This window comes from Salmo salar, chromosome ssa15 (assembly GCF_905237065.1).
Source record: "Salmo salar chromosome ssa15, Ssal_v3.1, whole genome shotgun sequence".
Lineage (NCBI taxonomy): Eukaryota > Metazoa > Chordata > Actinopteri > Salmoniformes > Salmonidae > Salmo > Salmo salar.
The window spans coordinates 61989442-62061530 of NC_059456.1; the positions used below are offsets into that span (position 1 = coordinate 61989442).

General features: G+C 43.1%; 2 protein-coding genes, 1 long non-coding RNA gene and 1 pseudogene across 11 annotated transcripts; 3 read left to right on the top strand and 1 right to left on the bottom strand.

Annotated features, from left to right (window-relative positions):
* Positions 1-21822: 21822 nt before the first annotated feature.
* On the top strand, positions 21823-24736 carry LOC106571882 (ammonium transporter Rh type B-like; annotated as a pseudogene).
* Positions 24737-25636: 900 nt separating this feature from the next.
* LOC123727287 (uncharacterized) lies at positions 25637-27638 on the bottom strand. Its single transcript, XR_006759219.1, has 3 exons — positions 27408-27638; positions 26803-26988; positions 25637-25856 (listed from the first exon to the last, which is right to left on the bottom strand). It is a non-coding gene; the product is annotated as an uncharacterized lncRNA (long non-coding RNA).
* Positions 27639-27658: 20 nt separating this feature from the next.
* LOC106571860 (RNA-binding protein 39) lies at positions 27659-50193 on the top strand. 9 transcript variants are annotated; one of them, XM_045695908.1, is made up of 18 exons: positions 27721-27951; positions 30115-30171; positions 30569-30621; positions 31371-31522; positions 31857-31909; positions 32519-32719; positions 37382-37435; positions 42067-42184; positions 42335-42487; positions 42602-42739; positions 42811-42876; positions 42956-43160; positions 43425-43526; positions 44535-44567; positions 45075-45189; positions 45466-45571; positions 49221-49299; positions 49561-50193. In XM_045695908.1, exons 8-18 carry the CDS (start codon positions 42122-42124, stop codon positions 49659-49661), a joined length of 1161 nt encoding a protein of 386 aa, XP_045551864.1. In that variant the 5' UTR covers positions 27721-27951; positions 30115-30171; positions 30569-30621; positions 31371-31522; positions 31857-31909; positions 32519-32719; positions 37382-37435; positions 42067-42121; the 3' UTR covers positions 49662-50193. The 9 variants fall into 9 exon arrangements, with proteins under 9 accessions (XP_014000837.1, XP_014000839.1, XP_014000838.1 ...); XM_045695910.1 differs by having other exon boundaries at positions 27744-27951; positions 30101-30171; XM_045695909.1 differs by lacking the exon at positions 30569-30621 and having other exon boundaries at positions 27673-27951.
* Positions 50194-50489: 296 nt separating this feature from the next.
* On the top strand, positions 50490-52568 carry LOC106571861 (odorant receptor 131-2). The gene has a single exon (XM_014145365.2). It carries the CDS (start codon positions 51319-51321, stop codon positions 52246-52248), a length of 930 nt encoding a protein of 309 aa, XP_014000840.1. The 5' UTR covers positions 50490-51318; the 3' UTR covers positions 52249-52568.
* The last annotated feature ends 19521 nt before the right edge of the window (positions 52569-72089 follow it).

Here is a 72089-nt window from a genome sequence, read left to right on the forward strand (position 1 = left end):
TCCACAGGTACACCTCCAATTGACTCAAATGATGTAAATTAGCCTATCAGAAGCTTCTAAAGCCATGACATAATTTTCTGGAATTTTCCAAGCTTTTTAAAGGCACAGTCAACTTAGTGTATGTACACTTCTGACCCACTGGAATTGTGATACAGTGAATTATAAGTGAAATAATCTGTCTGTAAACAATTGTTGGAAAAATGACTTGTGTCATGCACAAAGTCGATGTCCTAACCGACTTGCCAAAACTATAGTTTGTTGACAAGAAATTTGTGGAGTGGTTGAAAAACGAGTTTTAATGACTCCAACCTAAGTGTATGTAAACTTCCGACTTCAACTGTATACTGTAATTTATACCACCTACTGCACCTTGCCTATGCCGCTCGGCCATCGTTCATCCATATACACTGCTCAAAAAAATAAAGGGAACACTTAAACAACACAATGTAACTCCAAGTCAATCACACTTCTGTGAAATCAAACTGTCCACTTAGGAAGCAACACTGATTGACAATACATTTCACATGCTGTTGTGCAAATGGAATAGACAACAGGTGGAAATTATAGGCAATTAGCAAGACACCCCCAATAAAGGAGTGGTTCTGCAGGTGGGGACCACAGACCACTTCTCAGTTCCTATGCTTCCTAGCTGATGTTTTGGTCACTTTTGAATGCTGGCGGTGCTTTCACTCTAGTGGTAGCATGAGACGGAGTCTACAACCCACACAAGTGGCTCAGGTAGTGCAGCTCATCCAGGATGGCACATCAATGCGAGCTGTGGCAAGAAGGTTTGCTGTGTCTGTCAGCGTAGTGTCCAGAGCATGGAGGCGCTACCAGGAGACAGGCCAGTACATCAGGAGACATGGAGGAGGCCGTAGGAGGGCAACAACCCAGCAGCAGGACCGCTACCTCCGCCTTTGTGCAAGGAGGAGCAGGAGAAGCACTGCCAGAGCCCTGCAAAATGACCTCCAGCAGGCCACAAATGTGCATGTGTCTGCTCAAACGGTCAGAAACAGACTCCATGAGGGTGGTATGAGGGCCCGACGTCCACAGGTGGGGGTTGTGCTTACAGCCCAACACCGTGCAGGACGTTTGGCATTTGCCAGAGAACACCAAGATTGGCAAATTCGCCACTGGCGCCCTGTGCTCTTCACAGATGAAAGCAGGTTCACACTGAGCACGTGACAGACGTGACAGAGTCTGGAGACGCCGTGGAGAACGTTCTGCTGCCTGCAACATCCTCCAGCATGACCGGTTTGGCAGTGGGTCAGTCATGGTGTGGGGTGGCATTTCTTTGGGGGGCTGCACAGCCCTCCATGTGCTCGCCAGAGGTAGCCTGACTGCTATTAGGTACCGAGATGAGATCCTCAGACCCCTTGTGAGACCATATGCTGGTGCGGTTGACCCTGGGTTCCTCCTAATGCAAGACAATGCTAGACCTCATGTGGCTGGAGTGTGTCAGCAGTTCCTGCAAGAGGAAGGCATTGATGCTATGGACTGGCCCGCCCGTTCCCAAGACCTGAATCCAATTGAGCACATCTGGGACATCATGTCTCGCTCCATCCACCAACGCCACGTTGCACCACAGACTGTTCAGGAGTTGGCGGATGCTTTAGTCCAGGTCTGGGAGGAGATCCCTCAGGAGACCATCCGCCACCTCATCAGGAGCATGCCCAGGCGTTGTAGGGAGGTCATACAGGCACGTGGAGGCCACACACACTACTGAGCCTCATTTTGACTTGTTTTAAGGACATTACATCAAAGTTGGATCAGCCTGTAGTGTGATTTTCCACTTTAATTTTGAGTGTGACTCCAAATCCAGACCTCCATGGGTTGATAAATTGGATTTCCATTGATTATTTTTGTGTGATTTTGTTGTCAGCACATTCAACTATGTAAAGAAAAAAGTATTTCATAAGATTATTTCATTCATTCAGATCTAGGATGTGTTATTTTAGTGTTCCCTTTATTTTTTTGAGCAGTATACTTATATGTACATATTCTCATTCACCCCTTTAGATTTGTGTGTAATAGGTAGTTGTTGGGAATTGTTAGATTACTTGTTAGATATTACTGCACGGTCTGAACTAGAAGCACAAGAATTTCGCTACACTCGCATTAACATCTGCGAACCATATGTATGTGACCAATAATATTTGATTTGATTTGATTTGAAAGATAACTTCGATCAATGACCACTACCATGGCACTGTGACATATGGTTTTTGTGTTCTCACCAAATGTTTGTGCCACTAGTGGCAGTGGAACACCTTCCATTTGTCAAGATCTCAGCTAGGTCAGCCACCATGTTTGTTTGTGTTTGTGTCAGTGTGTTAGTCTCCACAGCAGGCATCTTCAAATGTAGTACTGCAACAAAAATGGTCTTCTGTCCTCTCTCCACTCGTATGGCCCTCTGCCAGATCTCTGTGGTCAGTATTCATTTTACAAGTGTTTCTCCTGTGGTATTTGTACATACCAATCAGGGATGAGCTGCATGGCTCCAAGAACAGAGGTTCTGGTTGGTGGTACAGTTTGCAAAGCCCCTTTCCCTCTTTCCAAACGACCTACACAAGCTCACAGCTCTCTCCATCTTGCAACAGGTTTGGTCTGTTCCTTGCTCTTTTTTGTGGTTTGGCTTTTTGGCTGTTCAATTGGCCTGGTCAGACTCTCCTCCAGTCTGTTGACTATTTGAGCTCAGGGACTTTTCACAGATGTACCATCTTCTTGATTGTCTGCAGGTGGTTTTCAAACATGAAAATGCTCCCTTCAGCACCAGTTTCCCCATGTACAGGAGAAACTGACAGAACTCTCTTGCCTTTCATCTCTCAAGCTCATCAAGGCCTCTGGGGGTGTGAGGAAAGATGGAGGGGATCAACGACCTCAAATGTAGGAATCCGCTGCTCACCTCCTGCACCGGGCCGGCAGAAATTCTCATGCCTTTCTCCTCGCTACACCAGGCCATCAGGAGTTACTTGGTGACCCCAGGCAGACCTGGTGCATGTAATCGATGGGGAAACACAGCACCTTGTCACCCGGGAGGTCAGACAGTGGTGTGTTGCCGTGGTGGTCCTCTGGCTGTGTGTGAGCGCAGAATGACGCATCTGTGCACAAGATTAGGTTAGTTGTCTCCTGGTATGTCACTCAGTTGAACCAGTCCCCTCTTTGGGTACATCTTTCACACCCATAGTACCCAGAGTAACATTTGGTGTTCTTGACCATGGATCTTGCTGGAGCATCACACACAAAGCATTGAACCGTTATTTGGATGTTCCTCCCTCCGTAGTCCAGGCTATTTGCCAAGATCTCAGCTAGGTCAACCACCGTGTCCTCTTGGAACGCAAGGTCCGTTGGCCTCTTCAATCCACAGATAAGTACTATCGTGAAACATTTGGAAGATTGATAGGAAAACCTTAACATGCAAAAGTTAGTTTCAAGTTTCAAGTTAATGTCACATGCACAGTACAGTGAAATGCCTTTCTTCCATGCTCTAAACCCAACAATGCAGTAATCAATAACAATGTAAAACAAAAAAACTATGTAGAACAAAATCAAATAGAAATAAGAAGAACACGATAAAGTAAGTAAGCATACTACACTGCTCAAAAAAATAAGGGGAATACTAAAATAACACATCCTAGATCTGAATGAATGAAATAATCTTATGATATACTTTTTTCTTTACATAGTTGAATGTGCTGACAACAAAATCACACAAAAATAATCAATGGAAATCCAATTTATCAACCCATGGAGGTCTGGATTTGGAGTCACACTCAAAATTAAAGTGGAAAACCACACTACAGGCTGATCCAACTTTGATGTAATGTCCTTAAAACAAGTCAAAATGAGGCTCAGTAGTGTGTGTGGCCTCCACGTGCCTGTATGACCTCCCTACAACGCCTGGGCATGCTCCTGATGAGGTGGCGGATGGTCTCCTGGGGGATCTCCTCCCAGACCTGGACTAAAGCATCCGCCAACTCCTGGACAGTCTGTGGTGCAACGTGGCGTTGGTGGATGGAGCGAAACATGATGTCCCAGATGTGCTCAATTGGATTCAGGTCTGGGGAACGGGCGGGCCAGTCCATAGCATCAATGCCTTCCTCTTGCAGGAACTGCTGACACACTCCAGCCACATGAGGTCTAGCATTGTCTTGCATTAGGAGGAACCCAGGGCCAACCGCACCAGCATATGGTCTCACAAGGGGTCTGAGGATCTCATCTCGGTACCTAATGGCAGTCAGGCTACCTCTGGCGAGCACATGGAGGGCTGTGCTGCCCCCCAAAGAAATGCCACCCCACACCATGACTGACCCACTGCCAAACCGGTCATGCTGGAGGATGTTGCAGGCAGCAGAACGTTCTCCACGGCGTCTGGAGACTCTGTCACGTCTGTCACGTGCTCAGTGTGAACCTACTTTCATCTGTGAAGAGCACAGGGCGCCAGTGGCGAATTTGCCAATCTTGGTGTTCTCTGGCAAATGCCAAACGTCCTGCACGGTGTTGGGCTGTAAGCACAACCCCCACCTGTGGACGTCGGGCCCTCATACCACCCTCATGGAGTCTGTTTCTGACCGTTTGAGCAGACACATGCACATTTGTGGCCTGCTGGAGGTCATTTTGCAGGGCTCTGGCAGTGCTTCTCCTGCTCCTCCTTGCACAAAGGCGGAGGTAGCGGTCCTGCTGCTGGGTTGTTGCCCTCCTACGGGTCTCCTGGTGTACTGGCCTGTCTCCTGGTAGCGCCTCCATGCTCTGGACACTACGCTGACAGACACAGCAAACCTTTTTGCCACAGCTCGTATTGATGTGCCATCTTGGATGAGCTGCACTATCTGAGCCCCTTGTGTGGGTTGTAGACTCCGTCTCATGCTACCACTAGAGTGAAAGCACCGCCAGCATTCAAAAGTGACCAAAACATCAGCCAGGAAGCATAGGAACTGAGAAGTGGTCTGTGGTCCCCACCTGCAGAACCACTCCTTTATTGGGGGTGTCTTGCTAATTGCCTATAATTTCCACCTGTTGTCTATTCCATTTGCACAACAACATGTGAAATTTATTGTCAATCAGTGTTGCTTCCTAAGTGGACAGTTTGATTTCACAGAAGTGTGATTGACTTGGAGTTACATTGTGTTGTTTAAGTGTTCCCTTTATTTTTTTGAGCAGTGTATTATTATCGTAGTCTTTATTTTTATGTTACAGGTGAGACATACCCAGAAAGCTCAACGTCTTGTCAAGTGCTCAAATCTGTACAGCTTCCCCAGAAAAATCATGTAGAGTAGCTCCAACTTACAAGAATGGGTTTACAAGGCAGTGATGAAATGGTTTTATATGAGAACTAATTCAAACATACAATGATATATATTGGATACAGTTACCCATTCAAAACTGATGTTACAAAATCACTTCTCACTGTGTACATTTCAAGGTTTCACAAACATCAACCAACTATCTAGTTAATGTTTCCTCGGACTAACACACTGTTGAGTTTCCTATTTACTAAAGAACAACCATTAAGACAAAACACAAAAAAATTGTAATATAAACTGTGTACATGTCATTCTATACTGAGAACAGGTAAATTCTGAAAGATTTTGATAAGAATTTTTATTCATGGCTCAATTTAGGATACTGTTTATTTTTATTTCACTTAAATTGTATTATTTATGTTGTCTCATACCATGCTGATACACTACCAGCAATGCAAACAGATGTGCCTTTTTGGATCAAGAATACTAATAGGCATGATCAGATCCTCTTTCTTATTCAGGCATCATATAATGCACAGCCACATGCTAATCCATAAACTCCACCAATAACACATTGAAAAAACTTAACATGACTGACTACTGGCAATGAATCAATAAATCAAATGTATTTATAAAGCCCTTTTTACATCAGACGATGTCACAAAGTGCTGTACAGAAACCCAGCCTAAAACCCCAAACAGCAAGCAATGCAGATGTAGAAGCACGGTGGCTAGGAAAAACTCCCTAGAAAGGCCAGAACCTAGGAACAAACCGAGAGGAACCAGGCTCTGAGGGGTGGCCAGTCCTCTTCTGGCTGTGCCGGGTGGAGATTATAACAGAACATGGCCAAGATGTTCAAACGTTCATAAATGACCAGCAGGGTCAGATAATAATCACAGTGGTTGTAGAGGGTGCAACAGGACAGCACCTCAGGATTAAATGTCAGTTGGCTTTTCATAGCCGATCATTCAGAGTTAGAGACACCAGGTGCGGTAGAGAGAGAGTCCAAAACAGCAGGTCCGGGACAAGGTTGCACGTCCAGTGAACAGGTCAGTGTTCCATAGCCGCAGGCAAAACAGCTGAAACTGGAGCAGCAGCATGACCAGGTGGACTGGGGATAGCAAGGAGTCATCAGGCCAAGTAGTCCTGAGGCATGGTCCTAGGGCTTAGGTCCTCCGAGAGGAGAGAGAAAGAAAAGAGAGAATTAGAGGGAGCATACTTAAATTCACACAGGACACCGGATGAGACAGATAACAGACTGACCCTAGCCCCCCGACACAAACTCTGCTTGTAACCCTGATTGTAACCTGACAACACCCATGCAACCAGGCGTCACACACACCCCAAGGGGGTAGAGAGACAGATTACATTCATTGAAGGTAAATCACAATGCACCTAGAATTGGTCTAGGAGACATGTTTTCTGTAGATTTGTCATAGGACAAGTCTTACACTTATATTCAGGCAGACCTTCACTACAAAAATTCCCTACTGTTTCAAATTTTCAAACTCAGGCCTCCCCATTCACAATATAAATTCCCAACTGTTTCAGATGTTCAAACACATTCAACAAAGTCACTACACATCAATCACCATGACATTTTTATTGCAAACATTTGCTTTACCTCAAAGGAACAGCTGCATTATCATGTTACATAAGCGCTCACGCGATAGCTTTAGAACAGCCGGACAGGATGACCATAAAAGGGCATAAACACATGACACTAAAAATATATCAATCACTTTGACACATGCCGTCTACTATATTCTCTCTCACACATACACTGAGATCCAACAACTAGACCCGTCCTCTCTGGAGTTTAACGATCATGCTGAAGTCAGGTGTATACACTGTTCTCATGATATATCATTTTATTGGAGCTTGTGTTGTAAATTTGCAACAAAGATGCTGATTGTGAGGAGTAGTTCCACTCCATGTAATTCAACGAGTAATTAAACTACAGTGCCTTCAGAAAGTATTTATACTCCTTGACTTATTGCACATTGTTGTTACAGCCTGAATTCAAAATGGATTACAGTTTCTCAATTGCTTAGAAACAACTCACCATTTTCTCAAATCTTCACACACAATTTTAAAAGCTCACACCTGGTACAAACATCTAACTTTGCGCTCAGACAACACACACAAGCTGTCAAAAACACAGACTACATGACTGTTTGCTACACTGCTATCAAAATGTTTAGAATAGGTTTTCAGATAAATAATTTGGAACTTCGTAAAATCACAGCACTGACTATCCAGATAACCCTTTCAGGAACAACCTGGCGAGAGAAATTCAAAAGAGTACTGTAATAAATACCTCTTACATTAGTGGATAAGGGAATTCTACTGTATATGCTGTTTTGGTCAAAAACCTGACCTTTGAAATGTTACATTGACAAAACATACAAGGAAGAGTCCATGCACAGTAAAATACCCAATTTCCAAAAGCTTCATTTCCAAATGCAGGAAATGTACAGGTTACTCAGCATCAGCGTTCTCATCACCTTGCCTCAGGTCAGGCCATCAACGTCACACATTATGTTTGCTCTTACCAGACAGCGTGGGAAAAATGCCTTAGAAAACTCTGGATAGACTCCACTGGCACATCACCACAGGCATCCACCATTACCTCCAGGAGGTTTTGCTGTGCATAGGGGTTGCAGTCATACACTCTCCACCGCCATGCTGAGAAAACATTCCTCAATCAGATTCAGAAATGGGGAATGTGCTGGCAAAAAAAGAACGGTGAAGCTGGGGTGGTCAGTGAACCAGTCGCGAACCAGAGCAGCCCGATGTAAACTCACGTTATCCCAAATGACAACATATTGGGCTTGCTCTGGTTGCCCTGGCTCCCCTTCCTGTTGAAGAATGTTATTGTGTAGCGGATCTAGAAATTGAAGGAGTTGTGCCGTGTTGTATGGACTCACTTTGACATGGCGGTGGAGGACGTCACGATTGCTGATGGCTGCACATAGGGTGACGTTGCCTCCCCTCTGGCCAGGAACTTGTATGATGGCACTGTGACCAATGATGTTGCGCCCCCTTTCGTTAGGTTGAACCCTGCCTCGTCGATGATGTACTCCTGTGGGTCAGCCATGGCATCCAGTTCAAATAGTGTCTACAGAAGTAAAGAAAACACACATTTTACTCTACCACAAATACTACTGTACTGGAATGAAAGATTGTATAGTAATGTGTTACAGTAACTGCAGTACACAGTACTGTATTGATATGCTGGAGAGATGGGCCATACTCCATACTGTAAAAATGCTGTGCATTATAGCAATTACCTGCACATATTGGAGTCGTTGCGCCTTAACTCTGATTGAATTCCTTTCAAAAGGCACAGCTGCTTTGTCCTTATGTGGTTCTTCTGAACGATCCGGTCAATGGTGGAAATGTTGATGCTGTCAGTTCCTTGGAAGACTACCTGGTCTGCAACTATATGGGTTTGAATTTCCCTCAAACGGATGGAATTACTGGCAATCACCATATTCACCAGGGCAGTCACCTGTGAGAAGTCTCCACCTAACCTCCATATTCACCAGGGCAGTCTCCTGTTCAGCTGTGAGAAATCTCCACCTAACCTCCATATTCACCAGAGCAGTCTCCTGTTCAGCTGTGAGAAATCTCCGCTTAACCTCCATAATCACCAGGGCAGTCACCTGTTCAGCTGTGAGAAGTCTCCGCCCACCTCCAATAGATGGCCTCCAATTACTGACCTATGGTCATCCATTACTGTGTTAAAAACTACACTGAGAACAAAGTGGAGATTCAGTCTATATGCACTACAACATTACATGTATCACAGTAACAACAAGGAAAATGACCTGTTTTCCCTTCTGAAAGTACGGACAATGGATGCAACCATGTAACGGCTTAGGTTGGGTTGCACTAGCTGTCCAGCTTCTCTCATAGTCCTCCCATGTATGAGCACATGATGAACTAGGGTGGCACAGATTTCATCTGAGATTACTTGTCTTTGTTGTTGTCTTTGTTGTTGTTGTCGTCGTCCTCATCCTCTCCATTGTCTTGCAACTTCAGCATTGTAAGGATCCATTGTTCCAAAGCACATGGACATGCCTCTAAGCCCTATTTATTGATCCTGCAATTCTGATTGGTGTATTAACAATTTTGCGGCTTAGTGTTTGCACTTGGAGAAAGGTGTGCTCTTTGAAGTTTAGGTTGTGATGACTTGAGTTAATTATATTGAGAGCATGTGTTTGCTGAATGAATATATAGTACAATAAATTATTCAAGCTCTGTCAAGTTGGTTGTTGATCATTGCTAAAATATGAAGAGTGATGTGTATTCAGCTTGGTATTAATTGACACATTTTTTTGTTTTGCAGTTTTACTTTATTGCAAACAGGATGCATGTTTTGGAATATTTTTATTCTGTACAAGCTTCCTTATTTTCACTCTGTCAATTAAGTTAGTATTGTGGAGTAACTACAATGTTGTTGATCCATCCTCAGTTCTCATCTCACAGCCATTCAACTCTGTAACTGTTTTAAAGTCACCATTGGCCTCATGCTGAAATCCCTGAGCTGTTTCCTTCCTCTCCGACAACTGAGTTAGGAAGCATGCCTGTATCTTTGTAGTGACTGGGTATATTGATACACCATGCAAAGTGTAATTAATAGCTTTGCTATGCTCAAAGGGATATTCATTCACATTTACGTCATTTAGCAGACCCTCTTATCCAGAGCGACTTACAAATTGGTGCATTCACCTTATGATATCCAGTGGAACAACCACTTTACAATAGTACATCTATATCTTTTTTGGGGGGGAGGGTAGAAGGATTACTTAATCCTATCCCAGGTATTCATTAAAGAGGTGGGCTTTCAGGTGTCTCCGGAAGGTGGTGATTGACTCCGCTGTCCTGGCGTCGTGAGGGAGCTTGTTCCACCATTGGGGTGCCAGAGCAGCGAACAGTTTTGACTGGGCTGAGCGGGAACTGTGCTTCCGCAGAGGTAGGGAGGCGAGCAGGCCAGAGGTGGATGAACGCAGTGCCCTTCTTTGGGTGTAGGGACTGATCAGAGCCTGAAGGTACGGAGGTGCCGTTCCCCTCACAGCTCCGTACGCAAGCACCATGGTCTTGTAGCAGATGCGAGCTTCAACTGGAAGCCAGTGGAGTGTGCGGAGGAGCGGGGTGACGTGAGAGAACTTGGGAAGGTTGAACACAGGACAGAGCCAAGTGACTTGGTGTATAGCGAGAATAGGAGAGGGCCTAGAACTGAGAGCACGTTGTGCGGAGACGGATTCTCGCCATGCCACCTGGTAGGAGCGACCTGTCAGGTAGGATGCAATCCAAGAGTGAGCCGCGCCAGAGATGTCCAACTCGGAGAGGGTGGAGAGGAGGATCTGACGGTTCACAGTATCAAAGGCAGCAGATAGGTCTAGAAGGATGAGAGCAGAGGAGAGAGAGTTAGGTTTAGCAGTGCGGAGAGCCTCCGTGACACAGAGAAGAGCAGTCTCAGTTGAATGACCAGTCTTGAAACCTGACTGATTTGGATCAAGAAGGTCATTCTGAGAGAGATAGCAAGAGAGCTGGCCAAGGACGGCACGCTCAAGAGTTTTGGAGAGGAAAGAAAGAAGGGATACTGGTCTGTAGTTGTTGACATCGGAGGGATCGAGTGTAGGTTTTTTCAGAAGGGGTGCAACTCTCGCTCTCTTGAAGACGGAAGGGACGTAGCCAGCGGTCAAGGATGAGTTGATGAGCGAGGTGAGGTAAGGGAGAAGGTCGCAAGATTTCATCTGGAGAGAGAGGGGAGAAAGAGGTCAAAGCATAGGGTAGGGCAATGTGAGCAGGACCAGCGGTGTCGTTTGACTTAACAAACGAGGATCGGATGTCGTCAACCTTCTTTTCAAAATGGTTGACAAAGTCGTCCGCAGAGAGGGAGGAGGGGGGAGGGGGAGGAGGATTCAGGAGGGAGGAGAAGGTGGCAAAGAGCTTCCTAGGGTAAGAGGCCGAGTGTTTGGAATTTAGAGTGGTAGAAAGTGGCTTTAGCAGCAGAAACAGAGGAAGAAAATGTGGAGAGGAGGGAGTGAAAAGATGCCAGGTCCGCAGGGAGGCTAGTTTTCCTCCATTTCCACTCGGCTGCCCGGAGCCCTGTTCTGTGAGCTCGCAATGAGTCGTCAAGCCACGGAGCAGGAGGGGAGGACCGAGCCAGCCGGGAGGATAGGGGACATAGAGTCAAAGGATGCAGAAAGGGAGGAGAGGAGAGGAGAGTTGAGGCAGAATCAGTAGATTGGTTGGAGAAGGATTGAGCAGAGGGAAGAGATGATAGGATGGAAGAGGAGAGAGTAGCAGGAGAGAGAGAGAGCGAAGGTTGCGACGGCGCAATACCATCTGAGTAGGGGCAGAGTGAGTAGTGTTGGAGGAGAGCGAGAGGGAAAAGGATACAAGGTAGTGGTCAGAGAGACTTGGAGGGGAGTTGCAGTGAGATTGGTAGAAGAACAGCATCTAGTAAAGATGAGGTCAAGCGTATTGCCTGTCTTGTGAGTAGGGGGGACGGTGAGAGGGTGAGGCCAAAAGAGGAGAGGAGCGGAAAGAATGAGGCAGAGAGAAATGAGTCAATGGTAGATGTGGCGAGGTTAAAGTCACCCAGAATTGTGAGGGGTGAGCCATCCTCAGGAAAGGAACCTATCAAGGAGTCAAGCTCATTGATTAACTCTCCAAGGGAACCTGGAGGGCGATTAATGATAAGGATGTTAAGCTTGAATGGGCTAGTGACTGTGACAGCATGGAATTCAAAGGAGGAGATCGACAGATGGGTCAGGGGAGAAAGAGAGAATGTCCACTTGGGAGAGATGAGGATTCCAGTCCCGCCACCCCGCTGACCAGATGCTCTCGGGGTATGCGAGAACACGTGGTCAGACGAGGAGAGAGCAGTAGGAGTAGCAGTGTTTTCTGTGGTAATCCATGTTTCCGTCAGCGCCAAGAAGTCGAGGGACTGGAGGGTAGCATAGGCTGAGATGAACTCTGCCTTGTTGGCTGCAGACCGGCAGTTCCAGAGGCTGCCGGAGACCTGGAACTCCACATGGGTCTTGCGCGCTGGGACCACCAGGTTAGAGTGGCAGCGGCCATGCGGTGTGAAGCGTTTGTGTGGCCTGTGCAGAGAGGAGAGAACAGGGATAGACAGACACATAGTTGACAGGCTACAGGAGAGGCTACGCTAATGCAAAGGAGATTGGAAAGAAAATTAACTAAACAACTGGGGAAGCGAGAGAGCAGGGCCTCCCTCACTAACCATTCGCTGAAACACTCAAATATAACTATTCCAACTTCCACTTAGAAATTATAATTGATGTAAACTACAGTGGTTCAATGTTTCCAGGAATAGGCTCAAACGTAGTTTTTTCAGCTAGATAACTTGGTACAGTATTCTTCCGTGAAACCCACCCAGTGCACCGTGTCTTATGACGCCGTAGCTAACTAGCATCCAATAACACACGGTTAGCACCAATACTTGGTTACAACAAACCATCAATGGATCATTCGTGTCCGTGTCTAGTTCCTTTCATAACACAGAAGTAATTAAACGTTGGCTAGCCAACACAAAGTCAGTCCTGCTAACTACACAAGTGGACTACACAACTCGAAAGCTTACATTGCATATTCAATGCCTGCATTATAGATAGATAGATAAAATCAAATCTAATTTGATTTGTCACATGTGCCAAATACAACAGAATACCATACAGTGAAATTCCTACTTATGCAGTTAAGAAAAATAAGTGTTAAGTATTTAAAAAAAAAAAAAGTAACAAATAATTAAAGAGCAGCAGTAAAATAATAATAGCGAGGCTATATACAGGGTGTACCGGTACAGAGTCAATGTGCGGTGGCACCAGTTAGTAGAGGTAATTGAGGTAATATGTACATGTGGGTAGAGTTAAAGTGACTATGCATAGATAATAACAGAGTAGCAGCAGCGTAAAGGGGGGGGGACGACAATGCAAATAGTCTGAGTAGCCACTTGATAAGCTGTTCAGAAGTCTTATGGCTTGGAGGTAATCAATTCAAATTTTATTTGTCACATGCGCCGAATACAACAGGTGTAGACCTTACAGTGAAATGATTACTTACAAGCCCTTAACCAACAATGCAGTTAAGAAAATCCATTAAAAAAAAGTAAGAGATAAGAACAAATAATTAAAGAGCAGCAGTAAATAACAATAGCGGGGCTATATACAGGGAGTACCAGTACAGAGTCAATGTGTCAATATGCGGGGGGCACCGGTGTCGAGGTTATTGACATAATTATTTACATGTAGATAGAGTTATTAAAGTGGCTATGCATAGATAATAACAGAAAGTAGCAGCAGCGTAGGGGGGTGCAAAAGTCCGGGTAGCCATTTGATTAGATGTTCAGGAGTCTTATGGCTTGGGGGTAGAAGCTGTTTCAGAAGCCTCTTGGATGTAGACTGGCGCTCCAGTACCGCTTGTCGTGCGGTAGCAGAGAGAACAGTCTATGAATAGGGTGGCTGGAGTCTTTGGCAATTTTTAGGGCCTTACTCTGACACCGCCTGATAAGAGGTCCTGGATGGCAGGAAGCTTGGCCCCAGTGATGTACTGGGCCTTATGCACTACCCGCTTTAGTGCCTTGTGGTCAGAGGCCGAGCAGTTGCCATACCAGGGAGTGATGCAACCTGTCAGGATGCCCTCGATGGTGCAGCTGTAAAACCTTTTCAGGATCTCAGGACCCATGCCAAATATTTTCAGTCTCCTGAGGGGGTGTTTAGTTCTAGGGTCCTTAGCATAGTGATGAGCTTTGAGGGCACTATGGTGTTGAATGCTGAGCTGTAGTCAATGAATAGCATTCTCACATAGGTTTTCCTTTTGTCCAGGTGGGAAAGGGCAGTGTGGAGTGCAATAGAGATTGCATAATCTATGAATCTATTGGGGCGGTATGATTGGAGTGGGTCTAGGATTTCTGGGATGGTGGTGTTGATGTGAGCCATGACCAGCCTTTCAAAGCACTTCATGGCTACAGACGTGAGTGCTACAGGTCGGTAGTCATTTATGAAGGTTACCTTAGTGTTCTTGGGCACAGGGACTATGGTGGTCTGCTTGAAATATGTTGGTATTACAGAGGGGACAGGTTGAAAATGTCAGTGAAGACACTTGCCAGTTGGTCAGCGCATGCTCTGAGTACACGTCCTGGTAATCCGTCTGGCCCTGCGACCTTGTGAATGTTGACCTGTTTAAAAGGTCTTACTCACATTGGCTACGGAGAGCGTGATCACACAATTGTCTGGAACAGCTGATGCTCTCATGCATGTTTCAGTGTTACCTGCCTCGAAGCGATCATAGAAGTAATTTAGCTCGTGGTAGGCTCGTGTCTGGGCAGCTCTCGGCTGTGCTTCCCTTTGTAGTCTGTAATAGTTTGCAAGCCCTGCCACATCCAACAAGCGTCGTAGCCAATGTACAGTAGAATGATTCAATCTTAGTCCTGTATTAACGCTTTGCCTGTTTGATGGTTCATCGGAGGGTATAGTAGGATTTCTTATAAGCCTCCTGGTCCCGCTCCTTGAAAGCGGCAGCTCTACCCTGTAGCTCAGTGCGGATGTTGCTTGTAATCCATGGCTTCTGGTGGGGTATGTACCTACAGTCACTGTAGGGACGACGTCATCGATGCACTTATTGATGAAGCCAGTGACTGATGTGGTGTACTCCTCCTCAATGCCATCGGAAGAATCTCGGAACATATTCCATTCTGTGCTAGCAAAACAGTCCTGTAGCTTAGCATCCGCTTCATCTGACCACTTTTTTTATTGATAGATAGATAAAAAAGAATAAACGCAACAAGTGTTGGTCCCATGTTTCATGAGCTGAAAAAAAATATCCCCAAAAACACATTGAAATAGGTGGGTCAACATTGGCAAAATATTCATTTTCACAGTATTTACGCATCCAGATAGTGAAAGGGGGAGAAGAGACCAACTCAACTCGCTCAAAGTCAAATTTAATATGTTGTAGTAGCTTTGTAAAGTTTGCCTTTAGGAAGTCTTTCAACTGGCGGGTAACTGAAACACCTGGATATGTGAATTTGCTTGTGACCTTTTGAATGGAAGTGTAGCCAAACTGGTGGATCCGTCTTGCGGGAGAATAGGAAACATTTCCCATTTATGCAGATTTAGTTTATACCCAGATATTTCCCCAAAGGTTTCAAGAGTATTCAAAACGATTGTTGCAGATAACATTGGATCAGAGATAAATAAAAGTATATAAAATCAGCATAAAGTGAGGTTGTGTGTTTGAGACCTCTTATCACCCCTTTCACTACCTCACTGCTACGTAGAGCGATGGCAAGTGTCTCTTTGGCTAAAGAAAAAGTAATGGAGACATTGAACAGCCCTGCCTAGTGGAACATTGTAAAGGAAAGTATTCAGAAAGGATGGCATTACTTCGAACTGAAGCCAGTGGAAATGTGTATATTATTTTACCCCATTTAATAAATGCATCTCCAAAACCAAAGCCCTTTAATGAATAAATAATCCCATTCTATATGTTTTTCCTGCATCCATCAAAATAACTATTTCTGAGTTTGCAGAGGGTGGAGTATATATATAATATTAAACAGGCATCTCAAATAAAATAAAAATGAGTGTCTGTTTTTAAATAAACCCTGTCTGATCGGGGTTGATTAAAGAAGATAAGGCAGTCTCAAGGAGAAGTGATAGGGTTTTATACAATATGTTATAGCTTAATAGGACTATAGGAGGCACACTCAAGGGGATCCTTATCTTTATTTAGAATTATTGATATAGTGACTTGGTAAAAAGTCTGGGGTAGAGATTTGGTATCAAACGGGTGGGAGAAGGCTGAGGCTAAAAGCGGTACGAGTTGTTTAGCAAACGTCTTAAAAAAAAATTCAGCTGAGAACCTGTCTGGTCCCGGTGCTTTGCCATTCTTAAAGGACTTTATAGCTTGTAAAATTTCTGAAGAGGTAAGTGGTTTATTAAGATCCATTCTCACTTTGTTGTTTAGCTTCGGTATTGGTAAACTTGAGAGGAAAGTGTCTATCAACTGGGAATCTCCAGAGGCTTCAGTGTTATATAAAATTAAAGTAAAAGTTTTAAACTGATTATTGAGCACATGGCTATCATTTGAATTCAGACCTTATTTTTTACCAATCTACCAATTAGTGCCCTTCTTTGCGAGGAATTGGAAAACCTCCCTGGTCTTTGTGGTTGAGTCTGTTTGAAATTTTGACTGAGAGACCTTACAGATAATTGTAGGTGTGGGGTACAGAGATGCGGTAGTCACAGTGGCAAATCGTGATTATAGGACCTAGGCCTTCAGAGGGACCAAAAATCTTCCAATACGTTGTATCAAACTAAAAAAAATCTAGAAAATCTCCTCCATAGGAGGAGGCAGATAGCTGGGTCCAGGGGCAGGCAGAAGGTCATATGCGGTAGGTCCAAAAATGGCAACAGTACAGGCAGGGAATAGGCAAAAGGTGTCGTGAGTGAGGCAGGCAGCCAAAAACTATCATACATGGGAGGAGAGACAGATGGTGAAAACCCAGAGCTCCCAAAAAGTGTGTCTCAAAACAAACAATACCTCACAGTGATGGGGTGCAAGGAACTGAACTAAATAGTGTGGGATGATAACATGCAGGTCTGTGAACAGGTGATTAGAATTCCTGTGATTGGGATCTGGAGCATGAGCTGGAAAGTGGGCTGCCACACGTTACACTGAGTACAAAAGAAAAAGGATATACATCATCAATGCAAGCACATAAAGTTTGCGCCTTTTGTAGCGGCTAGAACTGTTCACTTGTTTGTCAGTGACAAGTAACGTGACCAGATGGACCAATACAATTCAATTTCACACATCGCACCAAAATGGACAAATCATAGCTGTGTATGCAAACCAAATGATGATCGGTAACAGGATTTTCTAACAGTACAAAATAAGGTAGCTACATGCCATGAAAAAAACAGTTTCCTAATCAACTTGAAAAATAAATGGAGCCTAACGACTTTAAGCAGGTTCAGGAGACAATACAGACACAGAGCCAGTGGACAGATCTTCTGAAGACCATGAGGAAGGAAATCCCTGGCCGCATCTCAAAGAACACTTCAGCTTCAAGCAGAGCAGAGGAATCAGTGTAATTATGGAATGTAAGCTCTGCTTACCAAAGATGGTGGAGGTGGCTACCTAGAAAAAGTCTGCGTCAAACTTGAGGAAACATGTAGTGGTACAAAAATTAAAGTTACAAATATATTTTATCGCCATGAATGGCATTTGTTGTGTAGGCTATGTAGCTAACAAAGTGTTGCTACTAGCCAGTTGCATTCAATCTGTAGCATAATGCTAACGTTAGCTAGCTAATCCGGTTGCTAGCTAGTTAAAAGCTAACCCTGACCAACGTCTTTATACAGCTGAAGGAAGTATAAGCTGTGGTGCGGGCTATTACTGCATTGACATTATGGTGGCTAGTAGCTAGCCATCCCCATAATGTATGTTGTTGGGGATAGCTAAAAGTGAAATGAATGAACTTGTGAAGATAAAATAAATAATTTTGAGACCTGGGATTTTTAGGTTTGAACATTATCTTTTTTTGCTTGCTTATTACCTAGCTATATCTGTTTGGATCATTGAGTTTCAAATAATAGCCAAAAATCATGTTCGGTAAAACTATAGTTCTTATGACTGGGAAAAGAAAGAACAATATTCCCCAATATTCGTATGTATTTGGACAGTGACAATATTCAAAACATGCTGTAATTTCTAAATGGTTCATTTGATATGAATAAAAACACCTTATAGCTGACAGTTTGCATTTAACCCCATTGGATTTTAAAAGATACAATGACAATGTGCTGGACTACAGAGCAAAAACAAAAATGTTGTCATTGCCCAAATACTTACAGATTGCACTTTGTGCTGGTTTAAGTTAATTTGTATAAAACCAAACTGGTCAGGCTATATACATTTTGCCCAGATTGATGCAATAATTTTGTCCACAGAGGAAACATCCATTAAAGATGACAAACTACAATATTCTCACCTCTGCAACCACAAACAAATGAACCAAGGAACTATCAAACACCTCAACTTGCAAGCAAACGAAGATGTCTGAAATAATGGCAGTGGGAGGAGCCAGGTGCGTCACACAGGCAACCGTTGACAAGCTTGTCAATAATTAGATCTGTGAGTGCCATCAACCACTCTGTGGTCGAACAACCAGCTTTTAAATAGTTGGTAACCACCCTGCATTCTCAATGCAAAGTGATCTCCAGATCTACTGTTCATTCAAGAATACATGAAGCTGCCAGTCACATGAAGAAGAGAGTTAGGCCACACCTTGGCAGGGTAAATTATGCTGCCACCACCACTGATTGTTCGACAGCTCATCAAAGGAGTTACATGGATAGATGAAGAAACTCTGGTGAGACGTTCTGCTGCACTCGCATGCAAGAGATTGAGAGGTTCCCACACATTTGATGTGCTTGCAGGTGCCCTCGATGACATCCATTGTGCATACAGGATCAAGGGGAAAGTGGTAAGAACCACACAGAGTGGATCAAACTTCATCAAAGCATTCAATGTTTTTGGTGAACAGAGCCAGGCAGTAGAGTCAACAGACCGAGACTCAGATGCTGAAGAGCCAGCAGAGCAGGTTGAATACCAAGACACCTATTCCATCCTGGAAAATTACAGTGGCCTAGAATATCAACTCCCTCAGCATCAACGGTGTTCGTGTCACCTGCTGAACCTCATTGCAAGAACAGATTCTGCGTTGGCAGAAACAAATAGTGATGGCTACAAAAGGTTGTCCAGGTCGTCTTTTGCCAAATGCCAAGCCATGTGGAATAAAACGGGGCGGTCAACATTAGCTGCTGAAGTTGTAGCGAATGAGTGCAAACTGCAGTTGATCTGTCCAAATCAAACACGTTGGAACTCAACGTACCTGGCTGTGGAGAGGATCACACGTATCATACAAGAGAAGGGGGAGGATGCCATAAGAAGTGTGTGTGAAGAATTACAAGTGAAAATGTGACTAGCAAATCTTTGAATCAATGTAATGTTTTCCTATTACAATAATATTTATTGTTCATGAGATGTTAACATCTTGCCAAATGTGCCTATCACTTATCAGAGCCATTCAGAATGGTCTGCAAAAGTTATTTGGAAAAAATGGAGGAGTTACAGCTTTTTGCTGCTGCAATCCTTCTGCCAAAGTTAAGACATCTTGGACTGACAAAGCTAATGTCACAGCCGGTATGATTTCTTTACTCGAAAAGGTTTTAACCTCATTGTCCATATGATGATATCTTTTGGTCTTTGAGCCTTTTCTTTAATTGTTTTGTTTCTTTTTTTCGTTATTTAAGTTTCATTACAGGTGCTGGACAATAACCTTTGCATATAAGTATGTTTGGGTACAGCCAGACATGGACTCAACTCAGAGAATTTTAGGTCTGAATGCATTTCAACAACTCAAATCAATCTCAGTATCTGAGAATAACAAGTGTGGAAGTCTGTGTTAGAGCTATTGCAATGCCAATAATATGATTGTGTTGCCAGCCACATACAACAGTTTTCTGAAGCACTGAATATGTGAATGTTGTGTTGCAGGATAAACTCAATTAAGTTAGAAAATCAGCTCCTACTGAAACTGAAGGGCAAATTCAGAGAGAAGTGAAGTGAGTTAAGTGTTCGATAGGTAGTTCCACAAAGAAAATATGCCTTTTGAACATTTGTATACATGAAAGTTGAAGATTTAATATTAAAATCAGCTGTGCTGGATTATCTTGTTGGTTATTTTCAGGTGTTTTATGGAACATTTAGCCTGTCAAGCATTACATGTAAACAATATTACAATATTACCGTCTTCTGGGCTCCGGGTCTTGCTGTATCCTGTGGAGATCAAAAACTGAACTCCCTCCCGTTACCTCTGGTACCGTCCGCCAACTATACAGGAGTCCTTTCCTTTCCTTTCCTCCCCCAGTCTCTCCCCCGTGTGCTGCCCTTCTGGCAGCTTTATGGGACTTGTACAGCTGGTGAGCAATCAGCCCTTGATTACTCACCAATCCCCAATCAGCCCCAATTAGTCCTGGCCAGAGAGCCCGTCGAGACCTGGCACGTCCAGCAGATGGAGCCATCGTCTCGTGATGTATACTCCGTCTGTCACCAGGCCTCAACGAGTCTCCCCCTGGTGGCTGACCTGCTGTACACCACAATATACAGTAGTATATAGAAAAGTGTTTTTGATATTCATTTGTGAAGCTTGCATTCCAACTTCCATTATTGTAAAAGGAGAATAAAAATAACCATCAATTTAAATAGCAAATTTTAGAAGTAACAGTAGTCAGAGTAAAAGTAACTTTTTTAAATGTGCTACTTTTTACTTGAGTAGTTTTTTTACACCAGTACATTTAATTGATTACAATTTAATTAAAAGTAACAGTACTTCTACTTGAATAGGATTTTACAGTACTCTTTCCACCCCTGAAAATAACAATAGCGAGACTATACAGGGGGGTACTAGTACAGAGTCAACGTGCGGGAGCACTGGTTAGCTGCAAAAAGAAATTTAAAAAATAAGTGCCACTCACCAAAGTCTAGTCCAGGGCTCGCCAACTCTGTTCCTGGAGCACTACCCTCCTGTAGGTTTTCACTACAGCCCCAGTTGTAACTAACCTGATTTATCTTACCAGCTCATTTTTATGGTTGGAGCGAAAACCTAAACAAACTACGCTGAACCGAACTACACCGTAATTAGCAATGTGTCCAACCGGCCTCACAACCGCAGACCACGTGTATGATGTCAACGTTGTGATAGAGTGCCCCATTTTGGCAGGGGAGGTTATGGTATGGGTAGGCATAAGCTACAGACAACGAGCACAATTGCATTTTATCAATGGCAATTTAAATGCACAGCGATACCGTGACGAGATCCTGAGGACCATTGTCGTGCCAGTCATACATCGCCATCACCTCATGTTTCAGTCTGATAATGCATGGCCCCATGTCACCAGGATCTGTACACAATTCCTGAAAGCTGAAAATATCCCAGTTCTTTCATGGCCTGCATACCAGATGTCACCCCTTGAGCTCATCTGGGATGCTCTGGATCAACGTGTATGACTGCATGTTTCAGTTCCCGCCAATATCCAGCAACTTTGCAAAGCTATTGAAGAGGAGTGGGACAACATTCCACAGGCCACAACCTGATCAATTCTAGGAGGAAGGAGATCTGCATGAGGCAAATGGTGGTCACACCAGATACCGACTGGTTTTCTGACCCACACCCCTACCATTTTTTAAGGTATCTGACCAACAGATGCATATCTGTTGTCCCAGTCCTGTGAAATTCATAGATTAGGGCCTAATGAATTTATTTAAAAAATAAAAAAGTTGTTGCATTTATATTTTGGTTCAGTATATATTTATTTTCAGGGTAGCTTTACTGTATCTCAACTTCTTCCAATGTGAAGTAATTGGTAGCTATATTTTATAGAGTAGCTTCTCCAACACTGACCCTGAGATGGCTTATTGTAAAGTACAAGTAGCAGTGTTTCTATGATTTTCTTATCTAGGGAGAGATAATATAATGGCAAGAAAAAGTAATGCTGGTCATATTTGTGAAACAGCTGTCAGCGTGAAGAAGCATTCCACCAATCTGAGGGTGAGAATGCCTGTCCTGGAGGTGCTCTTCCTAGCCCTCTATGCTGCCTTTGTCAGCTGTGACGATGATGCTAAATTGCAGAACAATGAGACCAAACCCCTGGACAACGCACTTTACAGATATTACCCATTCTTTGCTGACATTCAGGTGATGATATTAAATGGGTTTTGGGTGCCTTCTGGCCTTCTTTTGCCTCTACGGCTTCAGTGGGACGGTCTTCAACTTTCTGATGGCCACCCTCACCATCCAGTGGGCCATCCTGGTACAGGGCTACTTCCAGTTCAGCCATGATGGGAATATCCACCTGGGGGTCATCAACCTGATCAATGCAGTTTGCCTGTGCCGTGGTGCTAATCTCCTTCGGGGCCGTCCTGGGTAAGACCAGCCTAGTGCACCTCCTAGTCAAAGCCCTGCTAGAGATCTCAGTGTTTTCAGTCAATGAATGGGCTGTGCTCAAGTACCTGAAGATCAACGATGCAGGGGGATCCATCCTCATCCACCTGTTAGCCTGCTATTTCGGCCTGGGTGTAACGTTTGTCCTGTAAAGGCCACATCTGAATGAGGGCCACGGCAAGGAGAACACCATTTACCAGTCAGACATCCTGTCAGTTATGGACATCTTATTCCTCTGGGTGTTCTGGCCCTCCCTGAACTTTGCTCTAACCCTGAAGGGAGATGATCAGCACAGGGCCATCCTGCACACCTTCATAGGCTTCAGCTTCTCCATCCTCACGTCGTTTGCCCTCTCCACCATGCTCAACAAGAACGGCAAGATCACCATGGCCGACATCCAGAACGTGACACTGGCAGGCGAGGTGGCGGTGGGGTTGTCGGTGGACATGATCACTACTGCAGCAGCATACGTGCTAGGTGTGATGAGCTGCACCACTTGGGATATAAGTATCTCAGCCCCTTTCTGGCCCGCCACTTCCGGATCCAGGACCATTGTGGTGTCCATAACCTGCATAGCCTCACAGGACTCATATTTTATTTATTTAACCAGGAAGGGCTCATTGAGATTTGAAGTCTCTTTTTCAAGAGCATCCTTGCCAAGATAGGCAGCACCAAGTCATTACACAATTACAACAGGTAACCTAGGAAAAAAAACATAATTCATAGGAGTATTTCAAAATCATTAAACATCAAATTAAAATCATTGACATGTTAGGGAATCAGTCTCAAAATCCTTCATCAATGATTTAAAAACACCAATTGGGACAAGTTCTTCCAATTTAAAAGTATTTTGTAAAGGCGTTCCAAGCAGATGGCGCAGAGTACATAAAAGCCCTTTTACCAAACTCAGTTCGGACATTTGGAACAGTTAGCAGGATAAAGTCCTGCTAACGAAGAGAGTACCCACCACATTTGTGAACAATGAAAATTCCCAAATAAAATGGTAGTAAACCCAAAATGGCTTTGTAAATAGAAGTATACCAGTGACTACGATTGACGAGAGAAGGCCAGCCAACCCTTGTATATAAAGTGCATTGGACGTAAGGGTTTTGCAGTTTAAAATAAATCTCAATGCTCCGTGTGGAAGCATTCATATATAACATACCCCTATAGTCTAGTAAAGGCATAAATGTAGCTGATACTAGCCTCCTCCTGGCTTCAAAAGAACAGGCCTTATTCCTAAAATAAAATCCCAACATAAGTTCAAATTGTTTTGTAAGTTGTTGAATATGCAATTTAAGAGGCCATCATCAATTCAATTCCAATATATTTATATGAGGTTACAGTCTCAATCTCATTGCCCTGACATTTCTTCTATTTCTTGCCTTAGGAAACACCATTAGTTTAGGTGTCAGTATTGAGGATAAGCTTCAATTGACACAAGGTATGTTGAACAGTATAAAAAGCAGTTTGCAAGTTCTGGAAAGCTTTTGTGAGAGACGAGGCACAACAATAAATAACTATTATCATAAAAGTGAAGTTGCGCATTTTTGACTAAATTATTTATATAAATAGTGAATAAGAGGGGACCAAGTACAGAGCCCTGGGGCACACCATTAGACAGACAATTTAACAGACATGAGTCCATCAAATTGAGTTCTTTTATCAGACACATAGTTAGCAAACCATGCAACTGCATGCGCCGAAAGACCTACGCTCGACAATCTCTGCCTCAGTATAGCATGATCAACTGTATCAAAAGCCTTAGAGATCAATAAAAAGAGAGACAGTGCTGTTTTTTGTCAAGGGCTTCAGTGATAGCATTTAAAACCTTCATGGCTGCTTTAATTGTGGTATGCTTCTTTCTGAAGCCCGATTGGTACGTTGATAAAATAGAGTTAGTGAACAGATAAAAATAGTTTTTATAGACTAACAAGTTTTTCAAGTACTTTCGCCAGGGGTGACATCTTTGAGATTGGGTTATAATTATTTAAAAGAGTTGGATCTCCCCCTTTTAAAAGTGGATAGAACAAATGCTGATTTCCAGATCTTTGGAATTTCATTAAATTCCAGGGTTAGATTGAACAGATAGGTAAGTGGTTCAGCTATAAAAATCAGCTGCCAGTTTTAAAAAGCAGGGATCAAGAAGCTCAGGACCTGCAGGCTTTCTCTGATCTAAGGATTTCAGGGTTTTATGTACCTCCTGCACTGAGAATGGCAAAAAGCGCTGTGGGGATATGTGCCATCGTGACAGCCACTGAGGAGGTGTATGAACCCAGTATTTATGAGCTCTTTAGCCACAGGGCACTTATGGAAGGAGACCCTAAGCTTCTGGTACTCTAGGAGTTGATCCCTAGTCTTCAGCCAGGTCCGGGGTAGAGTGCCAGGGGACAGGGCCTCTACTACCTGGCAGCTGTGTTCTCCACTATCAGAGTGGCAGCACTAGGGGGCGTATTGAGAGGCTTTGTGTTGAAGCTGCCGTATCTTGCATCACCCTCAGATGACCTCTGCTTTGATGAGCTGTTTTTCATTGTCCGATGGGTCTAAACGGTCAAATCAGAACTGATTCGACAGCACAAGAGTGCTAGCTATGCATTTAATTGTATAAATATGTTTAATGCTAACTGACTGTAAAAATGTAAATTGATTAGAAAATAATTGTATATTTGTAGAGTTTAATAGAAGAAATCCTCAGTCATGGATAATGTACTCTGTGGTCCATTTCTCTTTCTTGCACTTCTGCATTTTCAATCACACACACAATAAAAGTTTGTTACACACAAACGTTTTTGTAACCATTCTAATTTGCTTTTGTACTTCTTTTCATATGTTATAGTGTGCAAGTCTGTCTCACTGGCTGATGAAATCCATGTCAATTTTTAGTTGTTTATAAACGTAAACTTATGTGCAGGGGTAATGCAGTCCTATGGGGCATTTGTTTTTCACATTGATTTTGTGTGAATTTATCTAATCTTCCAGTAGACGCGGCAAAGTACTGTAATGAGCAGAGAGTGAGGCGGTGGAGTACCCTTTTTAACCAGATCTTTGCTATCCGGATTCTTGGGACGTCCCTACCCCATTGAAGTTGACATGTAAAAATGGTAGAGGTTAAGGGAGGAAGATGGCGGAAATGGTTGATGTGTTCAAATGGATCAGCGTGTTGAGTAAATTTGGTGAAGGCAAATGTTCTGAATGGACAACAGTAATATTGAAAACTGGAACAAAAAGGAAATTGTCTAAAATTGGAGTGAAGAATACATGTGTAAATGATAATGAAGCGCTTCTTGTTGGGATGCATATGTGGGAAACCAGTTTCAGCTGTCAAATATACACTTGGAAGAGTCTGTCAGAGTGACCAGGAGAGGTCTTATTTTAATTAATTGTATTTCTGAAGAGCAGAGGAAGATTGCTGTGGGCCTCAAAAGGATCCAGACAACAGAAGTTTTGTGTTTTGAACTTTGGAGTAGAGCACCGGTCAAAGGAGTCATCTCAGGGGTGCCGACGGATGTTCAGGTTGAATACTTGAAGAGAATTCCTGGTGTGGTTGGTGCCCGGCGTCTGACCCGCTGTGTGAATGGAGAAAAAGACAAGTCTGTCAGGCCTGTTGTTTTTTTAAATAAAGAGCAAATACCTATGCATGTGAAGCTTGGTTGTGTAAGATACGACGGAAGAGCTTTCGTCCCCAAACCACCGCAGTGTAAGAATTGTATAGAATTTGGCCATGTTTCAAGTGCGTGCAGACGAAGAGTATACTGAAGAAAGGTATGTAGAAGGATGACGGTGTTGCAATTGTGGTGGGTATCATGATCCTGAAGTGCCCTGTAAGGGTGAAGGAAATTGAGATGGCAAAATTTAGAGCGGTCAATCAAATCTCCTATGCAGAGGCAATTAAAAGGTTTGAGAAAACAAGTAATGCTAGTGAAGAGATGGTAGTGGATACCCCGCAGCCTGTTGTAAATGTTTGCTGACAGACAAAAGACAACCTGTGCTCAAAAAAAAAGGGGGGGGGGGGGTGTTCATTGCCACAGTTAACTGTACAGCAGAATTCAAAGAAACTAGACATTATTGTGGCTGCAGCAGAAAAGTTTCGGGACTCAACAACTTAACATTGGAAGACTTGCAATGGGTACTGGAAGACCCACCCTCCCAGGTTCCCCTTGAGCCTGTGTAGGGATCAGATATGTTTTATTTATTTTTTGGTAGTTTAGTTTGAGGGAATCCTGTTTCCATCCCGCAAAGTAGGTGGCGGGATGCATATTACATTGTGTGATCGCCAATATACCATAGAATAAGTAGTAGGGAGTTAAGGTAGGGACGTCGAAAGGATCCCAGATTGCACAAATCCGTTTTTAGATAGGACCAGTGTTGCCAACTTAGCAACTTTGTCACTATATTTAGCGAGTATTCAGACCCCTCTAGCGACACATTTACAAAAAAGCGACTAGCGACAAATCTAGTGACTTTTTCTGGAGTTATTGGAGACTCTGATGTGAAAGCACGTATTGTTCTTACACTTCTCAACGAGCAGCGGGTGCTGCCGTGGGCCACACCCCCGTCCTAAAGCACTCACAGGCGGCCCAGTCCTCGCTCAGCAGTCCCTCCCAGCTGCAGTCAGAGCAGGAGATGTTCACCCCTCCGCGTCCAGACAGCAAATGAATCACTCATGCGGGAAGCCGTTGCTGACTGATCCCGCCCTAGCTTATATTAAAAAAAAATACAAAATATTAACCTGAATTAGGGCCAGACTAGTTACCATAATTCTCACATTGCCATTGACAGTTTTTTTTCTATTGTCTCTTTTTGGTCCATTTAGATAATTTTTGTATACAATCTACATTAACAATGTTATGGTGAAAAATGTTAATGTTTTACTGTGACTTGTTGTAGGCTCCTAAGTGGACCATAAGGTTAAAAACCAAACCAAATTAAGAAAACTAAACTAAAAATTAAATAAACAACTAAGTAACTCCACCAGAGTGTCTCTTTTGGGTCACTTTTGCCGGTCCCAAGCCCAGATAAAGGGGGAGGGTTGGAATTGTGACCTTAAAAAAAACAAGAACCGACAGAAGAAAGTTCATTTGTAGTTCGAAACATATTTAGGGTGTTTTGTTACTCACTTTTTGTCTCTCCCACGACGTACTCTCTCCAACAACGTCCATCACAATTAAAAGTACATGGCCACTTATGCAAAATAGGTGATGACGTCATTTAGAGACTTCTAGGACAGCCAATAGCTGCTTTCCTTACTGAAGAGTTGGCAACACTGGATAGGACCACGCTCATCACGTGTTGATAAAACGAGAGAACGCCATTTTAGAGACGCTAACGAAGTTGTTTTGTGAAACAACTTCAAACGCAAAAAAAAAAAGTTATACGCGTTATAGCTAGCTAATATAAGGCTGAATTCATTACTGGCTGCTGTTAATAATTTCGTTTGCTAACTACTGTACAGTAAGTAGCGCGGAACGAGAGCATTTCTTTTTAAGCTGTTGTGTGTTGTTGGGAAGAACAGCAGCAGGCGAATCCGAGGTCAAATTGGGCCAATTTTATCCTGAAGGCGTAGTTGGCTAACGTTTGTTCACTGGCTGATTTGATAAGTTTGCAAGCTAACTTAATTGTTTCTGGTCACAGAAGAAGCAGACGTTGGGACAAATCCCTGCGGTAAGTTAGCTAACGTTACCATTACAAATCGCCACATCTTCCTCACAGATTTTGGCAAACGTTGTCTAGCTAGTGTTACTAGAAAACATATTGGTAGTAAGCTAGTTAAGTTCCATATGGTTCTTGCTCTAGCTAGTTGGAAGCTGCAGGAGAGTTGGTCTAAAAAAGGGACAGTAATGCGCTAGCTAGCAGATTGTAAAGGGCTAATGTAATGTGAGGCTCCGTACTGTCAGAGTTTCTAAACCTAGAGGCGAGACTTCCGGGAACGCTTGCGACACAGACCGGGGTTTGAGAAGGCAATGAGATTCTTCCTTAGTTCTTGTCGAAATCTTAAAATGCACAACCTAGATTTGAGCCAATGTCTTAAGTAGTTTTACGTGTTATTACTCCAACGTCGTGAAAGTGACATACTGACACGTTTTAATTTGTCAAACTATTTTCTATCGAAAGACTGACAGTTAACGGCTTGCATATGACGACTGTTAGACCCGGTGACGTGTTACTAAATATGAGTAGCTTCGCTATGGATTCGCCTACAAGTGTGATCGGGGATTTCTATTGGAGAAGCAGTTTTGGCCTATCTTCATACTGTACTGTTTTTGGTAGTGTTCGGTATAATTTTTAACCAGAAAAGATTCTGACCCTATGCTTGTTTATAGCTGCACTGGGGTCGGCCAGGCTTCCTAGGGTGTTGGGGAACAAAATTAAACTTTGGTTCTGGTGTTATACTTTATATTCCATGTTGTGGTAACACAGAACAGTTTATTTCATGAGAATAGGATTTACCATCCATCTTATTTTCAAATTATCAGAAAAGGTCATAAAGGTTGCGGACAGGTCAATGTTAATTCCTAGTCAATAATGGCACCAAATCACTTGTCTGGGTTCAAAAATTCAACACGTTTTGTCCAATATCTCAAGATAGGGTGGTCATATTGTTTTGCCATTTTCAGAGCTGATGTAGAATACAGATGATTCAAATAAAGTAAAATGCTATATTATACAAATTAGGTAGTATGGAATACACAATTACAGTAATTTAAGGTAGGGTGGTCATATTAACAAATCAAAATGCTTTATGCAAAACTGAGTTTGTAACAATTTATGAAATTAGAATACAACTTTTTATACTACTTTATGAAAATCAGATACTTTGTGGCAATTTGTCTACGGAATAAAAAATTACAGCATGTTACGCCCATTCATATAAAGCAAGGTGGCCATATTGTTTACATATTTATGCAGAACTGGGAGTTTACACTGAGGAGTAAGGTGCCACTCATTATACTAGTCGAATAAGACATGGGAGAGATTACGAATTTTGGCCAAGATGTATTTATAGACTCATAAACTTTAAACAAATGGCCAAACCGAAAACTGTAGACATTACTAGTGCCTCCCCCGCGATCAAACCGCCATAAAAAAATAAAATGAAAGGCAGCCTAACGTTATCATTGACAGCTGCCTTGAAGGACACAAATAAAAAATGCTTTCTGCTACTAAGATCAGTGAAATGTAGTGTGTGCGCGTTCACGCGAAGGGTGGGGGGGATTTTCGGCACAACACTGGCTGTCCAACTCGGTGCAGCTGTAAGCAAGCAGGGTCGGAATCTATTCTGGCTAGTATATTATTCAAATTAGGCCATCAAGCTAGGCAAGCTATCTGCTTGGCTAACGTTAAGTAGCTAGTGCTAGCTTACTAGGTATATAGATGGGTTGGGTGTTTAGCAACAAAACCGACGCGTGCACAACTATGGCGCAAAACAGGGTTGGCTTAGATTGGAGACAAAATATTGAAAACATAAATACATTTTCACAATGAGCACTTGTCTCTCATACATCGTTAGTTGGTTAGCTAGCTAACGAATTTTAGCAATATTAACGTAGACGTGACACCAGTCAAAACAAGACATGGTATCAAGAACAAGCTGAAACGAGCCACCTATGATTCCCCACATGGCAGGTTCTTGTCATTGTTGCTAGCTATCTGGCCATCCAGAATCACAACACAGACTTCTTCCCCAATGAAGTGTGCACATCGTTTTCGTGACGTTGTCAGCTAACCCCTATATTCTGTGCCAGTTGTAGTATCTAGATAGACATATTTCTGCTTTTATCTCATGACTGATGTTCTGACTTGATTGTATCAGGTTCTCTCTTTCAGGAGACCATGGCAGACGACTTTGATGTTGAGGCTATGCTAGAGGCTCCATACAGAAAGGTGGGTAGCTAGAATTGCCAGGCTTGTAGCTATGTTTTTTTTTTTTTTGCGCATTCACTATTTGCTGGTCTTGTATCATCTTGCTGCTCAGAGATATGTTGCTATTATTAATGGTTAAATGGTTGTTTGTGCCTCTCAATGTTTGAATGAGGTGTGTGATGCATTGACATAATCCAAAATTCTGAATAAATGCCCATCTCTCTCTCTCTTTGTAGGCTTGCCTAACGATCTCTCCCCTCTTCTCTCACCTTTTGATTCGATCTCTCCCCTCTTCTCTCACCTTTTGATTCGATCTCTCCCCTCTTCTCTCACCTTTTGATTCGAGTGTGAACTGTTGGGGGGGGGGGGGTGTAAGGTAGTAATTGCGCAATGTATTGATGTACTGTGATCCCCCTAGGACAAAAAGAGCTTCATCTTAGAACATCCTATCACCTGTTTGGTTGCAACAAGGTGAATGCAAATGGATGATAATCAGCACATTTTACCCCACATGCAAAGGAGACAATATTCACATTTTCTGTTGAAATGGTAGCTAAAGGCATTTTCACAATGTTTACATCTAATGTTACAGTTGGATTGACTCATAGAAATATAATTACTGTGGTACCAGTAGTTCTGGCACATTCTATTTATATACGTGACCTTTTGTTATGCATCGGTGTCAATCAAGTAAGTCTGACCTAAAGATAGGCCTTACATGTATTAGTACCTATTTTACACTTACATTTGGCTTTAGTAGATTAGTCTTCTCTATAGTATACTTTAACAAATAAGGCTTAAATGTGTAGTCATGATTTTGCGAACGTCAACAAAACAAGCTATTGATTATTTTAAAATATGAATACTGTCTCCCTGCCCAAGTCTATTGTGATGGTTTCTGATTTTGTAAATCAGCATCTTGACTTTGCATGCCTTTTAACACCAGTAATATTTTACGTTTTCTTTCTTACTACAATTTATTTGTAAGATTTATTTCAAGATTTCATTTCTATAATGCATTTAGTTAATGATTTCACCAGTATGAGTATTTTTCCCCTCATAAAATTCAAACCATTCAAATACAAATCTCCATTCAGCTGGCACCAAAAAAATATATAGGACATTTAACATGAGGCTAAACTAGTAGACTTTTTTTTTTTTTTTTTAGTTTTACTTGGGAGTCCATATTACTAAGCAGTGTGAATCCCTGTTTGCTTCAGGGCGAGATGTGTGACAGAGGTGGCATCGAACTCTTACAGTCCAAGAAGGAAAATGGGTGAAGATCACTGGACTGACATCAACCACAGGATCTCTTTTAGCGGCTGTGGGCCAAGCATGGTCTCAGTGGGCTTAGGAACAGATAGTGGTACTGGTACGACAAAGGAGGGGTGGGGTTGAGATGACCAAACTGTTCCCATAACTTACTGTATCATGCCAAAATAGTATATATTTTTCCCATAGACTTTGACTTTTGGCTGGATTGAGTACTGTATAATATGTAGTTATAACAGCAGGGGAAGTAATTGGAGTGGAACTCTACAGGGGCTGTAGAAGGACCCCCTTACATACTTGTCCAAACATATTAATGTTAACAGTATTTTTACCTAATGGTTATGTTCTGTATTTTCTTGTTCCCTCCCTCACTCCTGACGACTTGCAATGTTTCCTCTACATCCTCATGATGTTCTTCTATCAACCCTGCTTAGGATGAGATAAAGTCCTCTAGTGCTAATGGACAGGAAGAGCGCAGTAATAAGAAGTAAGTACTGATTTTTAAACTCTTTGCTAAACCATCTCAACACAGACTGTTCTCTCTGCTACCGCACAGCAAGCGGTACGGGAGCGCTTAGTCTAGGTCAAAGGGGCTTCTAAACTTCTACCCACAAGCCAGAAGACTTCTGAACATCAACTCAAATGGCTACCCAGACTATTTGCATTCCCCCCCCACCCCACTCTCTGTTATTATCTATGCATAGTCACTTTAATAACTATACCTACATGTACATATTACCTTGACCGTTGCCCCCGCACATTGACTCCGTACCGGTACCACATGTATATAGCCTCGCTATTGTTATATTACTGATGCTCTTTTAATTATTTATTTTTATTTTATTTTTTTGGTTTATTTTTCTTAACTGCATTGTTGGTTAGGGGCTTGTAAGTATCTCACTGTAGGGTCTACACCTGTTGTATTTGGCGCATGTGACAAATGCAATTTTATTTGATTTATCTTGTCAGTTGCTACTAGTCATGTTTCAATCATGTAACCTTTTGGAAACTGCATCAGTGATGGATAGATGTCTGAAGTATCCGTTTACAATTGTATTCTGTGACTGCACCCTGATAATGTCATCCTGTGTTCCAGGAAAAAGAGGAGCCACAGTAGGAGTAGTCGGAGCCTGAGCTCTGACAAACGCAGAAGCAAGAGCAAAGATGGGAAGAAGAGCCGGGATCGGAAAAGGAGAAAGAGTCCGGAGAAGAAACAGAGCCGCAGTAAAGAGCGCCGGCGCAGTGGTTCCCATAGCAGGGAATATGCTGAACGCTACAGAGGAAACCGGAGCCCCTTGTACGTATAGCAGGGTTTTCCAAACTCTGTGCAAGTTACATTTTTTGCCCAAACACTACACAGCTGATTAAAATAATCAACTGATCATCAAGCTTTGATCATTTTAGTCAGCTGTTAAGGGTAAAAATCAAAACGGGCACCGCTTTGGTTCCTGAGGACTGAGTTTGGGAAACGCTTATGTTTTTTTTGTTTTTTTCCTTTCACAATTTTTGGGCTTCCTTATATCTTGTGTTGTCTACAGACAACAATGGGTTGGAATAATCTGCTGTATCTCCTTGAACATAATTTGTGTTTTCCACTGTGAAAGCTGTTGTCTATAGAAACTTTCTGTTGATGATGAGATGAAATCTGGTTTTGTATTTAAAAGTGGTGTAGTTTGTTGACTTTGTAATCAAATTGTATTGGTCACATACGTGATTAGCAGATGTTATTGCGGGTGTAGCAAAATGCTTGTGCTTCTAGCTCTGACAGTGCAGTAACATCTAACAAATTGCACAACATATACCCAATACACACATCTAAGTAGGAATAAATTAAGACTATATACATATGGACAAGCGATGTCAGAGCGGAACGGACTAAGATACAGTAGAATTTTATTTGTGTTTTATTTTACCAGGTAAGCTAGTTGAGAACAAGTTCTCATTTACAACTGCAACCGGGCCAAGATAAGCAAAGCAGAGAAAAAAACAAAAAAAAACAAGAGTTGACCATAAACAAACATAGTCAGTAACACAATATATATTTTTTTTAAATCTATGTACATTGTATGCAAATGTAGAAGAGTATGGAGGTAGGCAATAAATAGGCCATAGAGGTGAAATAATTACAATTTAGCATTAACACTGGAGTGATAGATGTGCAAGTAGAGATACTGGGATGTAGAAGAGCAAGAGGGTAAGTAATAATATGGGGATGAGGTAGTTGGGTGTGCTATTTATAGATTGGCTGTGTATGATCGGTAAGCTGCTCTGACAGCGGATGCTTAAAGTTAGAGGGAGATGTAAGACTCCAGCTTCAGTGATTTATTTTTATGCAATTTGTTCCAGTCGTAGGCAGCAGAGAACAGGAAGGAAAAGCGGCCAACGGAAGTGTTGGCTTTGGGGATAACCAGTGAAATATGAATTATACCTGCTGGAACGCGTGCTATGGGTGGGTGTTGCTATGGTGACCAGTGAGCTGAGATAAGGCGGGGCTTTACCTAGCGAAGACTTATAGATGACCTGGAGCCAGTGGGTTTGGTGACGAATATGTAGTTAGGGCCAGCCAGCGAGAGCATGCAGGTCGCAGTGGTGGGTAGTATATGGGGCTTTGGTGACACCAGATGGTGCTGTGATAGACTACATCCAGTTTGCCGAGTAGCGTGTCGGGGGGGCTATTTTGTAAATGACATCGCCGAAGTCAAGGATCGGTAGGATAGTCAGTTTTACGAGGGTATGTTTGGCAGCATGAGTGAAGGAGGCTTTGTTGCAAAATAGGAAGCCGTTTCTAGATTTAATTTTGGATTGGAGATGCTTAATGTGAGTTTGGAAGGAGAGTTTAGTCTAACCAGACACCTAGGTATTTGTAGTTGTCCACATATTCTATGTCAGAACAGTCAAGTTTAGTGATGCTTGTCGGGCGGGAGGGTGCGGGCAGCAATCGGTTGAAGAGCATAGTTAGTTTTACTAGCATTTAAGAGCAGTTGGAGGCCACGGAAGGAATGTATGGCGTTGAAGCTCGTTTTCTGAGGTTTGTTAGCACAGTGTCCAAAGAGGGGCCAGATGTATATAGAATGGTGTCGTCTGCGTAGGGGTCAGAGAATCACCAGCAGCGAGAGCGACATCATTGATATATACAGAGAAAAGAGTCGGCCCGAGAATTGAACCCTGTGGCACCCCCATAGAGACTGCCAGAGGTCCGGACAACAGTCCCTCCGATTTGACACACTGAACTCTGTCTGAGAAGTAGTTGGTGAACCAGGCGAGGCAGTCATTTGAGAAGCCAAGGCTATTGAGTCTGCCGATAAGAATTTGACTGTCGAAAGCCTTGGCCAGGTCGAAAAAGACGGCTGCACAGTATTGTCTCTTATCGGCGGCGGTTATATCATTTAGGACCTTGAGCGTGGCTGCACCCATGACCAGCTCGGAAACCAGATTGCATAGCGGAGAAGGTACGGTGGGATTCAAAATGGTCGATGATCTGTTTGTTTACTTGGCTTTCGAAGATTTTCGAAAGGCAGGGCAGGATGGATATAAGTCTAACAGTTTGGGTCTAGAGTGTCTCCCCCTTTGAAGAGGGGGATAACTGCGGCAGCTTTCCAATCTTTGGGGATCTCAGACGATACGGAAGAGAGGTTGAATAGGCTAGTAATAGGGGTTGCAACAATTTCGCTGGATAATTTTAGAGAGGGTCCAGATTGTCTTGCCCAGCTGATTTGTAGGGATCCAGATTTTGCAGCTCTTTCAGAACATCAACTGTCTGGATTTGGGTGAAGGAGAAGCGGGGGGGGCTTGGGCAAGTTTCTGCAGGGGGTGCTGAGATGTTGGTAGGGGTAGCCAGGTGGAAAGCATGGCCAGCTGTAGAAAAATGCTTAATGAAATTATCGTAGATTTATCGGTGGTGACAGTTTTTCCTATCCTCAGTGCAGTGGGCAGCTGGGGGGAGGTGCTCTTATTCTTCATGGACTTTAGTGTCCCAGGAAGCAAATTTATGTTTGAAAAAGCTAGCCTTAGCTTTCCTAACTGACTGAGTATATTGGGTCCTGACTTCCCTGAAAGTTGCATATCGCGGGAGCTATTTGATTCTAAAGGAATGCAGAATGCCACAGGATGTTTTTTAGTGCTGGTCAAGGGCAGTCAGATCTGGGGTGAACCAAGGGCTATATCTGTTCTTAGTTGTACATTTTTTTGAATGGGGCATGCTTATTTAAGATGGTGAGGAAAGCACTTTTGAAGAGCAACCAGGCATCTTCTACTGACGGGATGAGGTCAATATCCTTCTAGGATACCCGGGCCAGGTCGATTAGAAAGGCCTGCTTGCTGAAGTGTTTTAAGGAGCGTTTGACCGTGATGAGGGGTGGTCGTTTGACCGCGGACCCATTACACACGCAGGCAATGAGGCAGTGATCGCTGAGATCCTGGTTGAAGACAGCAGAGGTGTATTTAGAGGGAAAGTTGGTCAGGATGATATCTAAGAGGGTGCCCATGGTTACGGATTTAGGGTTGTACCTGGTAGGTTCCTTGATCATTTGTGTGAGATTGAGGGCATCTATCTTAGATTGTAGGACGGCCGGGGTGTTGTCCCAGTTTAGGTCACCTAACACTACGAACTCTGAAGATAGATTGGGGGGGGGGGTCAATTCACATATGGTGTCCAGGGCACAGCTGAGGGCTGAAGAGGGTCTATAACAAGCAGCAACGGTGAGAGACTTGTTTCTGGTAAAGATAGTATAGAATACAGTATATACATATGAGCTGAGTAATGCCAGATATGTAAACATTATTAAAGTCACTAGTGTTCCATTCCTTAAAGTGGCCGGTGATTTCTAGTCTATGCCTATAGGCAGCAGCCTCTAATGTGCTAGTGATGGCTGTTTAACAGTCTGATGGCCTTGAGGTAGGTGTTTTTCAGTCTTTCGCTCCCAGCTTTGATGCACCTGTACTGACCTCGCGTTCTGGATGATAGTGGGGTGAACAGGCATTGTGGGTCATTGATGTCATTGATGATCTTTTTGGCCTTCCTGTGACATTGGGTGCTGTAGGTGTCCTGCAGGGCGGGTAGTTTCCCCCCTGTAGTGAGTTGGGCAGACCGCACCACCCTCTGGAGATCCTTGCAGTTGCGGGCGGTGTAGTTGCCGTAGCAGGCAGTGATACAGCCCGACAGGATGCTTTCAATTGTGCATCTGTAAAAGCTTGAGGTTTTTAGGTGCCAAGCCAAATTTCTTTAGCCTCCTGAGGTTGAAGAGGCTCTGTTGTGCCTTCTTCACCATACTGTCTGTGTGGGTGGTCCATTTCAGTTTGTCAGTGATGTGTACGACAAGGAACTTGAAGTTTTCCACTGCGGTCCTGTCGATGTAGATAGGGGGGTGCACCCTCTTCTGTTTCCTGAAGTCCATGATCATCTCCTTTTGTTTTGTTGACGTTGTTTTCCAGGCACCTCCCCTCCTCCCTGTAGGCTGTCTAGTCATCGTTGGTACTCAAGCCTACTACTGTTGTCGTCTGAACTTGATTGAGTTGGAAGCGTGCTTGGCCTATGTTCTATGTTGAAATTCACACATGAGACGGATAACTGAAGCCATAGCCCTGGTTTTGTGTCCTCAGGTCAATCCCCTCCTTGTTTGTGACCGGGCTGATGTGTTTCAAGAGAAGTAGAGTACACAAAGTAGGCCCAAATGAGGGGAGGAAACTAAGTTGAATAGAATAATACTTATGTATTAAAAACCTATAGTTTGGCATAGGTGTACATACTGAGCTGAACCTTGTTTTACACCCTAGTTTGGGGCTGAAATTCTGTGGTGTTCCGGGAGGGAAGGTTGGTCCACCACATGCCAACAAACTACGTTTTTTTTATAATTCTTTGTGATGTGACATGTTGGTGTTTGCCTGTTGGATGTCTTGTCAATTAAGTATGTATGTAAAGTCTGGGTAAGAACTAAACCTTGTGATTGTTCCTTTTTTTCAGTTGGAAATGCTCAAGAAGTCGTAGCCCCTTCAAGAAAGACAAGAGTCCAGTAAGGTGAGATACACAGCCGGATTGTCTCAGCCACAGTGGGGTGGGTCAAAGGCTTCAAGTTCCTTAGATGACATGACATGACAGAGGATCTGAAATGGTCCCTACACACCGACAGCGGGGTGAAAAAGGTGCAATAGCGCCGCTTCAACCTCTGGAGGCTGAAGAAATTTGGCTTTGCCCCCAAGACCATCACGAACTTCAACAGATACACCATCGAGAGCATTCTGTCGGGCTGTCTCAACGACTGGTACGGCAACTTCACCGGCCGCAACCATAGGGCTCTCCATAGGGTGGCGCGGTCAGCCAGTGCATTATCTGGGGCACACTGCCTGTCCTCCAGGACATCTACAGCACCCGGTGTCACAGGAAGGCAAGAAAGATCATTAAGAAGGTGGAGACAGTACAGGTGCATCAAAGCTGGGACTGAGAGACTGATAAACAGCCTTCACTAGCCAGCTGGTACCCTGCCCTGAACCTTAGACTACTGCCTTATGTACGTAGTCATTGAACACTGGTCACTTTTTAATAATGTTTACATACTGTTTTAACCCACTTTATATACAAGTTTTTATTTAACTAGGCAAGTCAGTTAAGAACATTCTTATTTACAATGATGGCCTAGGAAGAGTGGGTTAACTGCCTTGTTCAGGGGCAGAATGACAATTCTTTACCTTGTCAGCTCAGTAATTTGATCTAGCAACCTTTCGGTTACTGGCCCAACGCTCTAACCATTAGGCTACCTGCTGCCCTGAAGTGTGTGTGTGTGAAATGAAAGTTTATTTGTCACGTGCGCCTAATACACCAGGTGTAGACCTTACAGTGTAATGCTTACTTACAGGCTCTAACCAATAGTGCAAAAAAGGTATTAGGTGAACAATGGGTAGGTAAAGAAATAAAAAGAAAGGCTATATACAGTAGTGAGGCTACATACAGACACCAGTTAGTCAGGCTGATTGAGGTAGTATGTAGATATGGTTAGTGACTATGCATATATGATGAACAGAGTAGCAGTAGCGTAAAAGAGGGGTTGGTGGGTGGGACACAATGCAGATACCCCGGTTAGCCAATGTGCGGGAGCACTGGTTGGTCGGCCCAATTTAGGTAGTATGTACATGAATGTATAGTTAAAGTGACTATGCATATATGATAAACAGAGAGTAGAGGCAGCGTAAAAAGAGGGGTTTGGGGGGGGCTCACAATGCAAATAGTCTGGGTAGCCATTTGATTACCTGTTCAGGAGTCTTATGGCTTGGGGGTAAAAACTGTGGAGAAGCCTTTTTGTGGGACTCTGGTACCACTTGCCATGCGGTAGTAGAGAGAACAGTCTATGGGGTGGCTGGGGTCTTTGACAGTTTTTAGGGCCTTCCTCTCACACCGCCTGGTGTATAGGTCCTGGATGGCAGGCAGCTTAGCCCCAGTGATGTATTGGGCCGTACGCACTACCCTTTAGTGCCTTGCGGTCAGAGGCTGAGCAATTGCCGTACCATGCAGTGATGCAACCAGTCAGGATGCTCTCGATGTTGCAGCTGTAGAACCTTTTGAGGATCTCGGAACCCATGGCAAATCTTTTTAGTTTCCCAAGGGGGAATAGGCTTTGTCGTGCCCTCTTCACGACTGTCTTGGTGTTTTTGAACCATTCTAGTTTGTTGTTGATGTGGCCACCAAGGAACTTGACGGTCTCAACCTGCTCCACTACAGCCCCGTCGATGAGAATGGGGGCGTGCTCTGTCCTCCTTTTCCTGTAGTCCACAATCATCTCCTTAGTGTTGGTTACGTTGAGGGATAGGTTGTTGTTCTGGCACCACCCGGCCAGGTGTGTGTGTTTGTTTATTTATTTATATATATATACTGCTCAAAAAAATAAAGGGAACACTTAAACAACACATCCTAGATCTGAATGAATTAAAGAAATAATCTTATTAAATACTTTTTTTCTTTACATAGTTGAATGGGCTGACAACAAAATCACAAAAATAATCAATGGAAATCCAATTTATCAACCCATGGAGGTCTGGATTTGGAGTCACACTCAAAATTGAAGTGGAAAACCCCACCTGTGGACGTCGGGCCCTCATACCACCCTCATGGAGTCTGTTTCTGACCGTTTGAGCAGACCCATGCACATTTGTGGCCTGCTGGAGGTCATTTTGCAGGGCTCTGGCAGTGCTCCTCCTTGCACAAAAGCGGAGGTAGCGGTCCTGCTGCTGGGTTGTTGCCCTCGTACGGCCTCCTCCACGTCTCCTGATGTACTGGCCTGTCTCCTGGTAGCGCCTCCATGCTCTGGACACTACGCTGACAGACACAGCAAAATTCTTGCCACAGCTCGCATTGATGTGCCATCCTGGATGAGTTGCACTACCTGAGCCACTTGTGTGGGTTGTAGACTCCGTCTCATGCTACCACTAGAGTGAAAGCACCGCCAGCATTCAAAAGTGACCAAAACATCAGCCAGGAAGCATAGGAACTGAGAAGTGGTCTGTGGTCACCACCTGCAGAACCACTGCTTTATTGGGGGTGTCTTGCTTATTGCCTATAATTTCCACCTGTTGTCTATTCCATTTGCACAACAGCATGTGAAATTTGTCAATCAGTGTTGCTTCCTAAGTGAACAGTTTGATTTCACAGAAGTGTGATTGACTTGGAGTTACATTGGTGTTTAAGTGTTCCCTTTAATTTTTTTGAGGTGTGTATATATATATATATATATGTGTGTGTGTGTATATATCTCTATATATACACACACACACACACAGTCGAGGTCAAAAGTTTTTAATGACAAATATACATTTTTACAGTCTGCTACCTCAGTGTCTTTAGATATTTTTGTCAGATGTTACTATGGAATATTGAATTATAATTACACGTGTCAAAGGCTTTTATTGACAATTACATGAAGTTGATGCAAAGAGTCAATATTTGCAGTGTTGACCCTTTTTCAAGACCTCTACAATATGCCCTGGCATGCTGTCAATTAACTTCTGGGCCACATCCTGAATGATGGCAGCCCATTCTTGCATAATCAATGCTTGGAGTTTGTCAGAATTTGTGGGGTTTTGTTTGTCCAGCTGCCTCTTGAGGATTGACCACAAGTTCTCAATGGGATTAAGGTCTGGGGGGTTTCCTGGCCATGGACCAAACATATTGATGTTTTGTTCCCCGAGCCACTTGGTTATAACTTTTGCCTTATGGCAAGGTGCTCCATCATGCTGGAAAAGGCATTGTTCGTCACCAAACTGTTCCTGGATGGTTGGGAGAAGTTGCTCTCGGAGGATGTGTTGGTACCATTCTTTATTCATGGCTGTGTTCTTAGGCAAAATTGTGAGTGAGCCCACTCCCTTGGCTGAGAAGCAACCCCACACATGAATGGTCTCGGGATGCTTTACTGTTGGCATGACACAGGACTGATGGTAGCTTTTTTCCGGATGCCCCAAACAATCGGAAAGGGGATTCATCAGAGAAAATGACTACCCCAGTCCTCAGCAGTCCAATCCCTGTACCTTTTGCAGAATATTAGTCTGTCCCTGATGTTTTTCCTGTAGAAAAGTGGCTTCTTTGCAGCCCTTCTTGACACCAGGCCATCCTCCAAAAGTCTTCGCCTCACTGTGCGTGCAGATGCACTCACACCTGCCTGCTGCCATTCCTGAGCAAGCTCTGTACTGGTGGTGCCCCGATCCCGCAGCTGAATCAACTTTAGGAGACGGTCCTGGCGCTTGCTGGACTTTCTTGGGCGCCCTGAAGCCTTCTTCACAACAATTGAACCGCTCTCCTTGAAGTTCTTGATGATCCGATAAATGGTTGATTTAGGTGCAATCTTACTGGCAGCAATATCCTTACCTGTGAAGCCCTTTTTGTGCAAAGCAATGATGATGCCATGTGTTTCATTACAGGTAACCATGATTGACAGAGGAAGAACTGATTCCATGCACCACCCTCCTTTTGAAGCTTCCAGTCTGTTATGCGAACTCAATCAGCATGACAGAGTGATCTCCAGCCTTGTCCTCGTCAACACTCACACCTGTGTTAATGAGAGAATCACTGACATGTCAGCTGGTCCTTTTGTGGCAGTGCTGAAATGCAGTGGAAATGTTTTTTGGGGATTCAGTTAATTTGCATGGCAAAGAGACTTTGCAATTAATTGCAATTCATCTGATCACTCTTCATAACATTCTGGAGTATATGCAAATTGCCATCATACAAACTGAGGCAGCATACTTTGAAAATTATTTGTGTCATTCTCAACTTTTGGCCACGTGTGTGTGTGTGTGTGTGTGTGTGTGTGTGTGTGTGTGTGTGTGTGTGTGATATTCTAGTCATGGCTTATCCTATATAACTGCTGTACACCTTTTCTATTCATATACTGTATATACATATTTTTATTCTGGACATTGATTGTTCTGATACGGCTCGTTGTTATTTTTACTTGTGTGTTGTATTGCTAGATATTGCTGCATTGTTGGAGCTGGACATAAGCATTTTGCTGCACCTACGATAACTTCTGCAAATCTGTGTATGCGACCAATAAACTTTGATGTGATTTATAAGCTCTATCATGGTTTCAATTTTGTGAACTGGACTCTTTGCTCACCATCCATGAAAATGATATGTGTTTAACTCTGTTTGTGCTTTTTTTCAAGGAAACCAATTGACAACCTGACCCCAGAGGAGAGGGATGCCCGCACTGTTTTTTGTATGCAGCTGGCAGCCAGAATCAAACCACGAGACCTAGAGGACTTCTTCTCAGCTGTGGGGAAAGTCAGTATTCACAGTTTACAAACTTAAAAGTAGATTGCGTTGTCGTCTGAAATATTTCAACATAGAGACTGTATTTTGACAGAATTTAGCTAATGGTCATTTAAGAAGGTGCTCACTCTTGACACACTATTGCTATTTTATCACCTGTAGGTGAGAGACGTGAGAATGATCTCTGACAGAAACTCCAGGAGGTCAAAGGGCATTGCCTACATTGAGTTTCTGGAAGTGAATTCAGTCCCGCTGGCTATTGGCTTGACTGGTCAGAGACTTCTAGGAGTGCCCATCATCGTACAGGCCCCTCAGGTAGTTGATTTAACTCTAATATTTAGCATTGATGGAATTAGTAAATGTTATGTCACCTTTTACTGCTTACTTGGCAGATGGCATAGACTCACCATTTTGCGTGTGTGTGTGCAGGCTGAGAAGAACAGAGCTGCAGCAATGGCCAACAACCTTCAGAAGGGTAATGCTGGCCCTATGCGGCTGTATGTGGGCTCTCTGCACTTCAACATCACAGAGGACATGCTGCGAGGTGTCTTCGAGCCTTTCGGAAGGGTAAGGAGGAAACACCATTACTTATCAATTACATTTTAACCTCCATTTACACTAACTGTTTTCCTTAACAGATTGAGAGCATACAACTGATGAATGACAGTGAAACTGGACGATCCAAAGGATATGGTTTCATCTCAGTAAGTTCCTGATTTTAGACTTACAATAGATTAAGGTGTGTGCCATTTTAGGTAGCTGATTCACACTGTATTATTGTAGTTTGCAGATGCAGAGTGCGCTAAGAAGGCCCTGGAGCAGCTGAATGGCTTTGAGCTGGCCGGACGGCCCATGAAGGTTGGTCATGTGACGGAACGCACCGACCCCTCCACCGCCAGCTCCTTCCTGGACAACGACGAGCTGGAGAGGACAGGCATCGACCTGGGCACCACCGGGCGCCTGCAGCTCATGGCCCGGCTGGCAGAGGGTGAGATATTAGCTGCTGTTTTTGAGTGAATGTAGTTTGGTCTTTTTGGTGCTCAGAATTGCCATTTAGGTTTATTTGTCAGCAGTAAGTGAAAGTTGAGCTTAGTATTCGATATGTCTACTTTTGTGCTGAAATCTAAAACTGAATTGGTCAACCAAGGTGTTGTTACCCCAGTTGACTTCTAGAATCACTCCAGTGTGTGCTCAAGTTGTTTTGAATAGCTTTGAACAGACTTGATGCTAATGAATAGTTTGTTTCCCTCAGGTACTGGTCTTCAGATCCCCCCGGCTGCACAGCAGGCTCTACAGATGAGTGGTTCCATCCACTCGACTCCAATCCACTTCGTCAACATGGCAGCTGGTACAGGTAGGCTCATTATCCATGTGTAACGTATCATACTACATATTGTGGAATGAACTACTCACTGGCCTCATCTAAGAACACTGCAGACTCCTCAAAGGAGAGGCATTTGAAGTTTGAGCTATTTGATACCTCATGCAAATGTGAAATTCACCACTAAGTTTGCTTTGGCTATTAATCATGAAACTCATTCTAAAGGTAGGTAGCAAAGGAAAGCTGTCATATCTGCTTTGGCAGGATGATTTCCAGTTACCTTTTTGCTCCTCCCTTAATTTGATCTGTGATGTGTCAGAAAACAGTGCAAAGAGGGCTAATATTATCTGGAGATGAAATGTGTTAACATTATCTGCATCCATGACCACCAGTATATGATAATCTCAAATGAACTGCCGTAAGACTTCTCCTCTTTTCTCACTATCATTTCTCCTTTTAATGATCTCTTCCACATTTATCCAATAGATCCACATGTAAACACTAAAGGCCAATCTGGCATTGCCACCAACACTCATTATGAGGTATGTTAATCACTTCAACAACCTGCCAGTCTCTGATGAGTCGGTCTCTGAGATGTCTATGTGAAGGCTGTTTTTTCACTCACTATCGCCCTGCTTGAAAATAGCACATTGAATATCATGGGCAACTGCTGGGAAACCCAGAAATGAGTTAACATCATTCAAGTCAACCTGTGTGTTTTTGACTTGCCAAAACCAGCAGTTTGTCTTGCTAAGTGAAGGGACTCTTCAAACTTATGTAACACACTACAATATCACAGTACCATGTTAGATGTGAATGCTGATATTGAACTCGCATGCAGATAGATAACCATTGCTTCTCTCACATTGTTTGCCTTATGCTATGGCTGTCCCCCTCTAGCAACTAGGCTTAATGTGCACTGCAGTAGTAAGTCAGTCAATGGTAGTAAGTCAATGGTCTTCATCCATTGTTCGTCGTTCCATCCTCACAACCTTTTCTAACTGAAGTGCGTCTTTCATTTCTCTTCTTCTAATCTTTTAGACATACAAGCCAGCCTGAACCCACCCCCTGAAGGTGAATGTGAAAGAAAGTGTACAGCTTCTCAAATCTGCACATGATTTAATGCTCATCTAAAATAAATCATTTTGTTTCAAACCGGAGAGAGCTCTCCAATGGTCCTTTTTTCTTGTATTGGTTTGAAATCATTGCTGTCATGCATACCCACATTTTCTTTTTGGTTAAGCCAAATGATAAGATTCTCAAGCTGTCCGTTTTCATCTTCTCTGGTTTTCTTGTGTGTAACTACATTGTGGCCAAATGTGCATTGAAACAACACAGGAAAAAACCAGTCCTGTACTTTGAGATGTATTCATTGGTTGTCTTGGTAAAGGGGGAGGGAATGGAAAGGATTGTTAATTTGATATTCTCAGTTGGAAGCAGGGTTGGGGTCAATTAATGCCATTGATATTCCAGTCAGTTCAGGAACTGATGTTCAATTCAACAGACAGGAATTAATCTGCACTTGACAGCAGCTCTGGTGAGAAGGACCTCTGTTAATGATACTGTAATTTCCTTTTACAGCTCCTGCCACCCCTTCACTGAACCTGGCTCCAAGCAGGAACCAGGCCATGAACCTCTCAACGCAGCCACTGGCTACTCACTGCCTACAGCTGTCCAACATGTTCAACCCACAGTTGTGAGGCACTACTTTTAACCTTTTCATTCCATGATGAAAGGAAGCATTGTTTTAGATATTTAATTTAATTCACTGAACTAAATTCATAAATGCATTCCCAACTATAAGATTTGGATAGAAATGGGAAAATACTGAATGATTGTAAACTAATATGGCAAGTTTCTGGGAGCCCAAAAGTATTTACTTTAATGTAAATGTAACTGATCATTTCCTGAAGCTGGGTTAGGTCAGATGAGTTTTTGATGAATGGCTTGAAATTACCTGCCTCTTTTCCAGGGAAAATGAACCCGGCTGGGATGTCGAGATTCAAGATGACATCATTGAGGAGTGCAACAAACACGGTGGAATTGTCCACATATACCTCGACAAGAACTCCCCTCAGGTAAACCACTTTTGAAATGCACTTTGTCGTGTCTCTGACTGATTAAATTATATCACAGGCTACTTTATCAAAACGATTACCTAACGTTTCATTGAATTAAACCATGCAACAATTAACTCGTTAATAACCTTGTGCACCACATAAGTGTTTATAGAGCTGCTGTCTTCCCGAATAAACTGTTAAACATCTGAGTATCTTTTATATCAATAGCAGTCAATTATTAATCGTTACCTTATTCAGTCTCATCTGAACGTTGTAAAATCCTTGGTTATCGAACCCTGGCTAACAAGTTGAATCAGCATTACAAAAATTGGCTTATTTACTAAATACCTAAATGATCACACAGAATTACATTTTCACAGGATGGATCATACATTGATTACAAATCATGTCATAAAAGAAAGTCCCTAGCAGACGAAACCGATCTGACAGCTGATTACACAAAGGGGGTTGGGTTTGAATGAAAGAGCGGGAAGACTGAGGAACAAAAGGATTGGGTCTCTATCGGTCCTTGAGAAGCTATGCTGCCATAAATACATAATCTTATGAATTAGAGAGAGAGAGAGAGAGAGAGAGAGAGAGAGAGAGAGAGAGAGAGAGAGAGAGAGAGAGAGAGAGAGAGAGAGAGAGAGAGAGAGAGAGAGAGAGAGAGAGAGAGAGAGAGAGAGAGAGAGAGAGAGAGAGAGAGAGAGAGAGAGAGAGAGAGAGAGAGAGAGAGAGAGAGAGAGAGAGAGAGAGAGAGAGAGAGAGAGAGAGAGAGAGAGAGAGAGAGAGAGAGAGAGAGAGAGAGAGAGAGAGAGAGAGAGAGAGAGAGAGAGAGAGAGAGAGAGAGAGAGAGAGAGAGAGAGAGAGAGAGAGAGAGAGAGAGAGAGAGAGAGAGAGAGAGAGAGAGAGACAAGTCAATCACATCACACTTCTGTGAAATCAAACTGTCCACTTAGGAAGCAACACTGATTGACAATACATTTCACATGCTGTTGTGCAAATGGAATAGACAACAGGTGGAAATTATAGGCAATTAGCAAGACACCCCCAATAAAGGAGTGGTTCTGCAGGTGGGGACCACTTCTCAGTTCCTATGCTTCCTGGCTGATGTTTTGGTCACTTTTGAATGCTGGCGGTGCTTTCACTCTAGTGGTAGCATGAGACGGAGTCTACAACCCACACAAGTGGCTCAGGTAGTGCAGCTCATCCAGGATGGCACATCAATGCGAACTGTGGCAAAAAGGTTTGCTGTGTCTGTTAGCATAGTGTCCAGAGCATGGAGGCGCTACCAGGAGACAGGCCAGTACATCAGGAGACGTGGAGGAGGCCGTAGGAGGGAAACAACCCAGCAGCAGGACCGCTACCTCCGCCTTTGTGTAAGGAGAAGCACTGCCAGAGCACTGCAAAATGACCTCCAGCAGGCCACAAATGTGCATGTCTACTCAAACGGTCAGAAACAGACTCCATGAGGGTGGTATGAGGGCCCGATGTCCACAGGTGGGGGTTGTGCTTACAGCCCAACACCGTGCAGGACGTTTGGCATTTGCCAGAGAACACCAAGATTGGCAAATTCGCCACTGGCGCCCTGTGCTCTTCACAGATTAAATCTGGTTCACACTGAGCACGTGACAGAGTCTGGAGACGCCGTGGAGAACGTTCTGCTGCCTGCAACATCCTCCAGCATGACCGGTTTGGCGGTGGGTCAGTCATGGTGTGGGTGGCATTTCTTTGGGGGGCCGCACAGCCCTCCATGTGCTCGCCAGAGGTAACCTGACTGCCATTAGGTACCGAGATGAGATCCTCAGACCCCTTGTGAGACCATATGCTGGTGCGGTTGGCCCTGGGTTCCTCCTAATGCTAGACCTCATGTGGCTGGAGTGTGTCAGCAGTTCCTGCAAGAGGAAGGCATTGATGCTATGGACTGGCCCACCCGTTCCCCAGACCTGAATCCAATTGAGCACATCTGGGACATCATGTCTCGCTCCATCCACCAACGCCACGTTGCACCATAGACTGTCCAGGAGTTGGCGGATGCTTTAGTCCAGGTCTGGGAGGAGATCCCTCAGGAGACCATCCGCCACCTCATCAGGAGCATGCCCAGGTGTTGTAGGGAGGTCATACAGGCACGTGGAGGCCACACACACTACTGAGCCTCACTTTGACTTGTTTTAAGGACATTACATCAAAGTTGGATCAGCCTGTAGTGTGGTTTTCCACTTTAATTTTGAGTGTGACTCCAAATCCAGACCTCCATGGGTTGATAAATTGGATTTCCATTGATTATTTGTGTGATTTTGTTGTCAGCACATTCAACTATGTAAAGAAAAAAGTATTTAATAAGATTATTTCTTTCATTCAGATCTAGGATGTGTTGTTTAAGTGTTCCCTTTATTTTTTTGAGCAGTATATATATATAAATAAATAAACAAACACACACACCTGGCCGGGTGGTGCCAGAACAACAACCTATCCCTCAACGTAACCAACACTAAGGAGATGATTGTGGACCAGTTTTCCATATATCGAAGCGCAGCTCAGTGTGTGTGTGTGTGTGTGTGTGTGTGTGTGTGTGTGTGTTATATATATACACACACACACACACACACACACACACACACACACACACACACACACACACACACTGAGCTGCGCTTCGATATATGGAAAACTGGTTTGCCCAGCAGAGATCGCCCTTGTCCTTTGAAGAATATTTCTGGTTGAAGGGTGGATACGTTGTACCCTGTCGTTCTTATTAGGAGATTCTGTCCACGTACGTTTACAGCTGCAACTGATACATCCTAGAAGCCGAGTTATCACTTCTTTAGTGAATAAGAGTTCAAAGTTCATTTTGCCATAATCAGCTCGCGCTGAATTGTCTAGTCTAGTAGAAATTCATCCTTCCAGCGTGGTGATCGTCACCTCCACGTTGAAATTAGCCGTTTTAAACGTATGAACACCAGTCCTCACATCGTCAAGAACCTAAGTTGACTTCCGTCAACGGGCTTTTGTATTGGGGGAGAGAAGGGGGTGTGTTTCATAGTTCTCAACCAATGTCTGTTCACTTGGGCGTGGCCACTGAGTGAGCGTACTTTACATATGAAAACAATTCCCTCATTTAGAATCTTAAAAATTACATTTAATCTTTTCACAAATAGTTTCATATTTAAACATGTTAAATTGCACAACAATTCCATGTGAATCTGTTAACTAGAATGTGTAGACTTTCCAAGATACAATTTGTCGTCCTATCATCAGTAATAATGTCTCATACACCAACTGATCTGACATCATATTCTTTAAGTACCAACGGACACTTTCAACTGGTTGGATTACAGAAATATTGTACCTTTCCCCAACCTTTTGATGTTACCATACTCTGTTAATTAACAAAGGGCTTTCCAAGAGTCCATTCTGTAGGGTGGAGAGAAAAGGGAGAAATGTATTTATGGGGGTCATAAACCTCCTACAACAGGGCAACTTCATAGAAGTGGATAGGTCTAAGGTGGTCCAGCAAATTGTGCACTTTGCAAATAAATTATAAATGCAGTTACCATTTCTTTGTTTTCTATTATGGTTTAATGTAGAAATGTATATTTCTACCTTTTTACCCATCAAATGATCTGTTGCAGATTGATAGTGTATTGCTTCTTCGTTTCCTTTATAGGGCAACGTGTACATAAAATGCCCCACAATCCCAACAGCAATGGCTGCAGTGAATGCGCTACATGGGCGGTGGTTTGCAGGTGTGTATCCTTGTACCAATGGATTATGTATGGTCATTATTTGATATTTATATACCTTGCATTTAAATCAGTTATGTTTGGCTAGGGATGGTGGGAATTAACCAAAATGAAATAGTACCATGTTTAGGGAATTTGTTACTGATTTATAATCTGTAGCTAGATTGTGTTCTTTAGAACTCTCAGGTTTCTACATTTAATACATGACTAATGCATATGTATTTGACAAGTATTGATGGATTTTTTTTTTCTCTCTCTCTGTAGGTAAAATGATCACTGCAATGTACGTACCTTTCCCGACCTACCATAACCTTTTCCCTGATTCGTTAACGGCAGCCCAGTTATTGATGCCTGTGCGGCAATGATTCTGCCACGCATGGAGTAGATGTCACAATGCCTGTTGGCTTCAATAATGTAAACTTTTGCCAATATGTTGGGATCTTATTGAACGCAGTAGAAAATTACTGTACCAGTTCCACCCTATCTTCATCACACAATGTTTTCTTGTTCAGTCTGACAGCTATTAGAGGCTAAGCTTGAGTTCTTCTGTAGCCACACATTTCTGTAGCTGCACTTGAGCAAATTGTTGTTTTAACCTGCATTGTGAAAAGACTACCTTTTGGGGTTTTGGTGGGGGGAGGGGCACGTAGGGTTCGGAGTTGTTTTACAGTGGGAAGTCTGCGTATATTTCTGTTGAAACTGACCCCAGAAGAACAACCCATTTTTGGACAGCCCAACCAAATTAACCTGTGACTCGAATTGCAGTTTGCCCTATGCTGTCATCCCATTAGGGCATTTATATTGTAATTTAGTAATTCAGCTGTGCTTTAGAAATTTTCATTTGCCATGTACGTTTTTGTCAGTTAATGTGTTAAATTAAAAAACGATGCCTACAAATTTTTTTGTTTTTACAACTCCAAGATATTCATTGTTTTGAGACTACTTTACGTTAACATTTTGTAATCAACTTGATTCGGGTGGGTCAATGTGATGCATTTTGTCATCTTAATGACTTTGCCCTCCATTCCCGATGAACAATCCAAAGTCATATGTATTTGTCATAACCTGGTTTACAACAGCTGGTCTTATTCGCTGAGTTGGTGTTTACGCAACCCCATGTCCTGCTTTATAATTATACTGTTTAAATATACAGTAAACCTGCATCTGTAGAAATTGTATTCCTACACAGTTACACCATGGGCATGGTACTGATTTGATAAATCAATACATTTAGCAGTACAGAACTGGTCAATAGATTTAGAAGTTTTGTGCTTCAAATAGTCTTGACTTTTCTTGAACTCACAATTCAATCCCTTAGGACGGCACTAACTCCCATGAATGCCAATTATGGAAACCCGCATCAAATCATTCCTAACTTTTGTCAACAGCATCTTATGGGAATTGCTTGACAGTGATGCATTCTGGTAATAACCTTTTTAGGAGTCGTTTGAGCTTGACTCTGAGGAGAATGTGAAATGTCACCTGGTCCCCTAAGCCCCCATTATAAGATGTTTATCTGTAGAACTCTACAGGTCCCAAGTCAGCAGTGATCTGTTGAGAGCCTGCAGACTTCACCAATAAACATGAACGCATACCCAAACGCTGGTCCCTTTACTGTACCTTGGTTCTTGACATTAGGCTGGGACCCTTGAGTACATCATCCTATGTATGCATCTTATGTTCTATCACCAGTGGGTGACTTGTTTTCCACACCAGTGACTATAAGAAACCCTTCTAGCCCCCTTCAAAGAGGGGTAAGACATCTCATCCATTCAACAGAACAGATAGTCAGTACTGTATGTATCCATTTTCAAGGAGCCGCAATGGTAAACAGTAGCCATGTCTTCTCTATCATGATCTTTTTCTTGATTCATTTCATAGCACATCTGTACTTAATGCATCTTCCTTTATCGGGTTTTGAAGACAAAGGTACTATAGTGTCTGCTCTTCACACACCTTAGAGGCAGCAGTGAGACATAGGTAACAGGTTCATTGTTTGATTCTGCACCAGAGGCCATAGGGATGACTAGCAACTTCTCCTCCCCCAGCGGGCGAAGAGACTTCTTTGAAGAGGCTTTGTTCAAGAACCTCACAGTGGTTCTGTTTGGCCTTGTTATTAACTATATCAATGGGACCCTGTTGTACACCTTCTTCACCAATGTGACCTTCCACAGCGACTCCAGGTACATCTTGTACATGCAGCTGATCATCAATGACAGCATCATGGTATCTTTCATTGTGCTCTTGCTTGTCATGTCCTATGTCTGCCCTTTCCTAAATGTGTCCGTGTGTATAATTCTGATTCTAATAGGAAGCAACACTCATAAGAACACTCCTCTGAACTTGGCAATCATGTCTATTGAACGCTTTGTAGCCATCTGTCATCCTTTACAGCACCCTCTGATCTGCACAGTGAGTAGGACCTATGTGCTCATCGCCTGTATTTGGGTTGTAGGGGCCATCCCTGGGTTCATAGATGTCATTATCACCTTTGTCTTTAAGCCTTTGTCATTTTTCTCTACGGGTAGGATGTGCTATCATCAGAATGTCTTTGACTCAGTTCACAATTATAACAACAACTATGCCACCAATATCCTTTACATGTGCTTTGTGTGGATCACATTGATCTACACTTACTTTAGAGTGATGCTTTCAGCCAAAGCTGCAACCTCAGATCCAGTTTCAGGCAGGAAAGCCCAGATTACTATACTACTGCATGGGGTGCAGCTGCTACTCTGTATGCTGTCCTACATCGCTCCTGTCATGGACACTACCCTCATCATCCTCTTCCCCAAGTTCCGCTCCATCATACTGTTCTGCACTCACATCATAACTAACATGTTACCCCAGCTGCTCAGCCCTCTCATCTACGGTCTGAGAGATCAGAAGTTTAAGAAGCACATGAAGCGTTCCCTTTGTATGAAAACCAATCCGGTAGTGAAACCTAACTGAAACCTAAAGCACTGGGGGCTTATTCAATGGGGTAAACCAGTGCAACATTGTTGAACATTGCTACTAGAAATTTCTACTGCACTTACATGAATGTTGTCAGGTGCAGTGCTACACTTGTTGCATGATACCTGCAGTTGAAAGAGCCAATGGTGAAATAATGTAGTCTGAGCTTAAACGTGTACAATAACAGCAATTGTTGCTATACTGCACACCTAAGTAATAAGCCATCTGCTCTGCAATCTGGTATTGCCCTTTATCAAGCACATCAGGTAATGCTTATTGCTTACATACAGAACATTTGATTAAATTGTGTTACTGACCATGAATGTACTATGTATTACTTTTAAATTCAGCATGAGCCAAGATGTTTCAATTGATACCTGTACATTTCGGTTAGTTTGAATGTCTCCATCATGATAATATGTTGTTAATATTGGAACATTCAGAAACTATTTCCATCTCAATATGATCCCCTCTTGCCTCTAGTTTGTTTTCACGTTTGAAAGATCCCATTGGGGTATTAGGCTATTATCAATATGAACTACTTCTCCAAGGAATTACAGTTACATCACAATCCTTACCAAAAGTTCACACTTCATTTTCTATTGTTTTTAACTAATCATTGATCTATAACAGAAAAATTGAAGGGGATTTCATTCCACAGATCCACAACAAATGAGATGTGATACACAGGTTTAAGGCACAAAAATAAGACTTTGTTTTCCTTTGAATGTTTTAACACTGGTAGAATAAACATAACCCACTGCAAACAGCATGATTTTATTTTCACAGATCTGCACTACCGTTCAACAGTTTGGGGTCACTTAGAAATGTCCTTGTTTTTGAAAGAAAATGTATGAGTTTTTTTTGTCCATTAAAATAACAAAATTGATCATAAATACAGTGTACACATTGTTAATGTTATAAATGACTATTGTAGCTGGAAATGGCTGATTTTTGAATGGAATATCTACATAGGCATACAGAGGCCCATTATCAGCAACCATCACTCCTGTGTTCCAATGGCATGTTGTGTTAGCTAATCCAAGTTTTTAATTTTAAAAGGCTAATTGATAATTAGAAAACCCTTTTGCAATTATGTTAGCATAGCTGATAACTGTTGTTCTAATTAAAGAAGCAATATAACTGGCCTTCTTTAGACTAGTTGAGTATCTGGAGCCTCAGCATTTGTGGGTTCGATTACAGGGTCAAAATGGCTAGAAACAAAGCACTTTCTTCTGAAACTCGTCAGTCTATTCTTGTTCTGAGAAATGAAGGCTATTCCATGTGAGAAATTGCCAAAAAACGGAATAACTCCTACAACGCGGTGTACTACTCCCTTCACAGAACAGTGCAAACTGGCTTTAACCAGAATAGAAAGAGGAGTGGGAGGCCCCGGTGCACAACTGAGCAAGAGGACAAGTACATTAGTGTCTAGTTTGAGAAATAGATGCCTCACAAGTCCTCAACTGGCAGCTTCATTAAATAGTACCCACAAAACACCAGTCTCATCGTCAACAGTGAAGAGGCGACTCCGAGATGCTGGCCTTCTAGGCAGAGTTCCTCTGTCCAATGTCTGTGTTCTTTTGCCCATCTTAATCTTTTTTTTTTATTATTGGACGTCTGAGATATGGCTTTTTCTTTGCAACTCTGCCGCGAAGGCCAGCATCCCGGAGTCGCCTCTTCCGGGCCAGCCCTAAGATAAAAGACTAAAGTTAACAGACAAAATTAGCAAGCCTGTGAGCTATCTAGTGATTACCTCCTCCCTCCAACTGTACTACAGACCTGAGGCACAGCAGACATGCAGTAGCCTGCCTGCTGGTAGGAGTCGATAACTGGGCTGGGCATGGTCCCGACGGTGCCCAGCCTCTTCATGTACTTGTTGGTGAGGATGGCATTACTCCCCTCCTTGCACTGGGCTAGAGCCACGTACAGCGGCTTGGTGGCCATGATGGGGCCATTCATATCAGTCACCGTTCATCTCGTTCACCTTTGTGATACATCATTGGATGGCTACTTATGAAAAAGTATGGGTATATTACTACCTTGGCACTTGTGATGGTAACGTAAGGGGCAAACTCCTTCCTGAGTTTCTCATCTTCTAACCTATCATCCAAGTTCTTCACGTACAAATTGACCCACTGAATCAACACAAAATACTTCTTCCAATTAATTTACGTTAAAAGACATTTTTCTTCATGACACAGGTGTGTGCATTTCCTCATAGAACCTGATAGCGGTCGATGCGTTCCTGTTTCATCAGTTTAAACTTCCATTTCAGCTCCCCCTGTCGCGCAATCCTCTTCTGAGCACGGCTCACATACAAAACTCGACCAGGAATGAGTTCTTTCCCATTAATCTCCTCAACTGCCTAAAAGCAGTCAAAGTCAACTCAAAAAGCCCAATTTTAAATGTCATGTTCCCAATTTTCACATAATGACATCATGCTGGTTGATGAGGAGATGACACATAAGGGAGCAACTTCAGAGTAGTAGTGGTTTCCATAGTTTACAAAGCCAAATCCAAGAGACCGGCCCCTTTCGTACATTATCAACCGCACACTGAGGGTCCTACCTGGGATACCAAGAACAGACAAGAAGCCTATATAGTGTCTTTGAAAATTGTTCAGACCCCTTGACTTTTTCCACATTTTGTTATGTTACAGCCTTATTCTAAAATTGCTTAAATAAACGAAATCATCAGCAATCTACACACAATATCCAATAATGTCAAAGCGAAAACAGGTTGACATTTGCAAATGTATTAAAAATAAAAACAGATACCTTATTTACATAAGTATTCAGACCCATTGCAATGAGATTCGAAATTGAGCTCAGGTGCATCCTATCCCAAGATGGCGTAGCAGTTCAGACGTCCTTTGTCTTCCTCTGGTCGTGTCCCGTATATATATATATATATATATATATATATATATATATATATATATATATTTTATTTATTTATTTACATATTTTCTTCGCATATCTTTTTACATATATATTTTTTTTCTTCTAAAAACTCAACCTCAAAACACTCTCCTGCAACCCGCCTCACCAATTAAAAAAAATAAAAGTATTATTTACCTCAAATCTGAAATCCACAACAGAAGCTAGCCAGAGGTTAGCCTGGATAACGTTGGAGTTCAGCTAGCCACGGTTAGTGGTCCTCAGCTATCCATTAGCTCGTAAAGCTATCGCCTGTTTTTGTACAGCGCGACTCAGACCAGAGCTTACCGGACCTATTCTCTCTCCATATCCCCGGATTTCTACCGCAGGCTCTGGACATTTACACCTGGATCTTGCAGCTAGCTAGCTGCTACCTGAGTGACTATTGGCAACGTAGGTCCCGGAGTTAACATACTCCAGAGCTAGCCAGCTGAAGAGTTCCATCAGCCTCTCCTGGGCTACAATCACCTATCCGGACCCGTTTTACTGCCGATGAGGAGCCCCATCGGGCCTTCACGACTGGACCACCGACGTTATCTGCCCGAGGGAGTTATCCAACTGGCCCCTCCGTCGCGACGTAACCCGAATGCCCATCTGCGGCCCGTTAATCGTTAGCTGTCTCATCGGCTGCTATCTGAATAGGTCTATTGGACAATTTTCTTGGGCCACTATAACTAACTATTTTGCCAATTGGACTGGTCCCCGCTACCACACGGAACCCCACTAATCTACAGACGGAATCGCACAAAGTGGCTAAAAACAGACCTCCCTCCATCTTCTACCAGCTTGCTACCTATGGCTCGGCTAGCTATCTAACTCTCACTGGACCCTTTGATCACTCGGCTAAGCATGCCTCTCCTTAATGTCAATATGCCTTGTCCATTGCTGTTCTGGTTAGTGTTTATTGGCTTATTTCACTGTAGAGCCTCTAGCCCTGCTCATTATACCTTATCCAACCTCCCAGTTCCTCCACCCACACATGCTATGACATCTTCTGGTTTCAATGATGTTTCTAGAGACAATATCTCTCTCATCATCACTAAATGCCTAGGTTTACCTCCACTGTACTCATATCCTACCATACCTTTGTCTGTACATTATACCATGAAGCTCTTTTATCGTCCCCAGAAACCTGCTCCTTTTTCTCTCTATTCCGGATGTCACAGACGACCAATTCTTATAGCTTTTAGCCGTACCCTTATCCTCATACTTCTCTGTACCTCTGGTGATGTAGAGGTGAATCCAGGCCCTGCAGTGCCTAGCTCCACTCCTACTCCCCAGGCGCTCTCTTTTGATGACTTCTGTAACCGTAATAGCCTGGGTTTCATGCATGTTAACATTAGAAGCCTCCTCCCTAAGTTTGTTTTATTCACTGCTTTAGCACACTCTGCCAACCCGGATGTCCTAGCCGTGTCTGAATCCTGGCTTAGGAAGACCACCAAAAACTCTGAAATCTCCATCCCTAACTACAACGTTTTCAGACAAAATAGAACGGCCAAAGGGGGTGGTGTTGCAATCTACTGCAGAGATAGCCTGCAGAGTTCTGTCCTACTATCCAGGTCTGTACCCAAACAATTTGAACTTCTACTTTTAAAAATCCATCTCTCTAAAAACAAGTCTCTCACCGTTGCCGCCTGCTATAGACCACCCTCGGCCCCCAGCTGTGCTCTGGACACCATATGTGTACTGATTGCCCCCCATCTATCTTCAGAGCTCGTGCTACTAAGTGACCTAAACTGGGACATGCTTAACACCCCAGCCATCCTACAATCCAAGCTTGATTGACGCCCTCAATCTCACACAAATGATTAATGAACCCACCAGGTACCACCCCAAAGCCGTAAACACTGGCACCCTCATAGATATCATCCTAACCAATTTGCCCTCTAAATACACCTCTGCTGTTTTCAACCAAGATCTCAGCGATCACTGCCTCATTGCCTGCATCCGTAATGGGTCAGCGGTCAAACGACCTCCACTCATCACTGTCAAACGCTTCCTGAAACATTTCAGCAAGCAAGCCTTTCTAATCGACCTGGCCCTGGTATCCTGGAAGGATATTGACCTCATCCCGTCAGTAGAGGATGCCTGGTTATTTTTTTTAAATGCCTTCCTCATCATCTTAAATAAGCATGCCCCATTCAAGAAATTTAGAACCAGGAACAGATATAGCCCTTGGTTCTCCCCAGACCTGACTGCCCTTAACCAACACAAAAACATCCTATGGCGTTCTGCATTAGCATTAAACAGCCCCCGTGATATGCAACTTTTCAGGGAAGTTAGAAACCAACATACACAGGCAGTTAGAAAAGCTAAGGCTAGCATTTTCAAGCATAAATTTGCTTCCTGCAACACAAATTCAAAAAAGTTCTGGGACATTGTAAAGTCCATGGAGAATAAGAACACCTCCTCCCAACTGCCCACTGCACTGAGGATAGGAAACTCTGTCACCACCGATAAACCCACTATAATTGAGAATTTCAATAAGCATTTTTCTACGGCTGGCCATGCTTTCCACCTGGCTACCCCTACTGCAGTCAACAGCACAGCACCCCCCACAGCTACTCGCCCAAGCCTTCCCCATTTCTCCTTCTCCCAAATCCATTCAGCTGATGTTCTGAAAGAGCTGCAAAATCTGGACCCCTACAAATCAGCCGGGCTAGACAATCTGGACACTTTCTTTCAAAAATTATCTGCCAATATTATTGCAACCCCTATTACTAGCCTGTTCAACCTCTCTTTCGTGTCGTCTGAGATTCTCATAGATTGGAAAGCAGCTGCTGTCATCCCCCTCTTCAAAGGAGGGGACACTCTTGACCCAAATTGCTATAGACCTATATCCATCCTACCCTGCCTTTCTAAGGTCTTCGAAAGCCAAGTCAACAAACAGATTACCGACCATTTCGAATCCCACCGCACCTTCTCCGCTATGCAATCGGGTTTCAGAGCTGGTCATGGGTGCACCTCAGCCACTCTCAAGGTCCTAAATGATATCGTAACCGCCATCGATAAGAAACAATACTGTGCTGCCGTTTTCATTGACCTGGCCAAAGCTTTCGACTCTGTCAATCACCACATCCTCATCAGCAGACTCAATAGCCTTGGTTTCTCCTAATGATTGCAACGCCTGGTTCACCAACTACTTCTCTGATAGAGTTCAGTGTGTCAAATCGGAGGGCCTGTTATCTGGACCTCTGGCAGTCTCTATGGGGGTGCCACAGGGTTCAATTCTTGGGCCAACTCTTTTCTCTGTATACATCAATGATGTCGCTCTTGCTGCTGGTGAGTCTCTGATCCACCTCTACGCAGACGACACCATTCTGTATACTTCTGGCCCTTCTTTGGACACTGTGTTAACAACCCTCCAGATGAGCTTCAATGCCATACAACTCTCCTTCTGTGGCCTCCAACTGCTCCTAAATACAAGTAAAATTAAATGCATGCTCTTCAACCGATCGCTGCCTGCATCACTACTCTGGACGGTTCTGACTTAGAATATGTGGACAACTACAAATACCTAGGTGTCTGGTTGGACTGTAAACTCTCCTTCCAGACTCACATCAAACATCTCCAATCCAAAGTTAAATCAAGAATTGGCTTCCTATTTCGCAACAAAGCATCCTTCACTCATGCTGCCAAATATACCCTAGTAAAACTGACCATCCTACCGGTCCTCGACTTCGGCGATGTCATTTACAAAATAGCCTCCAATACCCTACTCAACAAACTGGATGCAGTCTATCACAGTGCCATGCGTTTTGTCACCAAAGCCCCATATACTACCCACCACTGCGACCTGTACGCTCTCGTTGGCTGGCCTTCGCTTCATAATCGTCGCCAAACCCACTGGCTCCAGGTCATCTACAAGACCCTGCTAGGTAAAGTCCCCCCTTATCTCCGCTCACTGGTCACCATAGCAGCACCCACCTGTAGCACGCGGTCCAGCAGACCCCCAAAGCCAATTCCTCCTTTGGCCGTCTCTCTTTCCAGTTCTCTGCTGCCAATGACTGGAACGAACTACAAAAATCTCTGAAACTGGAAACACTTATCTCCCTCACTAGCTTTAAGCACAAGCTGTCAGAGCAGCTCACAGATCACTGCACCTGTCCATAGCCCATCTATAATTTAGCCCAAACAACAACTGCTTCCCCTACTGTATTTATTTATTTTATTTTGCTCCTTTGCACCCCATTATCTCTATTTCTACTTTGCACTTTCTTCTACTACAAATCTACCATTCCAGTGTTTTACTTGCTATATTGTATTTACTTTGCCACCATGGACTTTTGCTTTTACCTCCCTTATCTCACCTCATTTGCTCACATCGTACATAGACTTATTTTTCTACTGTATTATTGACTGTATATTTGTTTTACTCCATGTGTAACTCTGTGTTGTTGTATGTTGTCGAACTGCTTTGCTTTATCTTGGCCAGGTCGCAATTGTAAATGAGAACTTGTTCTCAACTTGCCTACCTGGTTAAATAAAGGTGAAATAAAAATAAAAAACAGATACCTTATTTACATAAGTATTCAGACCCATTGCAATGAGATTTGAAATTGAGCTCAGGTGCATCCTGTTTCCATTGATCATCCTTGAGATGTTGCTACAACTTGATTGGAGTCCACCTGTGGTAAATTCAATTCATTGGATGTGATTGGTAAGGCACACACCTGTCTATATAAGGTCCAAGAGTTGACAGTGCATGTCAGCGCAAAAACCAAGCCATGAGGTCTAAGGAATTGTCCGTAGAGCTCAGAGACAGGATTGTGTCGAGGCACAGCTCTGGGGAAGGGTACCAAAAAAGGTTAATCTTCCAACAGGACAACGACCCTAAGCACACAGCCAAGACAACGCAGGAGTGGCTTTGGGACAAGTCTCTGAATGTCCTAGAGTGGCCCAGCCAGAACCAGGACTTGAACCCGATCGAACATCTCTGGAGAGAACTGAAAATAGCTGTGCAGTAACGCTCCCCATCCAACCTGACAGAGCTTGAGAGGATCTGCAGAGAAGAATGGGAGAAACTCCCCAAATACAGGTGTGGCAAGCTTGTAGTGTCATACCTAAGAAGAATCGATGCTGTAATCGCTGCCAAAGGTGCTTCAACAAAGTACTGAGTAAAGGGTCTGAGAGAGAATACAGTAGACGGCACACGTCAAACGTGTGATTTATGACCCTATGTCATGGGTCACGTGTGTATGCCCATATATGGGCATCCTGGCGAGAAGTTATCACGTGCTCTAGGGAGTGCCCATATATGGGCATCCTGTTCCTGTTCTCACGCTTTAGAGTGAGTGTTAATTTATGCCTATATTGCATCGGTTCCTTTGAAGCTGTCATGATGATTGATGCGTAGGGACCTCGTTGAACCGGGGGATGTGTTTGAACATTTCAAAGAGTATGGCCCCCACCGTGTTTTAGTGACCTTAGGGCTGTTGTCTATGAAACAGGAATGTCCGGGGGTATTGGGGGGGCAGACACATTATAAATAAGCCCAAGAACACAACAAGCGCCCACGATAAACCACTAAAGAAATTAAACATGGTTTTTGTGATCAGTGACACACCCGTGATGACTGTAACAACGGAAGCAGGACCTTGGTTGAAACATAGAGAAAGGTCCGAGTATAAAGCAACAATATACGATGCGCCAAAAAAGCGGTTTCTAAATATGTATAGAACCCAAATACCGCCCGCAACTGCGCTGAAAGATCAAGTGATGATGTCTAATGGACAGCAATGGGGTTTTCTGTTTGATTACCCTGCCTGTAGAGTGAAACTCTATACTGTAGCCGAAGGAGGAGAATATACAGACCAGACTTTAACCAGCCTTTGACTCTATCTTGAAGGAAGGAGGAGCCCCCAAGAAAGTGCAGACCGACGGCGGAAAATAATTTTTTAATAATACTTTTCAGAAACTCATGAAGAAGCACAATATTGTACATTTTGCTACAGGTTCGGATTTGAAAGCTTCAGTTGTTGAACACTTTGACAGAACTTTGAAGGAGAGGATGTGGAAATATTTTACAGCTCACAACACACATAGATATATTGATATAGTTCAAGATTTAGTAAAGGGTTACAACTACAGCTACCATAAGTGTATACGGATGAAGCCCTCCGAGGTCTCTTCTGAAAACTCTTTTCGTCTTTAAAAATCTGTATGGTTTGTTCCCCCTTTGTCGTAAGAAAAAAATTGATTTTAAATTCACGGTGGGGGACTTGGTACGTATATCCAAGTTGAGGGGTGTTTTCAACAAAAAATATGAGCAAGGTTACAACGGTGAGTTGTTCACAGTTACCGAATGTCTACCACGTATACCCCCTGTCTACAAGTTAAAAGATTATGACAGGGAGCTTATAGAGGGTTCCTTTTATAAGAAGGAACTACAGAAGGTACAGATGGGTAAAGACAAAGTCTTTCACGTGGAGGAGATTCTGGATCAAAAGAGAGAAAAGGGTAAAAAATGGGTGTTGTTCCGTTGGAAAAACTGGCCCCAAAAGTTCAACAGTTGGGTATTAGAGCACGATGTGGTGGAGGCAACAAGGGTTAACTTAAACCCTCATGCATGATAAATACAACATCATTCGAGTGTACACAGGAGTGCATCATGGAACACAAAGGCTTCTACCTGACTCTCCCCAGTAATGCGTCTGCACATATATATATGAATAACCAAAGTTCGAGTTATACAACCAATTTTCCAAAGCCTATAGAGTTAGAGGCCTGGGAAGTAGGTCTCAGCGAGATTACATACCCCCATAGTTGGTATAATATCAAGGATAAGGACCGTGATTTTTATTGCAAAAGGATATCGGAACCCCCGAAACTTATAAAGTTTAAAAAGGGTCGACAGGATTGTCTCAGAGTTGAACGAACTCCTAACCCTGAACAATATGGAAATATTCTTGAACTACAACCCTACTCATAAACGTGTACAAACCTCAGGGGCTGCTGATGGGGGTATAAAGTAGAGGTTGGCCGATTTAGGATTTTTCAACGCCGATACCGATTATTGGGGGACCCCAAAAAACCTGATACCGATTCTTCGGCCGATTTGTTTTATTTATTTGTAATAATGACAATTACAACAATACTGAATGAACACTTATTTTAACTTAATATAATGCATCAATAAAATCAATTTAGCGTCAAATAAATAATGAAACATGTTCAATTTGGTTTAAATAATGCAAAAACAAAGTGTTGGAGAAGAAAGTAAAAGTGCAATATGTGCCATGTAAGAAAGCTAACGTTTAAGTGCCTTGCTCAGAACATGAGAACATATGAAAGCTGGTGGTTCCTTTTAACATGAGTCTTCAATATTCCCAGGTAAGAAGTTTTAGGTTGTAGTTATTATAGGAATTATAGGACTATTTCTCTCTATACGATTTGTATTTCATACACCTTTGACTATTGGATGTTCTTATAGGCACTTTAGTATTGCCAGTGTAACAGTATAGCTTCTGTCCCTCTCCTCGCTCCTACCTGGGCTCGAACCAGGAACACATCGACAACAGCCACCCTCGAAGCAGCGTTACCCATGCAGAGCAAGGGGAACAACTACTCCAAGTCTCAGAGCGAGTGACGTTTGAAACGCTATTAGCGCGCACCCCGCTAACTAGCTAGCCATTTCACATCGGTTACACCAGCCTAATCTTGGGAGTTGATAGGCTTGAAGTCATAAACAGCGCAATGCTTGAAGCATTGCGAAGAGCTGCTGGCAAAACGCACGAAAGTGCTGTTTGAATGAATGCTTACGAGCCTGCTGGTGCCTACCACCGCTCAGTCAGACTGCTCTATCAAATCATAGACTTAATTATAATATAATAAACACACAGAAATATGAGCCTTAGGTCATTGATATGGTCGAATCCGGAAACTATCATCTCGAAATCAAAACGTTTTTTCTTTCAGTGAAATACGGAACCGTTCCGTATTTTATCTAACGGGTGGCATCCCTAAGTCTAACTATTCCTGTAACATTGCACAACCTTCAATGTTATGTCATAATTACGTAAAATTCGGGTAAATTAGTTCGCACCGAGCCAGGCGGCCCAAACTGTTGCATATACCCTGACTCTGCGTGCAATGAATGCAAGAGAAGTGACAATTTCACCTAGTTAATATTGCTTGCTAACCTGGATTTCTTTTAGCTAAATATGCAGGTTTAAAAATATATACTTGTGTATTGATTTTAAGAAAGACATTGATGTTTATGGTTAGGTACACATTGGAGCAACGACAGTCCTTTTTCGCGAATGCGCACCGCATCGATTATATGCAACGCAGGACAGGCTAGATAAACTAGTAATATCATCAACCATGTGTAGTTAACTAATGATTATGATTGATTGATTGATTGATTGATTGTTTTTTATAAGATAAGTTTAATGCTAGCTAGAAACGTACCTTGGCTTCTTACTGCATTCGCGTAACAGGCAGGCTCTTCGTGGAGTGCAATGTAAAGCAGGTGGTTAGAGCGTTGGACTAGTTAACCGTAAGGTTGCAAGATTGAATCCCCGAGCTGACAAGGTAAAAATCTGTCATTCTGCCCCTGAACAAGGCAGTTAACCCACCGTTCCTAGGCCGTCATTGAAAATAAGAATGTGTTCTTAACTGACTTGCCTAGTTAACCTCTCTGGGAAATGTGGGACGCTAGCGTCTCACCCGCGGGACACACTATTCAACAGCCAGTGAAATAGCAGGGCGCCAAATTCAAAACAACAAAAATCTCATAATTCAAATTTCTCAAACATACAACTATTTTACACCATTTTAAAGATGAACTTCTCGTTCATCCAACCACATTGTCCGATTTCAAAAAGGCTTTACGGCGAAAGCATAGCATTAGATTATGTTAGGACAGCGCCGAGGCGTCACAAAAACCAGAAATACAGCTAAAATTAATCACTAACCTTTGATGATCTTCATCAGATGGCACTCATAGGACTTCATGTTACACAATACATGTATGTTTTGGTCGATAAAGTTCATATTTATATCCAAAAACCCCATCTTACATTGGCGTGTAATGTTCAGAAATGTTTTGCCTCCCAAAACTTCCGATGAATGAGCACATCAATTTACAGAAATACTCATAAACGTTGATAAAATATGAAACTGTTATTCAAAGAATTATAGATACACTTCTCCTTAATGCAACCGCTGTGTCAGATTTCAAAAAAACTTTACAGCGAACGCACACTTTGCAATAATCTGAGTACAGCGCTCAGAGACGAAACCAAGCCCGCCATTTTGTGGAGTCAACAAAACTCAGAAATAACATTATAAATATTCCCTTACCTTTGATGATCTTCGTCGGACTGCACTCCCAGTTCCCCAATAAATGTTCATTTGTTTCAATAAAGTCCATATATATGTCAAAATACCTCCTTTTTGTTTGCGTGTTCGGTAGAGTACTCCAAATGCACTGTGCTCGCGCAGTTAAGTCAAAAAAAGTTATATTACAGACGATGTATAGAATGTCAAACGATGTATAGAATCAATCTTTAGGATGTTTTTATCATAAATCTTCCATAATATTCCAACCGGACGATTCCTTTGTCTTCAAAAAAGAAAAGGAACACAGCTAACTCTCACGGGAGTGCGCGCCACTGAGCTCATGTCATTTTCTCACTCATCTACTTCCAGGAGCTCTTGTTCTCTCCCTATTCACAGTAGAAGCATGAAACAACGTTCTAAAGACTGTTGACATCTAGTGGAAGCCTTAGGAAGTGCAAAATGTACCCTAAGTCACTGTATACTGGATAGGGAATCACTTGAAAAACTACAAACCTCAGATTTCCACACTTCCTGGTTGGATTTTTCTCAGGTTTTTGCCTGCCATATGAGTTCTGTTATACTGACAGACATCATTCAAACAGTTTTAGAAACATCAGAGTGTTTTCTATACAAATCTACTAATAATATGCATATCCTACCTTCTGGGCCCGAGTAGCAGGCAGTTTAATTTGGGCACGTCATTCATTTGAATTTCCAAATACTGCCCCGTCACTAAAAAGTTAAATAAAGGTGTAAAAATAAAAAATAAAAAAAATGGGAAATCGGTGTCCAAAAATACCGATTACCGATTGTTATGAAAACTTGAAATCAGCCCTAATTAATCGGCCATTCCGATTAATCGATCGACCTCTAGTATAAAGACCAGCGGTAATTTAGCCTACATGTTGGGGATGAGTTCAAATAAATGGATGTATGTGAGAGATTAATTATTCACATTCCCTGCGGATATACATGCAGGGTTTTACAACATATTTTTGTATACCGACATCATATCCTATCAAAGGGTAGGAGACAGTTATGTGCCCCTCCTGAGAACAGTTCATATAGATGGAAAGGATGGTGATGTAGTCATTGTTAACTATGACAAGCCACATTATGTACCTGTAAGCAAGAAATATATTGAAAACATTCTGGTTGAGCTTAAAACGGATCAGAACGAAAACATTGAATTTACTTATGGTAAAACGATTGTAAAACTCCACTTTAGACCCACCAAAACCTCTCTACATATCTAATATATTATTAGTATTTTATATATATATATAATTTCTTTTTTTATAAACATAATACAAATAAATTAAAATGGTTATGAAACACAACCACCATCTCGACCCTAACCGCTATGTCTCATACTATGGTGATCAAGTTGGTAATGGATTACCCGGCTATCACGGATCCCCAACCATGTACGGTTCGAGGATAGGCGGCATATTTCGTAACCTCTTTAGGATGGTTTTACCGTTCATGAAGAGGCCTCAGCATAGCCAAACCACATTTAAAATCAGCGGCTAAAAATATTGTGAGGTTGTAGCCAATGCTATGACCAGAAGGGCATCATCAGATGCCGAGCATCAAGAAGGCTCGGGGCTGTTGTCTCGAAGACCAAAAAAGAGACCTCCGGGTATAAGGCGCAGGCCAGCCCCTAAAAAGCGGAGGTTAACCGTTAAAAGAAACTCAGTAAGTCAAAGACGGGGTAAAGTGAGGAGGTCTGGACCAAAAACGGCAAAAAGAATACTCGGAAGTATTTTCTAAAAGAACAAGCAACATGGCTCTTTTACACCGCATGTCCTCTGAAGCTATAAAGACAGAGCTCGATCTTTTCACGTGCCCCTTAACCCAATTTTCAATTGTGGAGATAGCCCCACTCTCTGCCATTACAGACAACGGTTCTATAGAATTTTTCATACCAGGCCACGGTGACAACGATCTGGACCTCAACAACACCTTATTGCATTTACGTCTCAAAGTGACCAAAAGAGATGATACTAATATTGCAAACGATGCCAAAGTGAGTCTCATTAATTACCCCTTGGCGACCATCTTCTCCCAAGTGGATGTGACTTTGGGTGAATGCCTAATCAGTCAAAGCAATGCCACCTACCCTTATAGGGCAATCCTGGAATGTTTACTAAACTACTCCGAAGACACAATTCAGCACCGGGCTGTTTAGCAAGGATACTGCAGGAGACTCTATGGAATCGATAGACCCTTCCACCGGTGCAAACAAAGGACTGGCTGCACGTGCTCGCTAGTGTGCCGAATCTCGAGTTTCATCTGCTAGGGCCTATACACTCTGACATTTTCTTTCAAGAATGTTTACTCTTAAATTCGGTTGATTTAAGACTAAAATTAACCAGGGCCAAGGATGAGTTTTGTCTGATGTCTGCCCAAGACGGTGACTTTAGTTTAAAAGTGTTGGGGGCAACGCTTTTTATTAAAAAAGTGTCTGTATCTCCGGCCATTCGTCTGGGTCATTCACAGGCTTTGATGAAAGGAAATGTCCTTTACCCTCTCCAATGAATTACCATGAAAACCTTTAGCATACCGGTGGGAAGTAGTCAAGAAAATATTTTTCTAGGCTCTTTACCCTGCTACATGGTTATAGGTTTGGTTGATCACGCCTCTGATGATACAGGCAGCTTACATAAAAAAACCTTAAATTTTCAACACTTCAATGCAGAGTATGTAGCTCTCTGTCAGGACGGACGTCAGGACCCTGCTAAGGCTTTCCAACCACAATTTAATAACAACATATCTGTGCGAGGATTTTACAATCTATTCCTGGCTACCGGGAGGCATCTAAAATATCTCTCTTTACCTATTGACTGAAATGATTTTGCAGAGGGTTACACATTGTATGCTTTCAATTTATCACTTGATGATGACACCTCAGGAAATCTGTCTGTGGTGTCCCAAGATAACCTCAGGTTGGAAATGCGTTTCCGTACACCTTTAGCCTGTACAGTTAGCATGATTGATTATGCATGCTCTGATTCAATCTTGGAAGTGAATGCCCGGAGCGACCGGCCATGTTTATTGTCAATTCACATCCTAAACACATGCCGGGTGAACATCGGCTAGCTGTGACATTAGACGACAAAGGAGGAAGAAAAATCTCAACTTTTTTTGATTCCTATGGCTTTCCCCCCGGATTTTCACAACTCCCCAAATCTATTAAACAGTTTTTGACCAAAAATGGATCAAAGACCTACTACAGCATCAAACAAGTACAAGATAACCTTTCCACTACATGTGGTCAACACTGTGTATTCTACATATGCCAAAGAGCCCGTGGAGTTTCTTTTGAAGATGTTATGTCTCTTTATAATGATGACTTAAGAAGTAATGATAGCGTTGTAGATTGTTTTGTTAGAAAATATCAAAAGGGTTCAAGTATGTGTCCTTTAAGACCCTGTAATCAAGGCGTATGCTCACGTCAAATGTTTCAAGAATGTCACAAATGTTAAATTGTATCATTTTTGAAATAACATTTATTGAATTTAATCATAGTCATTCAAAAGTCTAACCACCCTGAGAGATCAGGATTAGAAAAAGGTCCGGAGACATTCAGGGTTGTAAATTAGTTATCATCATCCCTTTCAAAGGGGGAGGGGTTGTTAGAACATCTTTAGGGGTGCTGAAGCTCGTTGAAGATTTTTGTTTTAAAGTTTGAATCTGTTGACAAAGCTTATAGTTGGGTACACCCGAGAGGGGAATGTTGAGGATTGCCAGGGCCTTACAAAACTGACACCACCCGTGAGGTCTTCTGTCACCAGCAACCTTATGGGCTGCTGTGGTACTTTTAAGCAAGTCCATCATATGTGAACCCTTGACAACCGCGCCCTGAAAGATAAACTCTCCTTTGTCATTCCAAGTAGCGGCCCCCTTTTGAGTCTTTTATCTTGTTCAAAATGTATCTAACATTTTTCCTGTTACGTGCCGGAACATGTGTCAACATGTCATGCATAACAGTATCTTCAACAGGCATTTGATCTTCAACCGGTAAGATCGCAGGTGCAGGCTAGGGAAAGCTTTAACCTGTTAGGGACAGACGTTCCGCTAGCGGAACGCCTCACCAATATCCAATGGCATAGCGTGGCGCGAAATACAAATACCTCAAAAATGCTATAACTTCAATTTCTCAAACATATGACTATTTTACACCATTTTAAAGATAAGACTCGTTAATCTAACCACACTGTCCGATTTTAAAAAGGCTTTACAGCGAAAGCAAAACATTAGATTATGTCAGGAGAGTACCCTCCCAAAAATAATCACACAGCCATTTTCAAAGCAAGCATATATGTCACAAAAACCAAATCCACAGCTAAATGCAGCACTAACCTTTGATGATCTTCATCAGATGACACTCCTAGGACATTGTTATACAGTACATGCATGTTTTGTTCAATCAAGTACATATTGAAGTGTTGAAGTGTACCTATGATAAAAATTACAGACCTCTATATGCTTTGTAAGTGGGAAACACTGCAGATTTTGCAGGTTATCATATACTTGTTCTCCCCACTGTATATTAGTTTATTCATGCACATTGTGTTGAGCTGATGTCTGATGCAGTGGATGTCTTTACTCTTAATTTTTTTTTCTGCGGAATGTAGATACGATGAACTATGAGATCCTCAAGGGTCGACCTACCAGGGCTACGGAAGTCTGGAGCTGGACATTTTTTTATCAAGAACATGGACGAGTCCATTGACAAGAAGGCCATGTATGACACATTCTCAGCCTTCGGGAATATTCTCTTGCAAGGTAAGGTAGACAGACATTCTATTCTTGTCTGAGTGTCAGGGTATAATTTTTCTGCACCTAATTTCCAACATTAACTTTTCAATTTCAGGTTGTGTGTGATGAGAATGGCTCCAAAGGCTACAGCTTTGTTCACTTTGAGACTTAATAGGCAGCCAATCGAGCCATCGATACCATGAATGGAATGCTGTTGAATGACTGGAAAGTGTGAGTGAACAAATTCCTACCAAGAGCTATTTTATTCTATCCATATGGTACTTCTATTTAATTTTTTATATTTATTTCAACCGGTCTATAAACCACCTGGATTTTGAGATGAAAGTGCAAAGAAAATCTGTAATGGTTAGGGAGGAGGAGGGAATATTGATTTGTTCAACGTTGTATCATATTCAGACCGTGATAAACGTTTTTGCAGATACTATTTTCATGTTCTTTGCTCAGGCTAGAGACAGGCAGTGACTAGCGATGCAGACCCAAAGGCCCATTTCCTGTCGGAAAAAAGTCAGTTGTCCACGATTAGGTGAAGGAAATGGTAGACAGTTGTTCCTGTCCTTTTTTTTCTTTAAATAAGGTTTGGTCTGATGGCCACTGTAATGATTTCGTTTGGAGAAGTAGCGGAGTCAGGCGCAGGACACAGGGATGAGTGCAAACAAAACGTGTTTACTCAAAACCATAATAAAACTTCTCCCACAGCAATAATACATGGTTGGGAGAAACACCAACAACCACAAAACAGGAAACAATCACGGACAAGACAAACAGGAAAGTCAGAGGGTTAAATAATGAACATAATCAGGGAATCATAAACAGGTGTGTACAATTTAGACAAAACCAAACGAACAGGGAAACATAGATCGGTGGTGACTAGTAAGCCGGTGACGTCGACCGCCGAACGAACAAGGAGAGGGGCCGACTTCGGCGGAAGTCGTGACAGTACACCCCCCGACGCGCGGCTCCAGCAGCGCGCCGACACCGGCCTCGGGGACGACCCGGAGGACAGGGAGCAGGGCGATCCGGACGGAAGCGGCCCAACAGCGGCCCAACAGGTCAAACGATCGCGAACATCAAACGGAACGTACACGCGCCCAACGGGACACTGGGGGGGAGTGGGTTCTGCACGTGACGCCCGTTCGATGTCCGCGTCCACCTCCCATACCACCGGTGCCACCAGGCAAGAAGCTGGAATTATGGGAGTGGGCTCCGTGGACCGCTCCTCTGTATCATACAGCCGGGACAGTGCGTCTGCCTTCACGTTCTGGGAACCTGGTTTGTTGGAAAGGGTGAAAACAAAGCATGTGAAAAACATGGCCCACCTTGCCTGGCGAGGGTTCAGTCTCCTCGCTGCCCGAATGTACTCCAGATTTTGGTGGTCATTCCACATGAGGAAAGGGTGTCCATTTCTCCACGCCTTCAGAGCCCCGACAGCCAACAACTCCCTATCCCCCACATCATAGTTTCGCTCCGCCGGGCTGAGCTTCTTCAACAAGAAAGCACAGGGGCGGAGTTTTGGTGGCTTACCCGAGCGCTGAGATAGCACAGCCCCTATTCCAGCCCCTATTCCAGCCTCGGACGCGTCCACCTCAACTATGAACGCTAAGGAGGGATCAGGATGCGCCAGCACTGGAGCCGTGGTAAACAGAGCCTTCAGGTTACCAAAAGCCCTGTTTGCCTCAGCCGACCACCGCAGTCACACCGGTCCCCCCTTCAGCAAGAGACTGAGACTGAATCTAAAACAAAAATCCAGAAAATTACATTGTATGATTTAAGTAATTACTTTGCATTTTATTGCATGACATAAGTATTTGATACATCAGAAAAGCAGAACTTAATATTTGGTACAGAGAACTTTGTTTGCAATTACAGAGATCATGTTTCCTGTAGTTCTTGACCAGGTTTGCACACACTGCAGCAGGGATTTTGGCCCACTCCTCCATACAGACCTTCTCCAGATCCTTCAGGTTTCGGGGCTGTTGCTGGGCAATACGGACTTTCAGCTCCCTCCAAATATTTTCTATTGGGTTCAGGTCTGGAGACTGGCTAGGCCACTCCAGGACCTTGAGATGCTTCTTACGGAGCCACTCCTTAGTTGCCCTGGCTGTGTGTTTCAGGTCGTTGTCATGCTGGAAGACCCAGCCACGACCCATCTTCAATGCTCTTACTGAGGGAAGGAGGTTGTTGGCCAAGATCTCGCGATACATGGCCCCATCCATCCTCCCCTCAATATGGTGCAGTCGTCCTGTCCCCTTTGCAGAAAAGCATCCCCAAAGAATGATGTTTCCACCTCCATGCTTCACAGTTGGGATGGCGTTCTTGGGGTTGTACTCATCCTTCTTCCTCCAAACACAGCGAGTGTAGTTTAGACCAAGAAGCTCTATTTTTGTCTCACATGACCTTCTCCCATTCCTCCTCTGGATCATCCAGACGGTCATTGGCAAACTTCAGACGGGCCTGGACATGCGCTGGCTTGAGCAGGGGGACCTTGTGTGCGCTGCAGGATTTTAATCCATGACGGCGTAGTGTGTTACTAATGGTTTTCTTTGAGACTGTGGTCCCAGCTCTCTTCAGGTCATTGACCAGGTCCTGCCGTGTAGTTCTGGGCTGATCCCTCACCTTCCTCATGATCGTTGATGCCCCACGAGGTGAGATCTTGCATGGAGCCCCAGACCGAGGGTGATTGACCGGCATCTTGAACTTATTCCATTTTCTAATAATTGCGCCAACAGTTGTTGCCTTCTCACCAAGCTGCTTGCCTATTGTCCTGTAGCCCATCCCAGCCATGTGCAGATCTACAATTTTATCCCTGATGTCCTTACACAGCTCTCT

Bases quoted from the DNA above. Each gene is read 5' to 3' on its own strand.
- LOC106571860 (XM_014145362.2), top strand. From the start codon at position 30,121: ATGGCAGACGACTTTGATGTTGAGGCTATGCTAGAGGCTCCATACAGA. The intron at 31,910-32,518 runs GTAAGTACTGAT...CCTGTGTTCCAG, and splicing joins GAAGAGCGCAGTAATAAGAA to GAAAAAGAGGAGCCACAGTA. The intron at 42,185-42,334 runs GTCAGTATTCAC...TATCACCTGTAG, and splicing joins TCTTCTCAGCTGTGGGGAAA to GTGAGAGACGTGAGAATGAT.
- LOC106571861 (XM_014145365.2), top strand. From the start codon at position 51,319: ATGACTAGCAACTTCTCCTCCCCCAGCGGGCGAAGAGACTTCTTTGAA.